Source organism: Cannabis sativa, chromosome 8 (assembly GCF_029168945.1).
Source record: "Cannabis sativa cultivar Pink pepper isolate KNU-18-1 chromosome 8, ASM2916894v1, whole genome shotgun sequence".
Taxonomy (NCBI): Eukaryota; Viridiplantae; Streptophyta; class Magnoliopsida; order Rosales; family Cannabaceae; genus Cannabis; species Cannabis sativa.
This window is the reverse complement of record NC_083608.1, coordinates 16,048,302-16,109,249: the sequence shown is the minus strand read 5'-3', so window position 1 is coordinate 16,109,249 and position 60,948 is coordinate 16,048,302. Positions and strand designations below refer to the sequence as shown.

At 33.2% G+C, this 60,948-nt stretch overlaps 5 protein-coding genes and 2 non-coding genes across 8 annotated transcripts; 6 read left to right on the top strand and 1 right to left on the bottom strand.

Annotated features, from left to right (window-relative positions):
* The first annotated feature begins 7,189 nt into the window (after window positions 1–7,189).
* LOC115699156 (dolichyl-diphosphooligosaccharide--protein glycosyltransferase subunit STT3B) lies at window positions 7,190–13,665 on the top strand. The gene is made up of 6 exons (XM_061102461.1): window positions 7,190–8,431; window positions 8,835–9,371; window positions 10,821–11,275; window positions 11,716–11,838; window positions 12,771–12,830; window positions 13,218–13,665. Exons 1-6 carry the CDS (start codon window positions 7,499–7,501, stop codon window positions 13,345–13,347), a joined length of 2,238 nt encoding a protein of 745 aa, XP_060958444.1. The 5' UTR covers window positions 7,190–7,498; the 3' UTR covers window positions 13,348–13,665.
* Window positions 13,666–14,021: 356 nt separating this feature from the next.
* On the top strand, window positions 14,022–16,484 carry LOC115700743 (inactive protein RESTRICTED TEV MOVEMENT 2). The gene is made up of 2 exons (XM_030628377.2): window positions 14,022–14,975; window positions 15,779–16,484. The coding sequence occupies exons 1-2, from the start codon at window positions 14,867–14,869 to the stop codon at window positions 16,297–16,299; spliced, it is 630 nt and encodes a 209-aa protein (XP_030484237.2). The 5' UTR covers window positions 14,022–14,866; the 3' UTR covers window positions 16,300–16,484.
* Window positions 16,485–17,121: 637 nt separating this feature from the next.
* TRNAF-GAA (transfer RNA phenylalanine (anticodon GAA)) lies at window positions 17,122–17,194 on the top strand. The gene has a single exon. It is a non-coding gene; the product is annotated as a tRNA-Phe (tRNA).
* A 1,561-nt stretch (window positions 17,195–18,755) lies between these two features.
* Window positions 18,756–18,828, top strand: TRNAF-GAA (transfer RNA phenylalanine (anticodon GAA)). Its single transcript has one exon. It is a non-coding gene; the product is annotated as a tRNA-Phe (tRNA).
* Window positions 18,775–19,605, top strand: LOC115701345 (protein BOLA1, chloroplastic). The gene is made up of 2 exons (XM_030629115.2): window positions 18,775–19,304; window positions 19,410–19,605. Exon 1 carries the CDS (start codon window positions 18,968–18,970, stop codon window positions 19,292–19,294), a length of 327 nt encoding a protein of 108 aa, XP_030484975.1. The 5' UTR covers window positions 18,775–18,967; the 3' UTR covers window positions 19,295–19,304; window positions 19,410–19,605.
* Window positions 19,606–49,292: 29,687 nt separating this feature from the next.
* LOC115701361 (uncharacterized) lies at window positions 49,293–50,128 on the bottom strand. The gene has a single exon (XM_030629139.2). The coding sequence runs from the start codon at window positions 50,113–50,115 to the stop codon at window positions 49,477–49,479; it is 639 nt and encodes a 212-aa protein (XP_030484999.2). The 5' UTR covers window positions 50,116–50,128; the 3' UTR covers window positions 49,293–49,476.
* A 6,184-nt stretch (window positions 50,129–56,312) lies between these two features.
* On the top strand, window positions 56,313–58,842 carry LOC115700894 (probable ADP-ribosylation factor GTPase-activating protein AGD15). 2 transcript variants are annotated; one of them, XM_030628561.2, is made up of 8 exons: window positions 56,323–56,694; window positions 56,780–56,838; window positions 57,077–57,167; window positions 57,469–57,523; window positions 57,631–57,721; window positions 57,822–58,005; window positions 58,241–58,394; window positions 58,522–58,842. In XM_030628561.2, coding segments are annotated over exons 1-8 (687 nt in total). In that variant the 5' UTR covers window positions 56,323–56,643; the 3' UTR covers window positions 58,524–58,842. The 2 variants fall into 2 exon arrangements, with proteins under 2 accessions (XP_060958443.1, XP_030484421.1); XM_061102460.1 differs by having other exon boundaries at window positions 56,313–56,694; window positions 58,241–58,842.
* Window positions 58,843–60,948: the final 2,106 nt, after the last annotated feature.

Sequence of the window (60,948 nt, the reverse complement as noted above, 5' to 3'; positions counted from 1 at the left end):
TAAATTTGATATTGTCCATTGTGATACTTGGGGCCCTTATCACATTAGTTTCCATTCAAACTATAAATACTTTTTGACTTTGGTTGATGATCACACAAGATTTACATGGGTCTATCTTCTAAGACATAAATCTGATGTTATTGAAATAATGCATCAGTTTCTCTCTTATGTTCAAACTCAATTCCAATGCACTATTAAGAAATTTCGTTCTGATAATGCACCTGAACTTGTGTTTAAAGATCTTTTTGCGAAACTTGGAATTATGCATGACTTCACTTGCGTGGAAACACCAAAACAAAACGCTATTGCTGAAAAAAAGCATCAACATTTATAAAATGTGGCTCGTGCTCTTTTCTTCCAAGTAAAAATGCCAATAAAATTCTGGTCTAAATGTATAATGACAGCAACTTTTTTAATCAACAGAACCCCTACTCCTCTTCTTCACAATAAGACACCTTTTGAGTTATTATTTGGTACTACTCCGAACTATTCTAATCTAAGAAACTTTGGATGCCTTGCTTTTGCATGTACTCTTACTGATAATCGTACCAAATTTGCCCCAAGAGCAAAGCCTTGTGTTTTTATAGGGTATCCACAAGGCATTAAAGGTTACAAACTTTATGACTTAAATGATAAACAAATTTTTGTTTCTCGAAATGTAATTTTCCATGAAAATATCTTTCCTTTTCTGACATTAAACACCTCAGATGTTAATATTGATCCTTTCTCTCATTTAGTTTTTCCATCTACTAATGTGTCTAACACAAATGTGAGTGATTTCCCTGTAGAAAAAAGATCAAACATCTCTCAAGAGTCTGATATGCCTGGACACAATGCTACTGCCATGCCTCCTAACTCTCAAACACCTGATTTGCCTAGAAATATTGTTGCTGCTACTGTCATGCCTCCTGATCCTCAAGCACCTGATCTGCCCAGAAATACTACTGCTGTCATGGACCTCAGCACATCTCAGGACCCTTCTGTTATTCCTGAAACTGTTCCTAACTCAGGCCATGATGTACCAAGAAGAACAACTAGAACAACTCAACCTCCTGCATACCTTCAAGATTATGAATGCAATTCTTCCATACAAGATCAATCTTCCACACCTCACCCCCTTCACAAATTCCTTTCTTACGATAAATTGTCAAAATCTCACAAAGCTTTTATTCTTGCAGTTACCGCTCTTTTCGAACCAAAGAATTACAATCAAGTCCGACAATATAAGGTGTGGAATGATGCTATGGACAATGAGATTCATGCTCTACTTCGAAACAAGACATGGACAGTGGTTAAACTTCCTCCTCACAAAAGAGCTATTGGTTGTCGTTGGGTATACAAGATCAAATACAACAGTGATGACTCTGTTGAAAGATGCAAGGCACGTCTGGTCGCTCAAGGTTACACTCAACAAGAAGGGTTAGATTTTTTTGACACTTTCTCTCCTGTTGCCAAGATGGTTACTTTCAAGTTATTACTGGCCATTTCCTCTATCAAATAATGGCCCACTCTCCAAATCGACATCAACAACGCCTTCCTCAACGAAGATCTTCAAGAAGAAGTCTACATGGCATTACCCCCGGGATTCACTCCTCCTAATTCAGAAGACAATTCCAATTTGGTCTGCAAACTTCACAAATCTAGATACGGTCTCAAACAATCTTCAAGACAATGGTATAAGAAACTCTCCGATGCTCTTCTCTCAGCAGGATTCTCTCAATCTCAAGCAGACTACACTTTGTTTACTCGAGGATCTCATGACAATTTTATTGCTCTACTCGTCTATGTAGACGACATTATTATAACCGGACCTGACATTACATTACTTCACCAGCTGAAGACTCTCTCAATGACCAATTTCAACTCAAGGCACTTGGTCCTCTTAAATACTTCTTGGGTTTTGAAATCGCTAGATCAGCAGAGGGAGTTTTCTTGTCACAACGAAATAAAACTCATTTCAATATAATAATGTCTTCAAGTAACTAGTTGGGTTTTATGCCCTAAATAAAACTCATTTCAATATAATCATAATTGCTTATTGATAAAGATCAGAAATAACATTTATTGTTGCATGGTTCACATGATTTATTTCATGATTATTCGTATAATGTATGAATTCTATTTAAGTCCAGAACATATGAATTTGTTAATGATTATAGTGTTGTCAACACAGTGGAATATAATCTTAATTATATGTTCGAAAGTTTATTCCCTGATTTGTCAGTTCACTGGATTTAGACTGACATGATAATCAGCGATAGGTATTCTTACACCTTGGATAAGTATTATGTCCTTTCCAGGACATTGGCAAAGTTTACCAGCATCGGATGTATGGAGTATACATCGGAAGGGACCGATATTGAACTTTGATTAGATATATTAAAATTTACCGTAATATCTATTCAATTCAATATCACCTATTGATCCTAGATCAAATGATCTTAATCCTGATATGTTTAGGTTCGATCTCAAGAGTATTATACGTGTTCTTTGATTTGTTAGTTAAGCCTACTTTTGGGTCAGGGTGATACGTACATTTTGGGAACATGATAGTATAATTGAGTGGGAGCGCTAACATAAATATGGAATCTATAACTTCTATAGGAATTTAGAAGTGAAACGATGATATTCTTCGAGCTTGGCTAAACAGAGATAAATGGTGGAGATCTCATTTCACTTCGCTGAAATATCATTTATACGGAGCTAAGTGTTTTAAGGATAAAATACATTGAAGGTGTAACGGTAACTTAGTGCCTATTCAATGTAGATCATCTATTAGAGGATCATTGATCAAATTAGGATTATAACAATGGATAACTAATGATGTATCTATATCGCGGAACATATAGAGCGTTCTATATACTGAGAGTGCAATTCTAAGTTCTATGCGTGGATTCAATGAAGAATTAATAAGTCAGTGAATTTAAGATATAAATTCTTGATCTACTTATTGGAAGCTCGGATATATAGACCCATGGTCCCCATACTAGTTGAGACAATACTGCTTGTAAGACTCAGTTAATTGATTTTGATTAATCAATTATAATTCTAAAGTTAGACTATGTCTACTTTATGAATTTTCACTAAGCAAGGGCGAAATTGTAAAGAAAAGAGATTCTAGGTTTATTTATTAATTAAGAGACTTTATATGTCTAATTAATTTTTAGTTATTAAATAATTAGAATTGACATTTAAATGGTTGAATTTGAAAAGGGAAATTTCATTTTTAATGCTTAAAAAAATACATTCTAACAAAATTTAGACTCATAATTAATTTATACAATTTAATGCTATTGTTTTCAATTTCTACCCAAAATACCCTCCCTTTCATTTTCCTTCTCTCTTTGTCTCTTTCTCTTCCTCACTCTCTTTCCCTCAAACTCAGGCACCGAGACCACCAACCACCACCACTGAACCTCTTCTCCTCCACCACCGAACCTCCTCATCTACCCAAAACTTAATCCAACAACCCCCAAATCTTTCTCTCTTCCTCCTCCTCAGCTTCTCTCAACCACCATCGCCATTCACCACCACCCACTTAACCCTCCCCCAACCAGAAGCTCATTGAATTTGTATTTGTTTGAGACATTAGATGGTGGTGGAGGGTATGATTTTCTAGCCAAAATGGAATTATCAATGGGTTATCGATAGTTTATCGATAGTTTATCGATGGTTTTGTCTGCGCACTGCTTTTTTTGTGTGCAAACAGAAATCATCGATAACCTATCGATAACCTATCGACAACTTATCGATAAATGTCATCGATATACTATCGATAACCTATCGATAAATGTCATCGATAAACTATCGATAACATATCGATAACTTATCGATAAATGTAATAAAAAAAATCCAATAAAAAAAATAAACACGAAGATGAAGACGGAGACAGAGGTTCGAGGCCTCTGGGGTTTTCGATGCTTGAGTGCTATGGAGGTCCGACCGGTCTTGGGCCTCTGGGTTTCGTCTGGGTTTTTGGATAGATGAGGAGGTTCGGTGGTGGAGGAAAGGAGGTTCGGTAGTGGTGGTTGGGTGGTCTTGGTGCCTGGGTTTGGTTGGTCTCGGTGGTGCGAGGAAGAAGAAGAGAGAGTGAGGAAGAGAAAGAGACAGAGACAGAGAGAAGGAAAATGAAAGGGAGGGTATTTTGGGTAAAAATTGAAAATAATAGCATTTAATTGTATAAATTAATTAGAAGTTTAAATTTTGTTAGAGGGTATTTTTTTAAGCATTAAAAATGAAATTTCCCTTTGAAAATTGGCGTCTTTGAGAAAATGAGATGCAGGAATGATAAAACAGCAAAATTGCATAAGTGAGGCCCATTATCCAAGGCCCATGGCCGGCCACACTTATAGGGTTTTATCAAATAATGCAAAATCAACCAACAAGAAGGAGATTCAGCATCAAAGGAAGGAGAGAAAGAGATCCAGGTTCAGATATTGATAATGCTCTGCTACAGAAATGAATCAAGGGCTAGATATCTGAACGGAAGGAGTCATTATATTCCGTTGCACCCAATGTAAGGTTTCCTAAACTTTATATGTGTTTATTTCATTGTTTTAGAATTCATATTAGGATGTTAATGAAACATACTTGTTAGTAAATCTAGATGCTGGTAAAATATATCCAACAAATACACTCTCCAACTCCTTGAGGACACCAGCTACACAGGAAGTAAACCTGCCAAAACTCCAATGGACCCCAGAACTAAGCTTGATGATCAAGAAGGACACCAACTTGATGACCCCTCTCCCTATAGACATCTTATAGGTAGGCTGCTATACCTCACTCTTTCACGTCCTGACATTACATTCGCTGTTAACACCTTGAGCCAATTTATGTCATCTCCTAAAACCACACATATGCAAGTCGTGCACCATTTGCTCATATATTTGAAAGGAAGCCCAGGGCAGGGCCTTCTTTACAACTCAAACTCGTCCCTTCACCTCAGAGGCTTCTCAGACTCCGACTGGGCTGCTTGCCCCACAACAAGACGTTTTGTAACCGGCTTTTGCATCTTTATAGGCGACTGCCTCATATCATGGAAAATAAAGAAACAAACTACTGTTTCTAAGAGCTCTGCAGAGGCTGAGTTTCGGGCTCTTGCCAGCACCAACAGTGAGATCACTTGGATTCAGTACCTATTAACTGATTTCCAAATCAGTCAACAAGCTCCTGCCTTCATCTATTGTGATAACCAATTTGCCATACATATCGCAAACAACCCAACTTTCCACGAATGAACCAAGCATATTGATCTCGACTGTCATTTCATTCGAGAAAAGATTAAGGCCTCAATTATTCGTCTCATTCTTGTCAACACTACATTACAGTTGGCAGATGCTTTTACAAAGCCTCTCCCCTCCACTATTCTCTCATCCCATATACGCAAGATGACTGTTTATGATATCTACAGTCCATCTTGAGGGGGGGGGGGGGATATTAGATTTACTTCACTTTAGGCTGTTAAGGCTGTTAATGTAGTTACTGTTGTCAGTTATTTCAGTTGGTTGTGTCCGTTATTTTAGGTGTTTTAGTTATGTTAGTTAGTTCTCTTTCTTTGGTTGTTTTCTTGTCATGCTTTCCTTTTTATTTCCCCTGTATATATACCCGGTTGTATCTTTCCTTTTCCAATTAATGAATTCAATTTCTGTTTCTCTCATTTTTCATTCTCTCAACTGTTCATATCGCAATATTATGGTTGCTGCAACCTACTCTGTTGGTCTTTCAAATGCACCAGTGGCTGAAATGATGAGCATCAAAGAGGCTTTAAGTTGCATAATAGTAAATAATCTTTCAAATGTTGTAATTGAGATTGATTGTCTTGTTGCTTTACAAGCCTTACACATTTTTGTTGACATGCCTTCTATTTTTGGTCAGCTTGTTAAAGAGTGTCATCTTTTATTATCTTCTTTCAATAATATTAATATTTATCTCGTTAAACGATCTGCTAATAAGACTGCCTATTATTTGGCTCGTGGCTCTTGTTAATTGGTTTGATCATAGTTTTACTGAGAGCACTATTTCCTCCTCTCTTTAGTCTTTTGTAATAGTAGATTTAGCTATTTAATGAAGTTGTTACTTTCATTCAAAAAAAAAAAAAAAAGGTAAATACCATTTTAGACCACGTGTTTTGTAAAAGTTATCAATTGGACCCTCTGTTTTGTTAAATGACAAAATGAATTTTGTTGACTTCACTTTTAGCCAACGACAATGAGTCTTTTTGATAAGTGATAAACGATATGTCGTAATGAATATATATAATAAAGCAGTAATAAGACACAGAAATTTTATAGAGGTTCAGCCCCGAGCAGTTCGGTAATAGCCTAATCCTCGTTATTTGTATTGACTCAAGAACAAGGAAGAAGATTCCTTTTCTTATAGCTCTTACAACAGTATCTCTGAATATATAATTCTTAGATAATAATATAGTCTTAGCTTAGCTGCGTATCGACTTTCAATCTCTCGGTCCCTTGTCCAGTGAACATTCCTCACTATTTATAGGGCTGAGAAACTTGAGGAGGAAGAGTTTCCTCTCTCGTTACAATGCACATAAACAGAAAGATCGTGTGATCAATGCTGAATGCAAGGATCGTGGGATTGAGGCTGAATACACTGATAGTGGGATTATGTGTATGCCATATCCACGTAAGTTGATCCCTGAGTTATATGGATTGAGCTGATGACTCATGATGCGAAAGCTGAATTCGCTAAGTGTTGGATGCTCTGCACGGATCGCTGAATATCTTATTCAGGATGTGCCAGCGAGGCATCCTGCTCGGTCTATCTTCCCGAGCAAATGCTCCAAGTGGACTTCACGTGTCACCATTCTCGTGATGCCACGTCAGAGTGCAAAATTTGGGATAACAAATTCTATATTTTCCAAAATAGTAAAAATAGGACACTGTGCTTAATTTTCAACAATTTTATTTGTTAACATAACCAACTTTAAGACAATTCTTAACACGAACAGATACAAAAAATGTAACTAGTTTTGTCATAACATCTTTAGATTAGATTATTATTCAGTTTAATGTTGACAAAAATCAGTTCAAGTCCTATTTATACAATTTTAGAAATACATGGTTTATTTTATCATTTAACAAAACAAAAAATCCCAATTAGTAGCTTTTGCAAAACACAATATTCAAAATAGTATTTACCAAAAAAATAAATAATGAATATTCACAAAAGTATTTTATTATAATTATTATTAAAAAAAAAAAAAACAATGAGTTGCTCTCACTCACTCACACACACACACACACAACTCGCTCAATTTCAGTTTTCAGATCTCGCCAAAATCTGTCTCCGTATAGGCCGTACCGTGGATGAGGCTCAGAAGTACTGCTTCTCCTATTTATTTCTTTAGGGTTTAAAGCTCTTATTTAGTGCTCCTCCAATGGCAGAATCACTTGTGTAGTCCCACTCCCCAAAAGCATAATCTCCCAATTCATAAAAACTTAATTCAAATTCCATTTTCTTTTCTTTTCTCCCAATCATGGTGGCGAAGGCCCAGCCCGAGCCGGTCAACGGCACCACTACCAAATCTGGGTCCTCCTCATCTACCCCGGCTAATCTTAAGCCCGATCTGCTCACCCATTTTTCCCTCAAGTCTTTCAAGCTCAAGACCAAGCAACAGGAGCTCCTGATCCGAGTCTCAATTCTAGGCCTTGTCTACATCTTGGCATTCATCACTCGATTGTTCAGTGTTCTTCGTTATGAGTCCATGATCCATGAATTTGACCCTTACTTTAACTACCGGACCACTGTTTACTTGACTGAGAAGGGTTTTTATGAGTTCTGGAATTGGTTTGACTCCGAGAGTTGGTACCCTCTCGGCCGGATCATTGGCGGGACCTTGTATCCGGGGCTAATGGTCACCGCTGCGTTCATCTATTGGACGCTCAGATTTCTCCGTTTCACCGTTCATATTCGCGAAGTCTGCGTCTTGACCGCGCCTTTTTTCGCCTCCAACACGACTGTGGTGGCGTATTTATTCGGGAAAGAGATTTGGGACACAGGGGCGGGTCTAGTTGCTGCGGCATTGATCGCAATTTGCCCTGGTTATATCTCGAGATCAGTAGCTGGGTCTTATGACAATGAGGGTGTTGCGATCTTTGCTTTGTTGCTGACGTTCTACTTGTTTGTGAAAGCCGTTAATACTGGTTCGTTGGCTTGGTCTCTGGCTTCGGCTTTTGGCTACTTTTACATGGTTTCCGCTTGGGGTGGTTATGTGTTTATCATTAATTTGATTCCTCTTTACGTGTTGGTGTTGTTGGTCACTGGGAGGTACTCAATGAGATTGTACGTTGCTTATAATTGTATGTACGTGGTGGGAATGTTGCTAGCTATGCAAATTCGGTTTGTGGGTTTTCAGCATGTTCAGTCTGGGGAGCATATGGCTGCCATGGGAGTCTTCTTCTTGATTCAGGTTTGCTCATGTTATTCGAGTATCAAAGGTCTTATCTTGCTAGTTTTTCCTGAAAGAGTGTTTTGTAGAAAAAAGCATGAAATTTTTTATTAGCAAAATAACTTTACAAAAATTTTTTTTAGCAAAATAATCTTCTAAGTTCGCAAAAACGATGAATTATACTCTGCGACCATAAACAACCATTATGGTCGCAAAACGACTATAAATTTACATTGTGCGACCATCTTGGTCACATTGAGTAAATTAAGTGAGGTTATTTTTTAAATTTTAGTATTTGAAATGGTTAGTTTATTGGTTTTATGCATAAGGCACAATTGTACGGATTATTTGAGCCATTCCAATTTTTTCTTTGTTTAATTTCCTGATTCAATTTCTTGGGCTAATTTGGATTATTTTTGCTTAGGTGTTTTATTTTCTGGACTGGGTTAAGTACATGTTAAGTGACACAAAATTATTCCAAGCCTTCTTGAGGATCACTGTTACCTCTGCTGTTGGTGTTGGTGGTCTTGCTTTGGGAGTTGGCATGGCATCGGGTTATATATCTCCATGGACTGGAAGATTTTATTCTTTGCTTGATCCTACTTATGCAAAGGATCACATCCCAATTATCGCATCCGTCTCGGAGCATCAACCAACAGCGTGGTCATCTTTCATGTTTGATTTTCACATCCTTCTTTTCCTTTTCCCAGCAGGTCTCTATTTTTGCTTCAAACGGCTATCAGATGCGACGATATTTATTGTAATGTATGGGCTCACAAGCATGTATTTTGCCGGTGTTATGGTTCGGTTAATTCTTGTTGCTACACCAGCGGTTTGCCTTATTAGTGCCATTGCTGTGTCTGCAACAGTGAAGAATTTGACACAGTTGTTAAGGTCAAGTAATAAGGCTTCTCAGACTGGTTCTAGTAAAGGAACTGGTAGTGTTAAAAGCTCTTCCAAGGTTAGACCTGAATCTTTTGTTTTGAATTTTGATTTATGCCTAATTGTTTATGTTATTAGAAAGAACCTTTTGCTACAGACATGTACTAGGAATATTTAATCATATACTAGTGCAAGCTTCTACTTAACGTCCTAAAGTCCAAAACGTTTATGAACTGCGTTACATGCTGTTAAACATTTCGTTGGGTTAAGTTGAGTTGGAGGTGATATACAATAACGAGGATTTAAAATGATATGCGCTTGTTCTTTTGGAGTTATGATTATAAATTAACTAATGTATACATATATTAATACAATATGTTTATATTTTTCCACTTCAATTTTTCTTATTGTCAATTTATTTATGCTATTTTTGGAAATGTTCTCTTTTCAAAATTGTAAGAAGAGTTGAACCAAATGCTATGTACACTTGCTGTTGTATGTTCTGTACTCACTACTCAGCTAGTATTATAAGACTTCACAATTAAGAAATCTAAGTTATTTGCATTGAATATTGTCTATTATCAATGTCAAGACAATCAGTGATCAGTTTCATTAGAAGCTCCTTTCTTGCTAGGTTGGAATCAAATAGAAAACTTGAATGCAGGTTAGTGATCTGGTTGTGGTGAAGCTCTTTCTTTCTAGAATTTATTATTTGCTGGTCTAGATGGGGTAGGAAATGAAATTTTTGGGATATAATAGTTAAGAGAGGTATTGACACTCGAATCATTTGACAACTATTTGGTGAAAGTTTGGTCATAGATGATAACATGAATTTCCTATCTGTGACTGTAAATGATCATGGTCTGTTATCGTGGAGTGGCTTGGTAAAACTTTGGTTTGTAAGTGTTTCAAAAGAAAGAGGGTCTCAGTAGGGGTTAATCAAGGGGAAAACACTTGTAACTTAAGTGCTTTCAAGGATTAAAAGAATTGGTATCTTGCCCTTGTGCACTAGTTTGTTTAGCTTTAGCTGTAGTGTTTGCGCTTCTTATCTTTTATTTGGTTATTTCGTTTCTTATTTTTCCTGTTGAATATAATTTTAAAAACAGAGTAACCCCAAGAGGTGGCCTAGTGGTAAGGAGGAGTGTTGGAAAGAGCTAGGTAGGCATTTGTTTCAAGGTTCGAAGCCCCACAGTCACAAAAAACCTTGGGGCCACTTGGAGGTCTCCCCTTCGAACATCCAGGGCCAAAAGCTTAAAAAATAAAATAAAGTAAAATTGAAAACAGAGTTGTTAAAGCAAAACACTAATCTAATATATGCTTTACTTTGTAGATAGTAATCTTCAAATAAGGATATATTTTTATCTTCATTTTTAAAATGGAAATTTTATATTGTTTGGTTCTTCTTTTTGATCATTTAATGTTTATGAAACATCTATTTTCTTATCTTGCTTTGGTGTTTTAACTATAGTTAGTTCTAGAATATTGATATACAGTCAGTAGCGTTGCTCACATTTTGTCGTACAAACAGGTTTCCATTGATCAGTCTCAGCCTTTCCAAAGAAATGGTGCTATAGCCCTACTTTTCGGTGCATTTTACTTGCTCAGTACGTATGCCACCCACTGTACCTGGGTGACATCAGAAGCATACTCATCTCCTTCGATTGTCTTGGCTGCAAGGGGTGCCCATGGCAACAGAGTCATTTTTGATGATTATCGTGAGGCATACTTTTGGCTTCGTCAAAATACTCCTCAGGATGCTAAGGTGATGTCATGGTGGGATTATGGGTATCAGATCACTGCAATGGGAAACAGAACTGTTATAGTTGACAACAACACCTGGAATAATACACACATTGCTACTGTTGGACGTGCAATGTCATCTTATGAAGATGAGGCTTATGACATAATGAGATCACTTGATGTTGATTATGTTTTAGTTGTATTTGGTGGTGTGACTGGTTATTCTTCTGATGACATTAACAAGTAAGGCCATACAAAATTACATATTCCATTAATTTTAACAAAATGATCAATATTGGACTAACTTTTAGAGGCATGTAGTTTGCTACTAATTTTGATTTGAATATGCTTGTTTTCCAACTTTAACAAAAAAGTGTAAACAATATATGGGCTGTCAGATATCTTTGTGTAACGTGCTTAGCGTCGATTTTTTTATTATATAATTGAACTGGGTCATTCAGTAACTCCCTCTCTGGGTCTCCTCCTCCGCTTTAGTGCTATGGGAGATCCCCTGTAGTCCCTTTTCTTTTGATGATATATATTTAGATCTTGACAATATATTACTTTTACTCGTGAAACTTAAATGAACTGAGATTATTATTATTAATTTTTAGTTGTTTTTGTTGTTTTACACTTTTACAAGTTAACATTAGACATATAATGATGGAATTACTTCATACTAGGTTTTTGTGGATGGTGAGAATCGGTGGTGGAGTGTTTCCTGTAATTAAAGAGCCCGACTACCTTGTTAATGGAGAGTATCGTGTTGACAAGGGTGCAGCTCCGAAGATGTTGAACTGTCTCATGTAAGTCTCCTTAAACTTTGGTATCTCATTAATCCATTCATGTCATTGCATGGTACACTTTTTATGAAAAAAATCTACTCATGAATATGTGTTCTCTTGTATCGAACTTGTTCTTGTTGTACTAATTTCTTCCTCCATATGTTGGAACATCTCCCTACGTGCCTTTTAAAAGAACAATTTATAATGTACAGCCATTATTAAACCTAGAAAACTAAATTATGAATTATGGAAATTGAAATTCGCGAGTCTGTTTTTGTTAACTCCAGTGGATTTCTGGGTCTTCCTTTGCTTGTTTTATTTCAAGAACTGAATTCATGTTTCTTATAAACCAAATTTCCAACAGTCCTTTTCTGTTGAACCTGCAAACCAAAGTCCAAACCAGTATATCCTTAGATCTCCCACACCGGCCACTGCAACCTCACAAGACAAGTTTCATTAAAATCTATTAAAGCACATCATACCTTTTTGGCGCTCAAATAAAGTTCAAGAAGTGGAAAGGGAAAGAAAAAGAGGGAAAAAAATAGAAGTCTATTTTGCATCCTCCCCATCTAACATAAGTTCATTTATTTATTTTTACTATGTTGAATACCTTTTTTCACCCAAAATGGGAAAAAAAGAAAAGAAGGGGAAATGTTTACTACACACTTTAAAAACATTCATAATTGTGGCCTACTTATCAGTGTCATTATCAAATTTGTTGGTTGATATTATTGTCATAGACTAAAAAATCTTGTTACTTTTTCCTATGGGATATTCTATTCATGAACATAAGCGGATTCTTGAAATTTTTATGGTGTCCTTTTCAATTGGTCACATTGCAAGGTTTTTACACCCTCACATTCAAATACACAAAGATAAAAATTCTGTTTATGGTTTTAGGTACAAATACACAATGATAATCTGTTCTTTTCCTCTTTGTGTGTGGTTATTAGGTACAAATTATCATACTACCGGTTTGGAGAGCTGACGACAGAATATGGAAAACCCCCTGGGTAAGCTCATTATCTTGAATTTATTTTGTAAAAATGTGGTAGTAATCATATATGATGTATGCTCTCATTTCACACATTGTGTTTCATCTAAAGTGTGTGATAACAGTGTTAAAGCATATTTCTTTTACATGGGACATGAACTCAAGGACATTTATGCCGTCTCAGTTTTAAGGATACCCAAACTTGTTGCATTACTTTTCACCTTTTCTTTTCTATAAAAGCAAAAAGTAATGCTAAAGATTCTCAAACTAAACTCTTTAAGAACTCTACCTTCCAGTTCCCATTGTCTCTATTTCTCAGTTAGCCTGATCCCATGTTTTAATATCTGCGGAATATCCATATTAACTCACTACTGTTTGTTTCCTTCATGTTTTTGGGTGCTAACAGGTATGATCGTGCAAGAGGGGTTGAAATTGGAAATAAGGATATTAAACTAGAACACTTGGAAGAGGCATTCACAACATCTAATTGGATTGTTCGTATTTATAAAGTCAAACCTCCTAACAACAGGTGGTGAGTATTTCTTCTCTTCGTGTCGTGCTTATGCCCGTGTGTTAGAGAAAGGAGGTGGTAGATAAAACCGCTCTCAAGAGGTTAGAGTCTTGAAACATAGTTGTAGTGATAGTTAAACATAGTTTCTCAGATTTTAGTAGCCAAGGCTCTTCAAGTGTTCCAAAATCCCATTTTTGGATATCTTCTTTTTCACATTTAAGTAAACGGTGTTGCTTGATTGTGTACCGTTGAGAAACAGTTCAGATTCCGAATGTAACTCATTGGTTTTGTGCAACTTCGAGTTTTACACTAATTATAAATTCAGTGCTCTTCTTTTGAATCAGTCTTAATGAAAATGGAGTGGGAATGTTCTCTTTGATGTGTGCAAGTTAATATTTCACACAAAAATAAAAGATGAAATATTGCAGCTGTTCTTAGCTGTGAATATACTCTCTGAATCTCCAGTCCACGTATGAATGTGTACATAACAACACTACTTTGTATTTGAAAAATTTGGACTCTTTTATTATGTGGATATTATCATTTAGGATCTTTCTTTCTTTTTCCTTTTTCAATGAGAAAATCTTACCATTTTTGAAGTATCAAAGCACCTTTCTCTCAAACATGATTATCTCAAGAGAAATCTGTGTACAATTTTTAAATTTTCAGTTGATTTGGCCATTGGTAATATAAACAACTCTTAGGGAATGTTTGGGAGGAATGAGGGAGAGTAGGATGGATGGAGAGTAACATGGAGGGAGAGTTAAGAAGGATGGAGAGGATAGTAATTCTCTTTTGTGTTGTATTTGAAAGGACGGAGAGGAAATTAGTTGTTAAAATTACCATAATATTTTTTTTAATATAAATATTTATTATTTTTTTAAGAATAATTTGATACTTGGTATATCTATTTTGTCTTCTTAAATCCTTGCAAAATTTGGGACAATTAGATTTTTGAGATTTGGAGGAGGAAAGTCTTCTTCCAACTCTCATCTCCATCCTTTTTTCGAACAATGGATTCCACTTATCTCTTCCACTCTCTCCCATGGGGTTTCTTTTTAATATTTTGGGGACTAAATCGGTATTTTTATAGTAAGTGAAGTAGTAAGAAAGAATCACACAAATAGTTATATCAAGTTAATTATCAATAATTTCAAAGCTAGTTTCTTCATGTGTGTGAGCAACTGTTGAGGAGGGCAAGAATATTATTACATTTGAGAGACTAAATTCACAAAAAGAATAACCTCAAACAAATAATATCAAATATCATCAATACTGTATTTGCAATTGCCATAAGAAAGACTCCCTAGAGGGAGAAAGTATATCCTTCTCTCTCATCTCATATCCTGTATATCAAGCCAAAGAGGAATAATTCTCATCTAACAAACACAACCAAGAAAAGTAAGTAACCTCCACTTCAAGCCAACCAACCAACCAAATACTATAAATATATAGTATTCTATATTGTACAAGAACAAGAGTAATTCCCATAAAATTTGATCATACAATTACAAAGGAATAAAAGAGGTGAAGAGGAAGGCCAAATGGAAACAACAACAGCAGCCACCATAGCTGATACGTACGTGGATTTCGAGCCTTATTGCGCTTGGCAAAGAGATGAACAAAGCTACAGCATTGCCATCCATCTCCACGGTTCTTTTTTCTTATCCTAATACTTTCTATTCACTTTCATCATATGCAATAAACATATATAACAACATATTTGTCATTCTAAAATAAGATATTGTAACAAACGTAAAACAAAGAAAGACACATTTTCAATAGTTGTTGTACTTGGAAATTAAGCATCTCTATCATACAAACATTTCAAGGATAAAACTTAACCTATTTGTTCAATAACACAACATGGAAAACAATCCTACTTAGTAATAATAATAATAATAATAATAATAAGAATTTACAATAATTGTAATATTTGTTTACAATTTTTTTTAGAGGTATTCATTAATTTTTTTTAGTTTTTTTATAGTGTAATGGTATTACAATTTACTAATATTTTTTGAGTATTGAGTTCAAACCTATGCTCTCTTCTTTTTTTCCATTCCTCCCTCACTATTGAACTCATCTCAGTAACTTTTGTAGCAGTATTCGTTATGGTTACATTATAATCTCTGTAAATTTTTTAATAATTCTCAATAGTTTACAGTACCGAAAAACAAAGTTTATATTATTCCAATTTACAACACGTGTTCGAAAATTTTTAAACCTATTTTCGGCAATGTAAATTATTCAAAGTTTTTCAAAATTTTACAAGGAAGATGTTATAACTATAACAAACACCGTTATAATTTTTTTTTTTCTAAAAAATAGTCCAACATGTATTTTCAAGTATGGAGATTAAATTATAATAAGAGGTTGAGGGTATCACTCCATCTTATATTATATATATATGTATTGATTTTGGTGTCCTAATACATACAATATGCATAAGGTAGGTTTCCAAAAAGACCAATTGAGGGTTCAAATAAACAATGAAAGAATAGTAACCATAAGTGGGCAACGACTTGTGGACGAAGGTACCAAAACATGGAGCCGATTCACCAAACAACTAAAACTCCCTGAAGATTGCACTGACTACGGCATTCGAGCTAGATTCTCTGCTGGGGTTCTCACCATTACTATGCCTAAGAAATTATCATTCCCCTCACCTCATCAAGATCATGATTCTCCCATCATCACTACACCACAACCGCATGATCAAAATCTTCACCAACGACGTCGTTCTGACGATGATAATATTGATGAGCATCAACAACAAAAGAGTTGTAGAACTACACAACCAGCAAAATTATCATCATCATCCTCACAAAATAATAATAATAGTAATAAGAATAAGAATTCATCTGTGTTTCGATTTGCTGCTACAGTTGCTGCAGTTGTGCTTGTTCTTGCCGTTTCTGGAGCCAATTATGTTTATAAACACCCATCATCATCATCATCAACTCCTACAAATTAGCTAGATCAGTAGATGATGATGTTTTGGGACAAATTTTATTTTATTATTCATTATGTTGCAAAATTACTACACCCAATCTCTAATACTATTACTATCTAAATATGTAAGCTTGGAAAATTATATGATGTGTATTGTATACATTATAATATGCTCATTATATTTATGTCATACATTATATTTCCAAGTATTTATATTAGCAACCATAATATATGTCACATACTTTTTTAAAGTACTCTACCACACCAATCATACAGACCCTGCTGCTATTTTTAATCGGACAGTAGTTTTGTTAATAAAGTAAATTAATTAACATTAAGTAAATTTTGCAGACTACTTAAAGTAGTGTCACATTAGTTTTAAGGATTGTAAAACTTTGATTAATTTTTGTCTCGCTAATGTCTATTTGCATTTTGTAAAACAATCCGCAAATCGTGTTGTTGGCTAGTGTTTCATAAGATTATTGTAACTTTGTAGGAAATTTCTGCTATATTGGCGGATTCTTTTTGATGAATATGAAAGCACCTTTATTCAATAATAATAAAAAAAATGGTGTCACATCAATTTGAAATATGGTAATATTGCATTGTATATATACATATATTTTGATGGTAGTATATTATTTTCAATACACTTGCATTTCTAACTAATTAATTATTGTAAATATGTATGTTATAATTAACACAAAAAATTGACAACAATAAACAACGAAAGTCAAACCTGAATTGCATGATTAGCTTTATTTCGTAAAAGTTTGACAAATATCATGAAACTGATTAATCAAAATCAGTTAAGAATTTACAAATATGATTTACTTTACAAATTGCGGGGATAGCTCAGTTGGGAGAGCGTCAGACTGAAGATCTGAAGGTCACGTGTTCGATCCACGTTCACCGCAATCTCTTTTCGTTCTTTTTTTTTTTTTTAAAAAAAATCAAATATCCAGTCGAGAATTGTGATTGTTTAACTCGATGGTGAGTTATTATCAGAAGAAAGCTTTGGAAAGAGAAAAATGGCGTGGATTGGGGGCAAGGCAATGGATTAAAAACGAGAGCCAATCTGCGTTGGACAGTAGCTTTGTTAAAGTTAATTAACTTAAAGTAACTTAATTTTAGGAGAATTATTGTACATGTTATTTTTTTTTTCATTTTTATGGTTAAAGTTGTTACTTTAGTTGGTTGCTGGATTATTAGATGAATTTGAGTTACAATTTAAGTTATTGAGTGTTGCCATGTGAATTTTTGTAAAACTGAAAAAGAAATTTGCTTTGAAATATAAAGACAAAAAACATTTTAATTTTAAAAATTGTAAAACTTTGATTAATTATTATCTGGCTAATGTCTATTTGCATTTTGTAAAACAATCCACAAGCTCACTTCTTAACTAGAGTGTTTTTTTAGCTAAAGTTGTTACAATATTTTATGTAAACTAATATAATTAAGTATTGTTTACTCACTTTAACAATAATTTATATAAAATAAGATTTTAACATTATCTTTTTTTTTTTTTTTATGTTCTAAAAGTTGTATATATAAATATAATAAGTAACATATTTGGTGGAGTTTAAAACGTTAAATATTATTTTTTTAGTTTTTTGGCCATGTCCTAAAAGATTGGGTATATAATATATATTTTAGTATTAGTTTGAATTTTGTTGTATTATAAATTGGAGTGCTCTTGTTTCAAAATAAAAAAAAAAAATTGGAGTGTTGTTGAAACTTTAATAACGTTGTATATTTTTATTGTGTTAGTGAAATTATAATATATTGCTTATTTATTTAACAATAGTATAAATTGTTCATGCTTTGTAGTTTTGAGATCTGCAGTGCTCACGGTTTGAGTGTAAAAATGGAATGTACAATTTAGCTTAAAAAATAGCCAAAACTCACGGACGCCCATAATTTAAGCTATATTTGAAGATTCTTTTTGATGAATGAAAGCATTTTTATTAAAAAAAAAGTGTCACTTCAAAAAAACCTTAATTTGAAATAGGCTAATTAGTAATTTTTGTCCCTGAACTTTGACATGTACTAAATCTTGCCCCCTGAATTTTTTTGGCCGTAAAAAATTCCTCCCGAATTATTGAGATTGTTAAATTTAAGAACTTTTGTCTAATTTTAGTAAAAAAATTCTAACATGGATAAAAGTTCAAGGGGCATGATTTAGTACATATCAAAGTTTGAGGGGCATTATCAAAGTTCGGAGAGCATGGTTTAGTACATAAACAATCACTGTAACAGTAAAATTGAATTAAATTAGACAAAAGTCTTTAAATTTAACAATCTCAATAGTTCGGGGGAATTTTTAACGGTAAAAAAAGTTCAGGGGACACGATTTACTACATGTCGAAGTTCAGGAGAAAAAATTACTAATTAGCCTTTGAAAATATGGTAATTTGGTAATATTGTATATATATCGATTGTAATATATATTATTTTTAATTTACTGTTTATTAAGTTGCGGGGATAGCTCAGTTGGGAGAGCGTCAGACTGAAGATCTGAAGGTCACGTGTTCGATCCACGTTCACCGCAATCTCTTTTAATTGTTTTTCTTTTTAATTTTTTTTTTTTTTTAAAAATCAAATATCCAGTCGAGAATTGTGATTGTTTATCTCGATTGTGAGTTATCATCAATTCATCATCAAGAGAAGCAAGCTTTGGAAATACAAAAATGGCGTCGATTGGGGGCAAGGGATTAATAACGAGAGCCAGTAGGATGAGGTCAAAGCTCCAATCTGCCTTGGAAGCAAGCCTTCTTGAGATTGAAGACGTTTCCTACCAACACGCTGGTCATGCCGCCGTCAAAGCCAACCCTAACGCCGCCGCCGGCGAGACTCATTTCAATCTCAAGATTGTCTCCCCCAAATTCGAAGGTCAGAGCCTTGTCAAACGACATCGTTTGGTCTACGATGCTCTTGCAGACGAGCTTAACTCTGGTCTTCACGCTCTCTCTATCGTTGCCAAGACACCAGTGGAGATCGAACGCGCCTCCAAATAGCCATAGCAAAGTATCCCTACTCTCTCTCTCTTATCTTTTTATGTGAAGATTTTGATTTGTGTTGATTGGGTTTTGATGCAATTTTTTAATAATTGATTCAACTTATTATTCATAGGAATCTCACGGTTTTGATCGAGACTCTTTCAATGCAATGCAATGAGAATATGAGATGACTACTTTCAAAGACTTTGTTTGAACTGAACATGGTTAAACGTATTTGATGAAATTATATATCTATATTTTTGGTCAGCAAATTTATCTGTAGATTCTGTTTATAAGAACTAATATATGCATGGTTTCAGTTTTTATGATTTCATTGTGCATGACTAATATAGATATGTATTACTACGAAATTCCCATATGAGATATGTCCAAATGTTAAAGTTACATAGTTACATTAGAGTAAAGACAATAGACAGTGCCTGGAGTCTTCTCACTGCTAGTTTATGGGACTAGTTTGCTGGATTTTTACTTCTGCTTTTAGCTTCTGAAGAATCTCTCTTTGCTAAAGCTTGCTTCTTGCAATTGAGTTTTTCAGAGCTAAAAATTGAAACTAGCTAGAAACCTAAACAGCAGTTAAAGTAACTGCTTTTAGACTTTCAGAAACCCAAAAGTGGCTTCTAAAAGCCCAGCAAACCAAACCCCATGTAGATTATAGATTGGCAACCTACTACTGACATAGAAGATGACTGAAGTATAATGATCAGCTTCCATAATCATGTTGGTCAGTTGGTATAGTTACTAGCTTTTATGGCCTATTAACAACTGGTTGGGTATAGCTATTTTTTTCTATCCCATGAACCCCCCCACACACACTTCAATACCCTCTATATGGCTTCTTGTTGTGCATAGCTATTTAGATACACGAACTCTGAATTTTTACTTATTGTTTATTTGTTGTTAGGGTAACCTATTTTAATAATTAAAATGTCTTCTTAATGCAAGGCAAACAATATTCCTCACCACAAAGCAGTTTAATTTCAAATAAACCAGAAGAACCAAGTCTGGCTAAAGTACTATGCCGTTCGTGGTGTAGTCATCATATCATTGTAGTCCCAAGCCAATGGAAAGCTTTGAGTGTCAAAATATTTTGTTGATGAGATATAATAATATATAGACATAGTATAGAATGTGGCAGTCTTGCAGATTTAAAGAATCTGCTATTGTAACTTCCACCTCTGCACTGCACTGGGTCTGTTTAGACACTTCTAGGGAGCTGAAGATTGAAGAGGTTGAATCTCGTTTGCGTGGACACTGGAGCTGAACACAAAGCTCAAATTTTATCACGGGTCGGGGCACCATTTGCAGGGGTCATTGGCACAATTAACACATTTTTTTAAGGTTATTGGCATTCTTGGAAGAGAGAGTGATCCTAATCTTGTGGATCTGCTCCCGTGAATCTTCCAAACCAGGATAGTTTAGTTGCTGTATATGAAAGATTGCCAATAGTGCCTTGAAACACTTTTCATGTATAACCTAACAATGGTAGACTTCTACTTCTGAATGGACTGCAATTTTGGTTGTATTATTTTGTTCCAAAGTAAAAGTTTGGCAAGACGCAACTTTTTGTTACTTAGACCCAAATTACTTTTCAGCAGAACTTGTGTATTCTTCCATGTTATCATATTACTCACAGAAACTTGGCAACAGCATTGTTTTGACTACATAGCATTTTCTACTTACAAAATATGAACACTTTGTGATGATAGACATAGCCTAACGATGGTTTATATTTTTCTTAACAAAAAAGAGGTTACGAGTTTGAATTCAGTTCCAATGTTTTTTTTAAAAAAAATTGAAGACACTCTTATGTCAGAGTGAAATATCTACAATAGTTGATATTTTTATCTTGCTGAATCAGGAAAATATGTAGTGCACGTTTCCTAAAGGGGTGTTTCCGTGTTCGTATTTAGGAGAGTTTTTTAATATATTATTTTTTATGATTGAGTTTGTTATAGGATTTTTTTATTTTTACACTTTTAAATATATATTTTTTTTTTGTATTTTTACAGAATTATTCATAGAAACCTTTATTGCAACTAACGCTGCAACTTAAATCGCAACAAAAAAATCGTATAACAACCTACATAGAAAGCACCAGAGAAACCACTTTAAAAACTCAAACCATAAATTTGAAAAAAAAAAAAAAATTAAAAAAACAATATATAGGATAATTCCCTTTTGTTATATTTATTTAAGATTATTTATAAATTTTTAAAATATTCTAAATAGTTTAATACAAATAAAGTTCATTAAAAAAAAAAAAACTGAAAAGCTCCCCTTCTCCAAAATTATATTATATCTTCTTTCAATTGTTAATTGTCAACAACTCCTTAAAATATTATTTGTCAATTTTTTTATTTATTAAAATAGCAAATATCTAATAAGCATCTAAATATATATCTAGTTTACATTGTTTCAATTCACGAGATGATAACAAATTTATTTATATTTCGCCTAATATTATATATATTTTTGAAGAAAAAATACCAATTACAAAGCTATGCATATTTGGCTAATGAGCATCATTGTTACACAAAAGCAACACATACTTAAATCTTAGCATTAAAAACACTAATAATGGCTCCAACACCAATAAATAATACCAAGTTCTAATATCCTCCACAATTGAATCAACAATCATATTCTTGTTGGAAAGAGCAATGGAGGGTAAAGACTGAGAGATGCATTTGGATGAAGTGGTATGGTTGTGGCTTATATTGTGCCAACAATATTCACATTCGGCCATCCCCTTCCACATTCTATGTTTGGTTTACATAATCTTAATAAAATCACTATTATATAATTACTATATATTACACTCTTTATTACAATTTTATATATATACAATTACCATTATACTACTCATATAATTACAAAAATAGTGATGGGTTAAGCTATGTAGCTCCAAAAAAATTCTAGTTGGTATTGGCTGTTAAGACAGAGTAATTCATTGATTAATCAGTCATCTAATTAATCACTTAATCATTCACTGCCTAATACTCCTGCATTGTTGGAGATTCTCTTTCTGTTATTCTATTTTGTCCCTTACTTTATTTGATTTGCTTTTTCCTTTTTTGTTATGCAATTGTAATGCCAGCTGGCATATTTCTCTGTGTGTAATCATTGGAGCTGTTATGCTCCCCTGTTCTATAAATACAATATCTGCCCTCAGTCTCTAATTGAGCTGAGCCAAATCTTCTGCCCTTTCTTCACTTGGTATCAGAGCAAAACCAGCAGAGGCCAACGCCATGTCTACTGGTGACAGTCAAACTCCACAAAGAGGAGAACGTCATACTGGTGCAGAACATCTCAGCTCCCCACAGGTCACAAATGGTTCTTCTCAACAAGGTGTTCATTTCGGATCTGGAGGTTTCAGCAATGTCCCGTTCGGTAATACTCTTACTCAACCTTTTTCGATTAAGCTTGATAGGAATAATTACACTTTGTGGAGGAATCTTGTTTCCACCATAATCAGGGGGCATAGACTTGAAGGGTATGTCAATTAGGGGTGTTCATTGGATCACATCCAATGTTTTTAGGCCTATCCAGATCCGATCCAATCATATATTGGATGTTAGATTTTACCATCCGATCCGATCCAATTAATTTCGTCATCCAATCGATCCAACATCCATTGGATGTTGGATTGGATCGGTTCTATCCATTGGATGTATTTCATATATATTTATTTGTTTAATTTGGGTTTATCTAATATTTTAAACCTAGAATTTTTTGGATCGGATCGGATCCATCCAATATTTTAGATCCAGTATGTATTGGATTGGACTGGATCCATCCAATCCAAGAAAAAAAAAAGTAAAGCTTTAATGTTAATTTTCATATATACATATAGATTTGACGTATAACAATATAAAATCTAATTACTCATCCAAACTAAATAAAAATATTAATTAGTTCGACTGGATGTTGGATGTATTGGATTTTTAGATACCCCATCCACCATCCGATCCGATCCAATTGGATATTTAAAAATAACATCCAATCCGATCCGATTACAATTGGATATCCAATGTTTGGCGGTCGATTGTAATTGGATCGGTCGGTTCTCATTGGATTGGATCGATTTATGCACACCCCTAATGTCAATGGTACTAAGCCCTGTCCAACCGAGTTTGTTGGAGCGCCTGGGAATGGAGAAAATACACCAGGTTTCGGACTTCAACTGGATCCTGAATACGAGCATTGGGTTGTGTGTGACCAATTGCTCATGGGATGGCTATACGGATCAATGACAGAGAGCATAGCAACAGAAGTGATGGGTTGTACCTCAGCACGCTCTCTGTGGGTTGCCCTTGAAAACCTATATGGAGCTCACTCTCGAGCTAAGATGGATGATACGCGAACAAAGATTCAGACTACTCGAAAGGGAGGCACAACTATGGCAGACTATCTTCGACAGAAAAGGAATTGGGCCGACAGTCTAGCACTTGCTGGTGATCCATATCAAGAAGCACATCTAATTGCAAATGTGCTCAGTGGACTCGATGCTGAGTATTTAACTATTGTCTGTCAACTTGAGGCACAGGCGAAAATTGGTCTTACTTGGCAGGAAATGCAGGAGATTTTGCTAAGTTTTGATAGCAAACTGGAACGATTGAATATTCTTGGTGCAACTGGAAAAGGAGGAAACAACTCAGGAGCTGGACGCTCTGCTGCTTTGGCAAACAAACAGTCAACTAACCCTCACTATCCTTCAGGTCGAGGAAATTCCAACTTCAGCAACAACAATTTTGGCCGAGGCAGTAGAGGGAATCCAAACCGTGGTGGCAACTCAAGTGGAAACTCTGGCCGTGGTCGTGGTAGAGGTCGAAACACCAAGCCCACATGTCAAGTGTGTGGCCGTTACGGTCACTCTGCAGCCTATTGCTACAACAGATATGATGAGACTTTCATGGGCTTTACACCAAACAACAACAACAATCATGGTCAAGAGAAGCAAGATCCCAGTGCCTATATTGCTACACCTGAGATTGTTGATCACGAAGGCTGGTATGCTGACTCTGGAGCTAGCAATCATCTCACCTCGGACCAAGATAACATGAAAAACAAGACTCCTTACAGTGGTAAGGACAGACTCACCGTTGGAGATGGTAATCAATTGCTTATTTCAAATATTGGTTCAGGTGTTTTGCAATCGAACAGTGGTAATAAACTTCAGTTAACTGATGTTCTACATGTTCCAAAAATTGCAAAAAACTTAATTAGCATATCTAAACTTACAGCTGATAATAAAGTGTTTGTTGAATTCTTTTCTGATGTGTGTTTTGTGAAGGACATGGCAACAAGGAAGGTGGTAATGCAAGGGAAGCTTAAGGATGGTTTGTATCAGCTGGAGGGTCACACGGTTAAGCCTAAAGACACTGTCAATCAACAATGTTCACAGTTTTTTCCTTCTGGTTTTTGTTCTGGTTTTTGTCCTTTTACTGGTTTAGTCGAATGTAATTCTCAGTCTGTTGTCTCCTCTAATGTTAGTGTTAACTCAAACTTTTAGATCTCCTTGTTTTGATGATTAACAAATATTTGATTATTATTTGTTACTAATGATTTATTGATTTTGTAGCAAATTTAAAAGAGAAAATAAATATTTTGGTATTTTTACCAAACTTTTGAAAGCAACACTAAATGGATTCAACAAGCATATCAAGAGCAAAAGATTCATCAAGGGATCAACAACTCAAGACCCTATTCAAAAGAGGTCTTCAAAAGCTCAAAGTCAAAAGTTAACCCGAAAGTCAAAGTCAAAGTCAAAGTCAAGGTCAACTCTCGGGAAAAGTCAACATGGGATCAAAAACATGCAAATCAAGCTAGGAGGCTCATCTACATCAAGACTACTCAAAATCAAATGGTATAAATTTACTTTAGTCTTGTTAAAGTGATTTGCATAGCACACTAAGTTTTTATAAATTTGAATTTTGGCCCATTCACTAACTTGTGCAACAAGTTTTCTCACACGATAGTTCAAAAATTTTTTTGATTGAATTTTTAAATCATATTTTGTTTAACTAAAAGAACAAAGTTGGAATTTCTGAAATCGGATAATCGAGTAAGAAGTTATGCGCGTTTAAGTCCCGAAAAATGGCACTTTTGCCTCTGGTTAGTCATCCGAAATTCCGGTTGCCAACCGGAATTTCGGTTGTAATCAATCCGGAATTCCGGTTCCCATCCGGACTTCCAGTTCACGGCTGACCTCACCTCGGGAAACGTGCTAACGGCTATAAACGGCTAGTTTTCTTTCAAACACTATATAAACTCGATTTTTCTTTCAAAAAATAAGTTGGTTGAGCATTTATTACAAACATCTAACCTATCTAAGTGAGATTAAGGAGCTTCCAAGTTTGAAATCCAAACAAACACTTTTCACACACTTTGAGCCAAAATTTGATTTTATTCATCTTAAGTGTGCTTGCTTTTCACTCTAGGTTTCCATTGTATCATCATATTTCTAGAGTGATTTTAGCTTGTATATCAAACACATTTCCATATTGTGATTGAGGTGAGGTTGGCACCGGTATTGTAAACAACCCGGTAATAGTGAGATTGGCACTTCAACAATCCGAGAAAGAGGTTAATAGTCCTCGGGGGTGCGAAACTATTGTAAGAGGTTTGGAAATACCTTGGTGAAAATTTCCCGGTTGTAAGGGTTAGTCAAGCCCGTTAACTTGGCTCGATATTGGAACTCAAAGCTAGGTCCATAGCTTTGAAGACCAAGGACGTAGGTGGCATAGCTCTACCGAACCTTGTAAAAATCGAGAGTTTGCATTTTCTAATCCTTAAACTCTTTACTTTACAAGTTTAATTATTTGTCTTAATATATTGCTTGCCATACTACTTGCTTTTACTTGATTAATTGACTAATTGCATAATTTTGTGTTAAAAGTTTTAATTTTCCGAAATTAGTTTAAATTTCCAATTCACCCCCCCTCTTGGAAACATATCTTGGGCTAACAATTGGTATCAGAGCAAGGGCTCAAATTATTTGATTAGATTTCACAATCTAGAGCATGGCGTTTCCAAGTAATTCACAAAATAACATGTTAGAAGGTTTTAGCACAAATAGAGCACCATACTTCAATGGAGTAGATTTTCCTTATTGGAAAATTAGAATGGAAACTTACCTTCAATCTATTGACTATGATTTGTGGCATATTGTGTCTAGTGGTCCTTATGTTGCTAAACATGTCATAAATGGTGTTGAAGTAATCAAGACTTATGAAGCATATGATGAAAATGATAAGAAAATGCTTTCTAAAAATGCTAAAGCTAAATATGCTCTTATATGTGGTTTGGATAGAGACATTTTTAAAAATATTGAACAAGCCTCTACCGCTTATGATATGTGGAAAATGCTTGAAGTTACTCATCAAGGAACTAGTGCTATGAAGGAAACTAAAATTCAAATTTATTCCACTCAATATGAGAACTTTAAGATGAAAGCGGATGAAACCATTGCTAATATGTATACTCGCTTCACTACAATTACTAATGGTTTGAACTCTTTTGGCAAGGTACTTACTCAAAAGGATATGGTGACCAAGATTTTGAGAAGTCTCACCAAGGCTTATCAAGGAAAGGTGGTTGCCATTCAAGAAGCCAAGGATCTCTCAACACTTCCCTTGGAAGAACTAATTGGCTCACTCATGAACCATGAAATTTTCATGAGTGCTCAAGAAGAAGAGGAAGTTGAGAAGAAAAAGAAGACTATTGCATTCAAGTCTTCCTCCTCCCATGCCATTAGTGAAGAAGATGAGGAAAGCTTATGTAGTGACATGGAGGACTTGGCACTCTTCTCTAAGAAATACAAAAAGTTCATGAAATTCAAAAAGAACTTTGGGAAGAAGCCACAAAGAGGGAGTGACTCAAAAGAAAGAAAAAGCAAAGATGATCCACCAATTTGCTTTGAGTGCAAGAAGCCCGGACATATGAAGATGGATTGTCCAATGAGAAAGAAGAACAAATACAAAGGAAGGACAATGTTGGCGGATTGGCTCAATAGTGACGAAGAGGACTCCGAAGAAGAAGGAAAGAATGAAGTAGCAAACATGTGCATGATGGCACTTGATGATGGGGTAAGCATTTCTAATCAAAATGATTGTGATAGCGAAAATGATGATGATAACTTAGATATGTCATATGATGAGTTGTCTAATTCATTTAAGGAACTATTTGATGATTTTGGTAAATTGCTTGTTAAAAACCAAACCCTTAGAGAGAAGACCAACATGCTTTTAAAAGAAATTGAGATTTTGAAAATAAATGAAAAAGAACTTATAGCTAAATCTCAATGTGCTACATGTGCTTCACATAAGAAAGAAATTATTGAATTGAAAGCCCATGTGAGAAGCCTAAAAAATGACATATATACCTTCACTAGAGGTAAGGAAGGCTATGATCTCATGGTGGGCAACCAATCATGTGGTTTTTCAAAAAATGGTATTGGTTATGATCCTAGTAAGAAACAAAAGTTTTTGAGAAACTTTTTTGTGAAATCATCTAGTCTACCTCACTTTACATGCACATATTGTAACCGAGATGGTCATACTATTTCCTATTGTCATGTGAAGAAATTTGCATATCTAGGCAAGACTAAATGGGTACCAAAGGGTTCTAGAACTAACAAGAATGGACCCAAAGTTATATGGGTACCAAAAGCCAACAAATGAACTTGTTTTTGTAGGAATCAACAAGAAAGAGCCAAAGCTTATGATTCTTGGATAGTGGATGTTCAAAGCATATGACCGGTGATCCATCAAGATTTTCAAGCTTTAAAAGCAAGGAAAGTGGCTTTGTCACTTTTGGAGACAATTCAAAAGGAAAAATCTTGGGCATTGGTGATATCGGTAACATATACTCTCCATGTATTAAAAATGTGCTTCTTGTTAATAATCTTAAACATAACTTGCTTAGTATTAGTCAATTATGTGATATAGGTTTTCGTGTTGTGTTTGAATCCTCAAAATGCTCCATTGAAAATGTTTCAACCAATGAAGTTATTTTCCTTGGAGTAAGGAAGGATAATGTGTATGTTATTGATGTTGATTCTTTTGATAGTAAAAATAAATGTTTAACCGTTATGAATGATAATTCTTGCTTGTGACATAGAAGATTAGGACATGCTAGTATGGATTCTATTTCAAAATTGGTTAGAAAAGATCTTGTTATTGGTTTGCCATCTATTCCGTTTGTTAAAGATAAACTTTGTGATGCATGCCAATTTGGAAAACAAATTAAAACATCTTTTCATTCCAAGAAAGAGATTTCAACTACTAGACCTTTGCAATTGCTTCATATTGATTTATTTGGTCCTTCTAGAATTGCTAGTCTTGGTGGTAAATACTATGCATTTGTAATTGTTGATGATTTTTCAAGATTTACTTGGGTTATTTTCTTGACTCTTAAAAGTGATGTTTTGGAAAACTTTGTCAAATTTTGTAAAAGTGTGCAAAATGAAAAAGGATATTCTATTACCTCCGTTAGGAGTGACCATGGTGGTGAGTTTGACAATGATACCTTAGACTTGTTTTGTGATGAACATGGTTTTAACCATGACTTTTCGGCACCAAGAACTCCACAACAAAATGGAGTTGTCGAAAGGAAGAATAGAACAATTCAAGAAATGGCTAGGTCAATGCTAAATGAAATTTCATTACCAAAATATTTTTGGGCCGAGGCCATCAATACCTCTTGTTATATTTTGAATCGTGTTTTTATTAGGCCCAACATGAATAAAACCCCTTATGAGCTTTGGAAAGGAAGAAAACCCAACATTGGCTATTTTAAAGTTTTTGGATGCAAATGTTACATTTTAAACACCAAGGACAACCTTGGAAAATTTGATGCGAAATCCGATGTTGGAATTTTTATAGGGTATTCAACACATAGTAAAGCTTATAGAATTTATAACAAAAGAACTAATGTTGTTGAAGAATCTATTCATGTTGTCTTTGATGAGACTAACCCGCCTACAAGCAAAAATTTAGATGATGATGTTGTAGGTTTGGGAGATGAGGTTCAAAATCTCGAAATTGGAGAGACTTCCAATGCTCCTTCACAAACTCCCAAAGAGGAACCACCCGTGGAAAAGGTAAATGAAAGCCAAGGTATGAACTCTAACCTTCCACATGAGTGGAAATTCAAAAGTGCTCATCCTATAAACCAAATTCTAGGTGATCCTTCTCAAGGGGTCACTACTAGAAACTCCCTTAGAAACTTGTGTAATTTCATTACTTTTATTTCTCAAATTGAACCAAAGAATTTTAAAGAGGCCGAAGTTGATGAATTTTGGCTTCTAGCTATGCAAGAAGAAATAAATCAATTTATAAGAAATAATGTTTGGGAGTTAGTTCCAAGACCGTCACATCAATCGGTGATTGGAACAAAATGGGTCTATAGAAATAAGGTAGATGAGCATGGGGTCATTGTGAGTAACAAGGCTAGATTAGTGGCCCAAGGTTACAATCAAGAAGAAGGAATTGATTATGAGGAAACCTTTGCCCCGGTAGCAAGACTTGAGTCCATTAGAATGTTGTTAGCTTTTGCATGCCACAAGAATTTTATCTTGTACCAAATGGATGTAAAAAGCGCATTCTTAAATGGGTACATTATGGAAGAGGTTTATGTCTCTCAACCACCCGGTTTTCAAAATCATAAATACCCTAACCATGTTTACAAATTGAAAAAGGCTTTATATGGTTTAAAGCAAGCTCCTAGAGCTTGGTATGAAAGATTAAGCACTTTTCTTATTTCAAATGGTTTTTCAATGGGTAAAGCGGATAATACACTTTTTATAAAAAGAAAATCGAAAGACATTATTATAGTACAAATTTATGTTGATGATATTATCTTTGGTGCTACTAATGATGCTCTTTGTGAAGAATTTTCTAAGTGTATGCATAGTGAGTTTGAGATGAGCATGATGGGAGAACTCAACTTTTTTCTTGGACTTCAAATCAAACAACAAAAGGATGGCATATTCATAGGTCAAACTAAGTACATCAAGGATCTTTTTCAAAAGTTTGACTTGGCAAATGCAAAGTTCATGAATACACCCATGAGCACATCCATAAAGATGGACAAAGATGAAAGCGGTAAGAATGTGGACATCACCAAGTATCGAGGTATGATTGACTCTTTATTATATTTAACCGCTAGTAGACCGGATATTTTGTTCAGTGTTGGTCTTTGTGCTAGGTACCGATCTTGTCCTAAAGAATCCCACTTGAGTGCCGTTAAGAGAATATTTAGATACTTGATAGGCACAATGAATCTAGGACTTTGGTACCCCAAGAACTCAAACTTTGAAATAGTTAGCTACTCGGATGCCGACTTTGCCGGTTGTAAGACGGATAGAAAAAGTACTAGTGGAACTTGTCACTTTCTAGGAAATTCCTTAGTATCATGGTTTAGCAAGAAACAAAACTCGGTAGCTCTATCCACAACTGAAGCCGAATATATAGCCGCGGGTAGTTGTTGTGCACAAATACTTTGGATGAAACAAACTCTTAAGGATTTTGATATTGATTTTGAATGTACACCCATAAAGTGTGATAACACTAGTGCCATTAACCTCTCTAAGAATCCAATATTGCATTCTAGAGCCAAGCATATTGACATAAGGCACCACTTCCTTAGAGATCATATCCAAAGAGGTGATATTATGCTAGACTTTGTAAGCACCGAATTCCAATTAGCGGATATATTCACCAAGCCTCTTAGTGATGAGAGATTTAGTTTCATTAGAAGAGAGCTAGGCATGACCAACTTAAATGAAATATAAGGTTTGTTAGCTATAAATTTTTTTTTTCATATCTCTTTACTTACTTATTTATGCATAATTATTCCAAATATGACATTAATGAGATTTATATGCATAGATGAGAAAATTTATTGATACTTGACCTATATGAACTATACTTGTTGAAAAACTCAAAATTATAGGTCAAAATGTGGATTTTTGGTGAACTTTGGACTTGTTTTTAAACAAGTGAACATGTGAATTTTCGCATATTTGATTTTCTTATGTGTCTATATGCTTGAATATGTGAAATAGAATGTATTTAGTATGCCTATAGGTTTATCTTGATTGAAATTTGCATGAAAAAAATTTTTGGTACCTCACTTGTTGAATTTATAGATTTTTAGGCCTAAAAGAGTGTTTTTCGCCAAACTTTCTCATTTTTCAACATTTTTCGATTCCGTAAGTTTGTACACCTCACATTTTATTTTATCAAACTGTCGGAAAAAGAATTTTTCAGTTTCGTTGCTTAAAACTCATTTTCGGTAAGGTTCTAGTTTTCTTGGCAATTTTCGAAAAACTTACCGTAAATCGTCATTTTTCATTATTTTTTAGTTTTTCTTGTTTGAGAAATTTTGTTTTATCATATTAAAGGTATTAGAATTGGTTTGGGGTCATTTGGGTCAAAATTGGAATTTTTAGGACGTTTTTAGGGGGATTTTTCTGGTCTGCTGCACCAACCGGAATTCCGGTTGTACCATCCGGAATTTCGGATGGCGCAGGACCAGAAATTAAGGGCTTTTTCGTCTTTTCAATGCGATTTTTCTCCTTTAAAACCCTACCACCGAATTTTTCATTCCCCATTCAGATTTTCTACCCTAATACAGCAGCCACTCCTCCCTTTTCTCTCAAATTCTCTCTTTCAAAACCTCACTTTCATCTTCCAATAATTAAAAAAAAAAAAGGTGTGTTCTTCAATGGCTTCCTCATCTAATCCCTCCTCAAGAGCTCACAAGAGAATGGCTAGTGCAATTCAACAAAGGGAAATAAGGGCAAAAGCAAGGCAAGAGCCCACTCTATTCTTCAATGATGAGGATCACAACAAATTTGTAAATGATTTCTCTTCTAGGAAGATTCTCAAAGGTAAAATTTGTGATCTCCCTAGCCTTGATTATGTTGATTTTAGTCATCACTTTGATACCCTAGGATAGACATCTTTTATTCAAATTAATACTCCATTGTATCCTAGACTAGTCCAAGGTTTTTATGCTTGCATTAAACCTACCTTAGAACCTTTAGGTGTTAGAGGAACCCTTAGAGGAGTAGCTTTTGAACTCAATGTAGCATCTCTCAATGACATGTTAGGAGCACCAAATAGTGGCATATTACTTGAACCCAAACTTTCTCTCAAAAATGATGCCATTTTTAACTTTGATGAGTGTTCTAGGAATATTTGTGGTGATGGCCCTTTTATTATGAGACCAAAAAGACACCAACTCACTTTCGAGGCTAAAATTCTCCACAAATTCATTGTTGCAAATCTTGCTCCTAGAAGTGGACACCAAGATGAGATAAATTCCATTGATCAATTACTCTTGCATCTCATCATAGCCAAAACTACACCAATCAACCTAGGCTATCTTATTTTAAAATTCATCATTGATGTGGACAAGCCTAATATGATTAAGGCACTTCCCTTTGGTTTTCTTCTTAGCTACCTTTTTCCTCTCTTAGGAATCCCTACCCTACATGAAAAGAAAAATGATCCTACCTCTAGTGACATTCTAGGATCCAAAACTTTCAAGGCTATGGGTTACAAATTCCTTAACAATGAATGGGTGTTCACACCAAAAAGAGGGCAAAGAATGCAAATTGATTTGGAGAGTGATGATGAAGAAATTAATTTGCCCGCAAGTGAAAGTGAAGAAGAAGAAGAAGAAGAGATGCCTCCTCAAGCTCCTCCCATGCCTAACTTTCCCCAATTCAACCTTGAGGAAGCTTTTACTCGTCTTCACACTTCGGTTGACAATCAATTTCAAACCTTGAAGAATGATCTCACCTCACAACTCACCAACCTTAACAATGATATCAACACCATGAGGAGTGACATGGTTCATGGGTTTGCAAATGTTCAAGAGGAGATGGCACAATGGAGGGCATACATGGATCGCTTTGGCCCCCCACCAAACTAGTTCTTGCATAATTTTTTTTTGGCATATTTGGTTTCTTTTTATTTTGTTTTTGGTTGTGTGAAAAGGCTTCATGCCTCTTGACTTTGTGTTAGTTGGTCCCTTTATTTGTTTTATTATTATTTTTTTTTGTGTGTTGAATGTTATTTTGGATGTTATGTTTTTTTTTTAATGCATTGGAATGTTGCTTTGTTTTTATTTTTATTATTTTTTTTCTCTCTTTTCTTTTATATTTTGTGAATTCCTTGCCACCCTTTTTGATGATTCAAAAGGGGAAGAACAACTATTGATTAATTTTTGGCATCACCTCTAATTTTTTTTTGGTATCTAATCTATTTATCATAAGTAAAAAATTGAGAGGGAGTTTACAAATTCATGCAAGGTAAAATTAAGAGGTAAATTTTTTTTCTTGCACACATTAAGGGGGAGCTAATCCAATTTACTTTGTTTAAATTTTTCTTTCCCTTTCAAAATAATCAAATATTTGATATCATCAAAAAGGGGGAGATTGTTAACTCAAACTTTTAGATCTCCTTGTTTTGATGATTAACAAATATTTGATTATTATTTGTTACTAATGATTTATTGGTTTTGTAGCAAATTTAAAAGAGAAAATAAATATTTTGGTATTTTTACCAAACTTTTGAAAGCAACACTAAATGGATTCAACAAGCATATCAAGAGCAAAAGATTCATCAAGGGATCAACAACTCAAGACCCTATTCAAAAGAGGTCTTCAAAAGCCCAAAGTCAAAAGTCAACCCGAAAGTCAAAGTCAAAGTCAAAGTCAAGGTCAACTCTCGGGAAAAGTCAACATGGGATCAAAAACATGCAAATCAAGCTAGGAGGCTCATCTACATCAAGACTACTCAAAATCAAATGGTATAAATTTACTTTAGTCTTGTTAAAGTGATTTGCATAGCACACTAAGTTTTTATAAATTTGAATTTTGGCCCATTCACTAACTTGTGCAACAAGTTTTCTCACACGATAGTTCAAAAATTTTTTTGATTGAATTTCTAAATCACATTTTGTTTAACTAAAAGAACAAAGTTGGAATTTCTGAAATCGGATAATCGAGTAAGAAGTTATGCGCGTTTAAGTCCCGAAAAATGACACTTTTGCCTCTGGTCAGTCATCCGAAATTCCGGTTGGCAACCGGAATTCCGGTTGTAATCAATCCGGAATTCCAGTTCCCATCCGGACTTCCGGTTCACGGCTGACCTCACCTCGGGAAACGTGCTAACGGCTATAAACGGCTAGTTTTCTTTCAAACACTATATAAACTCGATTTTTCTTTCAAAAAATAAGTTGGTTGAGCATTTATTACAAACATCTAACCTATCTAAGTGAGATTAAGGAGCTTCCAAGTTTGAAATCCAAACAAACACTTTTCACACACTTTGAGCCAAAATTTGATTTTATTCATCTTAAGTGTGCTTGCTTTTCACTCTAGGTTTCCATTGTATCATCATATTTCTAGAGTGATATTAGCTTGTATATCAAACACATTTCCATATTGTGATTGAGGTGAGGTTGGCACCGGTATTGTAAACAACCCGGTAATAGTGAGATTGACACTTCAACAATCCGAGAAAGAGGTTAATAGTCCTCGGGGGTGCGAAACTATTGTAAGAGGTTTGGAAATACCTTGGTGAAAATTTCTCGGTTGTAAGGGTTAGTCAAGCCCGTTAACTTGGCTCGATATTGGAACTCAAAGCTAGGTCCATAGCTTTGAAGACCAAGGACGTAGGTGGCATAGCTCTACCGAACCTTGTAAAAATCGAGAGTTTGCATTTTCTAATCCTTAAACTCTTTACTTTACAAGTTTAATTATTTGTCTTAATATATTGCTTGCCATACTACTTGCTTTTACTTGATTAATTGACTAATTGCATAATTTTGTGTTAAAAGTTTTAATTTTCCGAAATTAGTTTAAATTTCCAATTCACCCCCCCTCTTGGAAACATATCTTGGGCTAACAGTTAGTCATGTTACTCAAAAAGACCTGTGGCATAGAAGGTTAGGTCATCCTTCATCCAAAGTCTTAAATCAAGTGTTAAGTGTCAACAATGTAAGAATTTCCATGAATGAAAATCAAACTTTTTGTGAAGCTTGCCAATATGGAAAGTCACATGCTCTACCTTTTAAAAACTCTCCTAATAGAGCCAGTAATGTTCTTGATTTGATCCACACGGATCTTTGGGGCCCCTCTCCAGTTATGTCAAACACAAACCTAAGATACTGTTGGGTTTTATGCCCTAAATAAAACTCATTTCAATATAATCAGATTTACTTATTAATATAGATCAGAAATAACATTTAATGTTGCATGGTTCACATGATTTATTTCATGATTATATGTACATAATGTATAAATTCATCTGAAACCCTTTTCACATACTTGATCCTGTTTATTGTGTCGTCAACACATTGGAAAGTAAACATGACTATGTGAATAAAGTTTCCTAGATTTATCAGACATAGGGTTTTACTGATATGATAATCTACAACAAGAGTTTACTTGTATTTGGAGAAATACTATGTTCTTTCCAGAGCATTGGTTAAAGTAAAGCTCAGGTTGGATGCATGGAGTATGCATCGGAAGGGACCGATATTGAACTTTGACTTAGATTTATTAAACTTACCGTAATATCTATTCAAGTCAATATCGCCTAGTTGATCCTAGATCAAATGATCTTAATCCTGATATGATTAGGCTCAATCTTGAAAGGCTATTCGTGTTCTTTGATTTGTTAGTTAAGCCTACTTTTAGGTCAGGGTGATACGTACATTTTGGGAACACGGTAGTGCAATTGAGTGGGAGCGCTATCATAAACATGGAATCTATAGCTTCTATCTGGCGAATAGTAAGCAAAGGATGATCTCCTTCGAGCTTGACCAAACGAACATAAATGGTGGAGTACTCATTTCACATTAGCTGAAATATCATTTATACGGGGTCAAGTGTTTTAAGGAATAAATACATTGTAGGGTGTAACGGTAATTTAATCCCTTTACAGTGTAGATCATTCATATAGAGGATCATTGATCACATTAGGATTATAACAATGGATAACTAATGATGTGTCTATATGGTGGAACATATAGAGCATTCTATATACTGAGAGTGCAATTCTAAGTTCTATGCGTGGATTCAACGAAGAATTAATAAGTTAGTGAATTTTAGTGCTAAATTCTTGATCTACTTATTGGAAGCTCGGTTATATAGACCCATGGTCCCCCCACTAGTTGAGATAATATTGCTTGTAAGACTCATGTAATTGGTTTTGATTAATCAATTATAATTCTCAAATTAGACTATGTCTATTTGTGAATTTTTCACTAAGTAAGGGCGAAATTGTAAAGAAAGAGTTTATAGGGGCATATTTGTTAATTATGATACTTTGTATGGTTCAATTAATAAATATGATAAATGACAATATTATTTAATAATTATTTATAGTTATTAAATAGTTAGAATTGGCATTTAAATGGTTGAATTAGGAAATTGGTATTTTTGAGAAAATCAGATACAAAAGGTGTTAAAATTGCAAAATTGCAAAAAGCAAGGCCCAATCCACTAAGTGTAGGGCCAGCCACTTTTGTAGGAAATTTAAACTGATTTTTTCATTATTTTAATGCCAAATAATTCAAACCTAACCCTAGTGGAATGCTATAAATAGATAGTGAAGGCTTCAGGAAATTTACACTTAAATTTTCTATTTTTCCTTCAGAGAAAAACCTGAGCCTTCTCTCTCCCTATCTTTAGCTGTCACTTCTTCTCTTCCCTCTTGAGAATTTCGAAATCCTTAGTGATTACAGTAGTGCCCGCACACATCAAGTGATACCTCAATCATAGTGAGGAAGATCGTGAAGAAAGATCATCAGCAAAGGAGATTCAGCATCAAGGATTCAGAGAAAGAGATCCAGGTTCAGATATTGATAATGCTCTGCTACAGAAAGGAATCAAGGGCTAGATATCTGAACGGAAGGAGTCATTATATTCCGCTGCACCCAATGTAAGGTTTCTTAAACTTTATATGTGTTTAATTTATCGTTTTAGAAAGTTCATATTTAGGATGTTAATAAACATACTTGTGAGTAGATCTAAGATCCTGGTAAAATAAATTCCAAAAACTGGCCTCAGAGCCATGGTAATTGATTTACTTACATGTAATTTGGACTTTAAAACGATTGTTTGTATGTTCTTTGGATGGTATCATGTTGTATTGAGTGTTATTTGATGATTGATTGATGATTGTGAAATTTTCGTGAAAAATAATTGTTATTTCGGTTCTGGCATTATTTTTATTGGATAGTATGGAAAAAATTAAGCAAGTTAGCCTTTTACAGAACTCAATTTGGATTTTATTTGAATTAGTTATGATTTTTTGAAGATTTGACAAAATCGGGGCCGTCTTGATAGTTTCGCGATCGCAGAATCGCCCGTACAAGCTTCGAATTTTTTCAATTTTCTTCAATTTTTCATACTTTTTCATGGAATTAACTTCCAATTTTTTGTATGGTTTTGTATATATACTATTACTATTCCTAATTCAATTCTAATTATCATTTTGAATTAATTTAAATTTTTTTAATTTAATTCAAGATATTAGTGTAATTTGAATTTGAATAGAATTAGTATTTATCTTTTTGCTTAAAAATCTATCTTATTTTTAAATTTGATTATATTTTTTTAAATTTAAGGTCAGATATTTTAAGATATTTATAATATCTTTTAAGATATTTTAAAAATATCTTATCTTTTAAGATTTTTTAATTAAATCTTTTTAGATATTTTGACCATATTTAAATTTAAAATAAGATATTTATAATCATGTAATTTTTAAATGATATAAGATATTTTGCTAATTTTTTAAATTTTGTTATTTTATTTATTTAAATTACATTTAAAATTTGAAAAAGATATTTATTTATCTTTTCTAATTTTTTATTTAATTTTTATTTATAAAATAACATTTAAAATTTAAAAGTAGTTAGCAAATTTTTGAAATGATATTTAGGTTGGTTGAAACCTAATTTTTCAAAAATTGTAGGTTTAATTTTAAATTTAAATTTTTTAAAAAATTTCGAATTTTTCAAATTTATTTTAGATTTTTCGAATTTTTTTTTATTATTTAATTAATTATTTTCGAAATTAAATATTTAATTTAAAATTAAATAAATCCTACATCCAACTATCCAACTAACCTTGTTGCAGGAGTATGTGTTTTAGCTTATGTGTAAGTTTTTTAAAACCTATTATTACTTGATTGCAAATAGCCATGGTTACTTTTTGCCAGATCTAATGATCTGATGGCTCCCTTGGTCAAGATAATAATTTGTAACAGGTATATTTACAATCTTCTTTCATCCGTGTATAACCTAGCAACATGATAGGACCCATCCAAAGTGTGCCTCGTGTGAGCCTATGTGTTTAATTTCATTATAGATGCATATAGGTTGTTGTTGCTAAAATAAATTATCATAGTTCTTGATAGAATTTATTTAGGCCCATTTAGTTATTGGGCTTATTCAATTAATAACAGTTGTTCTTATTAAGGTTAAATTCCTCTCTTTTGGGCCTTGTGTGAGAGTTGGGAGCCATAGAAGTGGGTACGACATACCGAACTCCAAAGACCCCTCACACAAACCACCCCAATTGTGAAGGCCCATTTGCTCGATTTGAATGACTGTACTAGGTTAATTACACTAGTTTAACCTAATTAAAATTGATTAGCAACATAATTAATTTCATTTATTTTGAAATTAATTTAAGAAAAATATAGTTTAAAGAATTATTTTTTATTCTAAGCTAAACTATATGTATTTTCTTGTATTTAATTAAATATAGAATTATAACCATCTAGATTCTTTCTGAACTTAATTTAAATTTTTCATTAAATATTCCTATTTAAGTTGATATTTAGTTATCTTCAACTAACCAACTTAAATCTGAATATCTTTTGAATTCAAAATTTTAAAATTAAGTTGAGGAATTTTAGGCATTGGTTATTAAGATTCTTTAGATATTTTTTAAGTTAATATCTTTTCGAATATTAACTTAAAATGGAATATTTTCAAATTAAGTGGTTACAACTTAATTTTTGATATTTAATTAAATTTAAATTTGAAAAATATTTAAGTTCTAGATTTTTTCTAGTCAACTTAAATTAGATATTTTTTCAAATTTTGTGGAAAAGATACTTAGTCAAATAAGATATTTTCTAGATAGTTATTTCTAGACTACTTATTATTTCTAATATTAAATAGGAAATATTATACATTGTGAAATTAATTATTTATTAATTAATTTTGGTACAATTTACTTTAAGTATATTTTTCCTAGTATTAAACTAGAGATTAATAATTAAGTCTTCTACACTTAATTATTTATTTCTTGAATTTAATACATTTAATTAATTTGAAAATTAAATATCTAAGTTGATTTTTATCATCATACTTAAATATTTCTTTTTCATGACATTTAATTAAATAGAAAATTATTTTTAGTTGAAATTTAATTTTTCAACTAAATTTAAATAATTTTCAAAATATATTTTTTCTTTATTTTATTAATCAATTTTTTTCGAAATTGCATTTCTTAAATGCTAGAATTTCGAATTTTATCTTGAAAAATAGATTAAGTTGTAAATTAATTATTTATTTTAATTAATTTTGGACCAACTTAAATCAATGATTTTTTCATTTATTGATTAATTTAAAATAAATTGAATTAAAGTATATTATTAGAAATTGAATTAATTAGTCAAAGGAAAATCTAGATAGATGATATTTTTGCTTGAAGTATTTTTCTAGTGTATTTAATTAAATAGAAAATTAATATTTAAGTTGATTTTCATCATCATACTTAAATATTTAAATTTTTCTTATATATTTAATTAAATAGGAAAATTATATTTTTTGTTGTAAATTAATTTTATTAATTAATTTTGGGCCAACATTAAATTAGAATAATTTTTCCAGATTTATTTTTTATTTTAATATGCATTTTTCGAAAATTGTATTCTTATATACTTTAATTTTTCGAAATGCAATATATATTTATAGAAAATTAAATTTGAGTTGTAAATTAATTTAAATTAATTTTGTAACAACTTAAATTGAATATTTTTCTAAATATTTATTGGAAATTATTACTAAGATGGAAATAATTCATGTTATTTTCATATCCATCTAAGTAAAATTTATAAATATTAAATTAAAATTTATATTTAGAATTTTTCATTCTAAATTGGAAATTTTAATTAAATAAATATATATTTAAAATAAATAGAATAAATAAGGAGAATCAATAGAAAATACAACTCTTTTCAAATAATGAGCTTTATTATAGAGACATTCGATCTCCATTGTGGGTTTTACACCGCGTTTGTTTTAGTGAGTAATCCTCCCTAATGGAGGAACGTTCATTAGCAATTTCGCACCGTTTAACCTCGCATGATAAGTAGTTTGTAAGTGTTTTGTATGGTATGGATCACCCTAACGGTGGCGACCATACTTGACTTGCAAATTATGAAACAATGGTGGAAGCTCATAAGATAGAATTGCCTCGACTCTCGCCTAAACGGGACAACGCTGAATTCCAATCTTAATCGAATAAAAGGTTGCTAGAATGTTTAACATTTTAGACGAGCTGACAACTCTATTCAATGGATGATGCTTTGACTCTCGCCTAAACGGGACACTGTATCAGTTTGTTGAAAAACCTTGGAAATTATTTAGGATTGTAAGTTTTAGTATTTTCACTTGTCATTCCTACTTGCTATATGCTTATAATTTCTGAATTGTGTATGAATTTATATTGAACCATGTTATTTTCTGTTATTAAGTTGTAGTTTAATTTCGAATCTTCATTGTTGGTCTAACTTGGCTTGTTTATCTAATGAGATAAATCCCTAGTGGATTTTCACCATTAGACATACATAATAGTGTTAGATCTCGAAAGATAAATATTGTATATGCGACATCTAATTTGTTCATCAATTGATGACACCTTAGACTAGTATTTTTACGATATGAAACAAGAAGATTGTATAAATAAGATTACTTTGACTTTCGCTAATCGAAGCATCGTTGGATTCTTATTTTAAACGAAATTATCCTAATTCCTCTTAGCTTATTCATTTCGAATTAGCTTTAAAAACATATCATTGGACGAATGGTCTATAAATCATTTCATGTCATTTTATATGACGCATATGATTATAATCCCGAAATTCTATTCCCAATTGATATAAATCCTCAATCTTAGAAATTTCCTACTTGTATGGGCAAATCTACTTAGAGTTTGTATTAGTAGTGCTGGTCCAAGATAGAATTACTCATTATATTTGGTATAAATTTAAGTCTTTGACTTTAATTTTAGATTCCAAATAGAAATTTCTTATATTTCTAATTCCAGAATACAATAAAGTTACACTTTCTCAAGTGTTTAATATCCATCTTCTATTAATGGATTAAACTGTATGGAATATGAGTTAGGTATTCTGTGACCAGGATCCACTTGCAGTATTCTAAGAACTCTTTGATGTAACTAAACCTATGTCATCATAGACACTACCACATTTTTTTTTATCTATGGCATTTGTATCTTGTTCATAGTGGATTTGACAAGATCAATCTCTGCAAAGAGTTAATATGCCTATATCCACTGAAAGTAGTTCATCTCATTCGCAGATGGATGTACATTCAGGGGTGGATATGAGTTTTTCGTTGAATTCTTAAAACGATAACTCTAGATTTATACCTTTTAGCAAAGAAATTTGAAATGTTTGAAAAATTTCATTAATTTCTAGCAATGGTTAAAACCATTAAGGTAAGTGGTTAAAGATCTTGCGAACTGATAGGGGTGGAGAAATAGTTAGTAGATATGCAGTTCAAAGATCATTAAATTGATTTTTGAATTATATCCAAACTTACCTCCCGTAAATTTCGAGTTGCATATTGATGATTAGTTACTAGTCGTTGCCTAAATCCTTCTATGGTAATACAATTTCAGAATGATGTAATGGTTGGGTACTTAATGTAAATCATTACTAGATTCATGGATGACCTAATCAAAATCTTAAGAAAAGCTAGAACTGTTAACCATGGTTTGTTAGCTATTCTAAGTGATTAGGGGTGGACCATCCCATTGTCAATAGATAAGAAAGTGTTTGTTCAAACAAATACTACTTTTCTAAGAAAATGACTAAGTCTGAAAAACAAGTAGCAAATAAAGGAGATATTTAATTCTTTATTCCAAAAGTGTTCTATCATCTTATATAACATGATCCCACTGCCTCTGTTGTCTTGTCACAACCAAAGAGGTTAATACCATTTAGTTTTCTTCGACATAATTCACGGTACCTTGTCGTAGTGGGAGAGTTTCTAGGAACTCACCTTCTGATGACTTGGGAGATACTAGTGATTAAAATCCATTGTGAGTTTAAACAAGTAATGAATTGTCAAGATAAGAAACTAAGAAGAAAAGCCAATAGAACTATGGTTTAATCCATTCACATGGAATAACCTAAAGTTTTCTATTACAAGGACATAAAAGGAAATTTTTGTTTATAAGTCTATTCTATGGACTTAACAAACTTCTTGTTCCTAGTATTATAGGTTTGAGTTTATCAAAACCTATGGCTTGTGGTATACCTGGTAATTACTTACTCTAATGCAAGCAACTTACTTTAGTAAGATGCTGAAGCATTTTCTTTCTAATGGCAATCTATAGAAGCTTCACAACTTCTTAGACATAGATTTTATTTATCTAAGGAAAAGTCTTACCTATTCCAGAAAAGATAAAGCCATGAAAGAATTTCTTAAATCAACAGTGAGAGGTCTTAGATATGCTTTTGTATGCCTTAGACCAGACACCTACTATTGAGTGGGAGTAATGAGTAGGTATCAGATTAATCCAGGAGAAGAACATTGGAAGACAATCAAGTAAATCTTAAGATTAAGAAGAGGAACTATATGTTAGTCTATAAGAGTGTGTTTAAAACTCTTAGACTACACCATATCAGATTTCGAAATTTGCCTTTGTGCTAGTAAATCATTCTGATAAGATGGTGATTACTCTGGGGGTGGAATAGTGATTTTGGAGAAGTGTAAAAACCTATCTGAAGTCTCTAGGTCTACCAGAGAGGGACTGAATGTTAAAGTCAGCAGAAAGGTACTTATTCAGTCTAAGGAAAGTTCTATACATCTTTGGCACCATTCCAAATTGCCTTAAACTACTAGTGTTAATTTCCTGATTAACCAAAAGTAGTTGCCAAAGGTATAGAATCCAGTATCCCAAGAGAGTAGACATATAGAGAGGAATTTCACATTATCAATGATTTTGTGATTAAAGGAAGAGTAATAGTGGAGAAAAGGTTGTGTTTAATTCAACCTTTCAGATCCTATTACGAGGAGTTTACTACTACTACACTTGATTTGTATATCAAGGTGTTGAGATTATTTGAAACGCACTTTTTGTTTTATATTAGTGCAAGTGGGAGTTTGTTGGGTTTTATGCCCTAAATAAAACTCATTTCAATATAATCAGATTTACTTATTAATATAGATCAGAAATAACATTTAATGTTGCATGGTTCACATGATTTATTTCATGATTATATGTACATAATGTATAAATTCACCTGAAACCCTTTTCACATACTTGATCCTGTTTATTGTGTCGTCAACACATTGGAAAGTAAACATGACTATGTGAATAAAGTTTCCTAGATTTATCAGACATAGGGTTTTACTGATATGATAATCTACAACAAGAGTTTACTTGTATTTGGAGAAATACTATGTTCTTTCCGCAGCATTGGTTAAAGTAAAGCTCGGGTTGGATGCATGGAGTATGCATCGGAAGGGACCGATATTGAACTTTGACTTAGATTTATTAAACTTACCGTAATATCTATTCAAGTCAATATCGCCTAGTTGATCCTAGATCAAATGATCTTAATCCCGATATGATTAGGCTCAATCTCGAAAGGCTATTCGTGTTCTTTGATTTGTTAGTTAAGCCTACTTTTAGGTCAGGGTGATACGTACATTTTGGGAACACGGTAGTGCAATTGAGTGGGAGCGCTATCATAAACATGGAATCTATAGCTTCTATCTCGCGAATAGTAAGCAAAGGATGATCTCCTTCGAGCTTGACCAAACGAACATAAATGGTGGAGTACTCATTTCACATTATCTGAAATATCATTTATACGGGGTCAAGTGTTTTAAGGAATAAATACATTGTAGGGTGTAACGGTAATTTAATCCCTTTACAGTGTAGATCATTCATATAGAGGATCATTGATCACATTAGGATTATAACAATGGATAACTAATGATGTGTCTATATGGTGGAACATATAGAGCATTCTATATACTGAGAGTGCAATTCTAAGTTCTATGCGTGGATTCAACGAAGAATTAATAAGTTAGTGAATTTTAGTGCTAAATTCTTGATCTACTTATTGGAAGCTCGGTTATATAGACCCATGGTCCCCCCACTAGTTGAGATAATATTGCTTGTAAGACTCATGTAATTGGTTTTGATTAATCAATTATAATTCTCAAATTAGACTATGTCTATTTGTGAATTTTTCACTAAGTAAGGGCGAAATTGTAAAGAAAGAGTTTATAGGGGCATATTTGTTAATTATGATACTTTGTATGATTCAATTAATAAATATGATAAATGACAATATTATTTAATAATTATTTATAGTTATTAAATAGTTAGAATTGGCATTTAAATGGTTGAATTAGGAAATTGGTATTTTTGAGAAAATCAGATACAAAAGGTGTTAAAATTGCAAAATTGCAAAAAGCAAGGCCCAATCCACTAAGTGTAGGGCCAGCCACTTTTGTAGGAAATTTAAACTGATTTTTTCATTATTTTAATGCCAAATAATTCAAACCTAACCCTAGTGGAATGCTATAAATAGATAGTGAAGGCTTCAGGAAATTTACACTTAAATTTTCTATTTTTCCTTCAGAGAAAAACCTGAGCCTTCTCTCTCCCTATCTTTAGCTGTCACTTCTTCTCTTCCCTCTTGAGAATTTCGAAATCCTTAGTGATTACAGTAGTGCCCGCACACATCAAGTGATACCTCAATCATAGTGAGGAAGATCGTGAAGAAAGATCATCAGCAAAGGAGATTCAGCATCAAGGATTCAGAGAAAGAGATCCAGGTTCAGATATTGATAATGCTCTGCTACAGAAAGGAATCAAGGGCTAGATATCTGAACGGAAGGAGTCATTATATTCCGCTGCACCCAATGTAAGGTTTCTTAAACTTTATATGTGTTTAATTTATCGTTTTAGAAAGTTCATATTTAGGATGTTAATAAACATACTTGTGAGTAGATCTAAGATCCTGGTAAAATAAATTCCAAAAGATACTACATTCACTTTGTTGACGATTTTAGTCGACATACATGGCTTTATCCATTAAAGGCCAAATCGGATGCCTTAGGTGCTTTCATTCAATTCAAAAACATGGTAGAAAATCAATTTGACAGGAAAATTAAGAAATTGCAAACTGATTGGGGGGGAGAGTACCAATCATTTAGCAATTTGGTCATAGAAAATGGCATTCTCTTTCAACATTCATGCCCCCACACATCTGAACAAAATGGCCGTGCTGAACGCAAGCATAGGCATATTGTTGAGATGGGGTTGACTCTCCTTGCTCAAGCCAATAAGTTTTGGTGTGATGCATTTCAAACATCTGTGTTCTTAATCAATCGATTACCAACACCTATTCTTGGTGGAAAATCACCCATTGAAACTTTGTTTGGTAAGAAGCCTGACTATACCTTCCTTAAAATCTTTGGTTCAGCTTGTTACCCCTGTTTGCGACCATATCAGTCACATAAGTTTCAACATCATTCAATTAAGTGTGTCAATTTGGGTTATAGTGAGTTTCATAAAGGGTATAAGTGCTTGAGCCCCACAGGAAGAGTTTATATAACTCGACATGTGGTGTTTAATGAGAAGGAATTTCCATTCAAAAATGGATTTCTGAACAATTATCAAAAGGAGTCTGAAGTCATTGTACAATCACCAAGTTCCTCGTTTGAACTTCCCATACAGCAGACAAATTCAACTCAGTCAAACCAGTCAGATTCGACACAACCTTCCCATACACCTGCTTCTGAACACTCTCTGCCTAACTCTAATTTCGACCCTACAGTTGATTCAAACCATTCTCAGCAATCTCAGGCAACATCACCTTGTGACATGCCAAGTTCTTCACACACGGATCAGGTAGACATCTCAAACAATTTATTTATCGATTTAGATTTTGCTAGAACCACTACTGCTGATGTACAGGCTGCAGAAACTCGAAATAACTCAGCACAGCCTGATCACAGTCAGGTACCTGAGACAACACCAAAACCAAGCCATCCTATGGTTACAAGATCAAAAGTAGGAGTATTTAAACCAAAAGTGTACACTAGTCAGGCCAAGTGGGAACACTATCTGACTGAGCCGAGATCAGTTCAAGAAGCCTTGTCTCACAAGGGGTGGAACAAAGCCATGTCAGAGGAAAATGGTGCCTTGCTCAAAAACAATACTTGGATTCTAGTTCCTAGAGAAGAATGGATGAACATTGTTGGGAATAAGTGGGTGTATAAAATCAAGTTGAATGCAGATGGAAGCCTTCAAAGACTTAAAGCTCGATTAGTTGCAAAAGGGTTTCATCAAAGGCCCGGTATTGATTTTGGGGAAACATTCAGTCCAGTCATTAAAGCTTCAACAATCCGAGTTGTGCTAACCATAGCTGTCTCAAAAGGATGGGAAGTGAGACAGCTTGACATTAACAACGCTTTTCTAAATGGTGAGCTAGAAGAGGCTGTTTATATGAGTCAACCAGAGGGGTTCGAAGACAAAACAAAGCCCAACCATGTTTGTAAACTTGTCAAATCTCTTTATGGGCTAAAGCAGGCCCCTCGGGCCTGGTATGACCAGCTGAAGCAGACCCTACTGAAGTGGCAGTTTGTGAACTCACGTGCAGATACTTCATTGTTTCTTCTCAAAACTCAAAGGTATGTCATCATGATCCTCATTTATGTAGATGACATTGTCATCACTGGTAATGACACACAAGAGGTAAACAAGTTTATTGACAGATTGCATAAAAGTTTTGCACTTAAAGATCTTGGAGCCTTGAACTATTTTCTGGGAATAGAAGTTTTTAGAGATGCAACTGGTATGTATTTGTCCCAAGGAAAGTATGTTACTGAACTCCTTACACGGCTTGACATGTTCAGTATCAAACCTTGTTCAACTCCAATGACAGGAGGAAAACCTCTGTCAATTCAAGATGGAACTGAACTTGATGATGCTTCACAATATAGAAGTGTTATTGGGGCGTTGCAATATCTAACACACACACGACCAGACATTGCCTTTGCTGTTAATAAGCTTAGTCAATTTCTGAGATGTCCAACCACAATACACTGGAGTGCTGTGAAAAGAGTACTGCGTTATCTGAAAGACACTATTTACCATGGAATTCACATCAAGTACAGTGACAAATTGCCTCTTGTGGGGTACTGTGATGCAGACTGGGCCTGCTGTCCAGATGATAGAAAGTCGATAGCCGGTTACTGTGTGTATCTCGGAGACTCTCTGATTGCTTGGTCATCCAAGAAGCAATCGGTGGTGGCACGTTCTAGTACAGAGTCAGAGTACCGATCTCTTGCACAGCTCACTACAGAAGTTACTTGGCTCGAGTCTCTCCTCAAAGAAATACACTTCAACTTACCTGCTACGCCAGTCATTTGGTGCGACAATATGAGTGCAAAAGCTCTAGCCTCTAATCCAGTTTACCACGCTCGAACAAAGCACATAGAGCTTGACATACATTTCATCAGAGATAAGGTTTTACAGAGGAAAATCGAGATAAGATATATTCATTCTCAAGAGCAGATTGCTGATTGCTTTACAAAGAGCCTCACTCATCCTAAGTTCCAGTACTTTGTGAGCAAACTTGGTGTGACAAGTTCACCCTTACGTTTGAGGGGTGGTGTTAAGACAGAGTAATTCATTGATTAATCAGTCATCTAATTAATCACCTAATCATTCACTGCCTAATACTCCTACATTGTTGGAGATTCTCTTTCTGTTATTCTATTTTGTCTTTTACTTTATTTGTTTTGCTTTTTCCTTTTCTGTTATGCAATTGTAATGCCAGCTGGCATATTTCTCTGTGTGGAATCATTGGAGCCGTTATGCTCCCCTGTTCTATAAGTACAATATCTGCTCTCAGTCTCTTATTGAGCTGAGCCAAACCTTCTGCCCTTTCTTCACTTTGGCGACAAGTAGTAATAGTGAAAGATTTGATAAAGTCTAAGATGGATAAGGATGATTTGATTCGAGAGCCGTATGTTGTCTCGAATTTGTACAATAAACTTTGGCCTAAAAATCAAGTTCGAACCTAGAACTTCAGACTAAAGAAAAGGCTGTTCAGGATTGGAGTAACTTTGGAGGACTCTTGCTTGATTTGTAATGCAGGTATTAAATCTCACTCACACCTATATTTTTTTAATTGCTATTACTATTACAATAAAGAAATAATGATGAAGATGCTTACATTAGATTGGTCTTGGTTCTCATCAACTAAGACAACCATTTCAGGTTTTGAAGGCAGGTGTACATAGCAGTAATAAATGTTGATGTGTATCACATTTGGGCAGCTAAGAATAAAGTCCTATGAAACCAAAATGTACGTATGATTTATATCGTTGTAAACAACATCAAAAGAGTTGTTATTGATAGATTTTCTTAAGACAAAAAGAGAAAATTAGTGTTGTTCATGGCCGATAGGTTGTAATTGTAAATAATCTAATGTTTTGTATCAGTTTTGTTAATGTAAATTTGTGAAGTAAAATAAATAAATAAAGTTTTAATGATATATTTTAAATAATATAACAGAGAAGAGTGCTCTAGGTGCCATAACAGAAAATCACAAAAGCTTCCCTTTATGAAATAATTAACTTTAATAGAAAAAGAAAACAAAAACATAAAATGTTATTTGCAATCAAAGCCATTGATATATCACATTTATTTACCATTTCTACTATCATTGCTCAAACTTCAAAGAACAAACAATTACTGAAAATTTCAATTTTCTTCAGACAAATAATAATTTAAAAAAAAAGGGTGAAATTTGATATATAATTAACTCAATAATAATATATATATATGTACTTTTATATCATTCTTTGGAAGAAGAATTGGGCCAAACACTTACACTTTCTTTCTGAAACTTAACATACAATGCCGTCGCCGCCGCAACGAAGTACACCTGAACGAACACAATCGACGGCGTATGATAATTTATCACGCTCTTCCCCGTCGCCAGCTCCACCAGCAACAACGCCGTCAATCCCAATATCGCCAACCTCCCATTCAACCTCTCGCTGTACGGACTGAACCCGAAATCCACCTTGACCCGACCCGCCATCGGCTCCTTCAACGGAACTGGCGGGAGATAGATCGAGGCTGGAGACGACGTGCTTTTCTTCGACTTCCTCGTCTTTCGAATCTCCGCTTTCTTACCCGTTCCGCTTCGGTAGCGGAGTCGGACCTGGCTCAGTCGATCCTCAAAGTCATCGGATTGGGTGGTGGGCTTGGATGAGTCGGAGGGCGGATAATCGGAGTCGGTGTCGGTACCGGTAGCTCTGGGTTTGAATGAAAGGAAGAAGTTAAGGGGGCGGGGCTTGGAAGAGGAGGGAGCGAGTGGGAATGGGTTGGGGAGGTGGAGAGAGGAGGATGGTTTAGTCGCCATTTTCAGTGACTCGCTTTTCTTCGGATAAGGTATTTTAATTATCTCCTCTTTCTCTACATATTTCATTTTTCTTTATTTTATTGTTTTATTTTGTCATTTAAGGCTGTAGTGTCTACATTTTAGTTATTTTTTTTTTAGAAATTAACGGTTACAGATAAAAATTAAACCTTACAGAATGGAAGAAACACTCGTATGACCATATCGATTGTGGGTAAAAATCTCTAGTGATTCTACAATACACTATTTTAAAAGTAATGTATTGATGCACCTTCTACTTATTTCGGCATTTAAAAAAAAAATCTAGGGTGATTTTACAATGCACCCCCTTAAAATGGATGTACTGATACACCCTTAGCATCCCGAAAAAAATTTTAGTCTAACTTTTTTTCATATTCATGTACGTTATAGCTATTTAAGATAACCTGTAAAATTTTGAAAAATTCCGAACAATTTATAATATAGAAAACAATGTTCAAACAGTCTATTTTACACGCGTATAAAATAAAACAGTCACGCGTGCAATATACTGTTTGAACGTAGTTTTCGGCGTGTTAAACTTTTCCAAATTTCTTAAAATTTTGCAAGATGTCTTAAATAACTATAACGTACATGACCATGAAAAAAAAATTGACTAAAAAATTATTTCGAGTGCTAAAACAGATAAGGGTGCATCAATGTATTCATTTTAAGAGTGTGCAGTGTAGAATTTCCCAAAAATTTAGTCTAATTTTTTTCATATTCATGTATAGCTATTTAAAATATGTTACAAAATTTTGAGAAATTCGGAATAATTTAAGATATAGAAAATAATGTTCAAACAGTCTATTTTACACGCGTATAAAATAAAATAGTCACGCGTGCAATGCACTATTTCAATGCAATTTTTGGCGTCTTAAACTTTTTTGAATTTCTTAAAATTTTGAAGGATGTCTTAAATAACTATAATTTACATGACCATGAGAAAAATTTGAAAAAAAATATTATTTCGAATACTAAAACAGATAAAGATGTATCGATGTATCCCTTTTAGGAGGTGCATTAAAACCTCTTTAACCATATTATGAGTGACAAAATTACAAAATTACAGCTAGTAAAATATCGAGAGAATCTATTACAAAAATTAGCCCCAATTAAAAGAACTGATAACCACCTTTGAATCACTTTTTATAATAATAAAATTCTTGCCTTCATTTTTAGCAACTTCCAAAGTTAAGCAGCAAGTTGTTGCTTCTCCACACAGAACATCAGAATGTTGGGCCCTGCTCTTCTACCTTGTCAGGCTGCTACCTCACCTTAACTCCTATATTAGTATGATATTGACCACTTTGGGCCTAAGCCCTCACAAAGGCATCATACTAATAGAGTAGTGTCCATCCTTATAGGGTAATTCTACAATGCACCCCCTTAAAAGGGATATATTGATACACCCTTGACTTATTTCGGCATCCAGAAGAATTTTTTAGTCTAATTTTTTTTTTCATATTCATGTACGTTATAGCTATTTAAGATAACCTATAAAATTTTGAGAAATTCTGAATAATTTACAATATAGAAAACAATGTTCAAACAGTTTATTTTACACGCGTATAAAATAAAATAGTCACGCGTGCAACACACTGTTTGAACGTATTTTCGGCGTGTTAAACTTTTCCAAAATTTTTAAAATTTTACAGGATGTCTTAAATAACTATAACGTACATAACCATGAGAAAAAATTTGACTAAAAAATTATTTCGGGTGCTAAAACAGACAAGGGTGCATCAATGTATTCATTTTAAGGGGGTGCATTGTAGAATTTCCCATCCTTATATACTCATAATTTTTCCTATTCCTAACGAATGTGAGACTTTGGTTGTATTCCCACAGAAAACTCCAATCTAATTGTATTTAATACACAAAATTTTGATAAATATAAAAACATCATCTCTATACGGGCAGTATTTTACACTTCCACACCACAATTAGGAAAAATAAAATATAAAGAGTAATTTGCGGTAAAAATACTTAAGTTTTACTCTAAGTAGCAGATAAATACCTAAGTCATATTTTTGGCGGTAAAAATACCTTCTGTTAGAGTTCTGGAACTTCCGTAGGTACCTGACCGTTAAGTGCCAGGTAAGTGCCCACTTGTCATCTTTTCATTGGTCTAAATCATTTATTTTAATTTTTTAATAAAAAATTATTTAAAAATATTTTAAAAAATATTGAAAGAAATATAATCGTTAAAATACAAAAATCATTAAAGTAATATAGTGAAATTAATTAAACTTTTTTAATAAAACAAAAATATAGCTCCATCTTCACCAAACCGAAAACCCAGAATCTGCCCAAACTCCATTGTCGGACCTCTACGAACATCGCAGACGAAGCTCACCACATTTTTCGACCTCCACGAACCGTTCTTCTCATTGTCTCTCTGCGAACCTAGATCTCGATCTCATCTCTATCAATCTTGAATAACAAAAGGGTAGGGGAAAAATACATCTCATTTTAATCATCCTAGAGTGCGGCAGTGAGGACTTCTAAGGTTGGGCTCACGAGGGCTCGCGAGGGCTCGATGATGGTCTGTGCTAGCGAAAGACGGGAGAGAGGAGGTGGCCGGAATCTGGGTGCTTCAGATTTGGTTATGCATTTTTGAAAAATATTTTGAATGAGTTTTCTTATTGTTTCTGTCAGATCTAATTGCTTTAATATATAAAATATAGTTCTTATCTTTCGCAGCTTTATCTCGCACTTAAACTCGTCCCCTAAATCAGATCTGGTGCTACGAAGAGAGCACCTGAAACTTCTTTGGCACTGGCGGTCAGGATCACTCCTCCGAGGGCATTTCGAAACTTCAGCAAACGATATGAGCTGACAGTGTACCAACAGTCAAAACTCCATATGAACTAATTTTTGGGATTTATTTGGCAGTGTATCCAATTTCTATTTGTGTTGCATTATGCACATGAACTGCTAGGTATGGATTTGAGTAATGTTAAAATTTAGTTTTTGAGTTTTTGTTTTGTGGGTATTATTTATTATTGTGATTTCTATGGGTTATTGTTTTTTTTTTTTTTTTTTTTTTTTTTTTTTCTGCTGCATATTGAAAAAGAAAGAAGAAGGGGTGATAATGGTGGAAGAAGAAGACGATATACAGTAATTTAGGTTTTTTATTTTTTTTATTTTTTATTTTATTGAATTATTTTTTTTTTTGAAATGTTATTGAATGATTAGTAATCTAGGTTTTAAGAGAATCTTAGTTTTGATCTTTATTTTTTTTTTAAAAAATATTTAAATATATATGTTTAAAATTTTATAGTATATTTTTCATTTTTTTATATTAATTTTAAATATTTAAATAATTTTTTTATTGAAAAATAAAAATCAATACATTTGGACCAATGAGAAAATGACAAGTGGATACTTTCCTGCCTTTAACGGTGAGGTACCTACGGAAATTCCAGAAGTCTAACAGAATGTATTTTTACCGCCAACAATACGACTTAGGTATTTATCTGTTACTCGGAGTAAAACTTAGGTATTTTTGCTGCAAATTACTCAAATATAAATCACATTTTAAAATTTAATCTTACTATTTTTTTTCTTAATTTTTTTTTTTGTATTATTTTGGGTTAATTTTTTTTAATCTTGTTTCATGTATATTTTTTTAACTTTAGTAAAATTTCATATTTTTTGTTTTATCTTTTATGTAAAAAAGAAAAAAAAATGAGGAGTATAAAATAAAAATATAAAATTTTAGAATACCTATTTTTATGTTTTGGAAATAGTTATAATTATGTATTTTTGGTATAACAATATACATGGTAGATATTTAGAATATCACACGAATTTTAAAATATTTTATCATGCCGGTAACAAGAATTTGTCTTTTTTTTTTTTTTTTTTGAGTAAAACATAGAAATAACATTGATACGACTAAGCAGCTGAGATAATAAAAAAAAAATAAAGCTCAAATAATCTAATTTATATTTGCTTAAAAATATGTATGGATGTAATTTTGAGTGTAAATATTATGTCTAAGAGTGTGACACTATAGATATTTGGTATAGGCTAATTTGATTTTCTATATTTAAAAATGTTTATTTTTTTTTTTTTAAATCAATACATTTTACACTACAAAAAATATGATACTTTTTTCAAAACCCCAAAAATACCCTCTCTATCTACTTTGTCTCTCTCGGACTGAACAAAGAAAAAAAAAATGCACATGGTCCGATGGTCGGACCACATGGTCCGATGGGGTCCGACCAATCGGACCCATTGGACCATGGGTCCGACCATCAGACCATCGGACCATATGCTTTTTTTTTTTTTTTCCTATTCGGTCCGAGAGAGAGACGAAGAGAGTGAGAGGGGGGCAGTCAACAGTGGGTGGGTGGTGGAGGTGAGCCGTGGTGGAGCGTTTGGGGGTGGGGGCGGTCGAATGGTGGGGGCGGTCAAGTGGGGCGGTCACTCACAGTGAGAGAGAGGAAGAGAGAGGGGCATTTTCGTGGGGTTCGGGGTTGCCGGTTCTGGTTGGTCGGGGTTGAGCGTCGACGGCGTGGGTGAGTCGGGGTTGAGCGTCGACGAAGCACAGTGGGGACGGGGTTGAGCTTCGGTTGAAAAAATGGTGGTTGTGAGGAGTGGGTACTGGGTTCGGCTGGCGGCTGTGCGAGAGGAAGAGAGGATGAGAGGGAGGGGTTTGAAATGAGAGGGGTAGTTTAGGAAAATTAGGAAAGTTGTCATATAGTTCTAATTTTAATAACTATGCATTTAGGGGAAAAATTATAAAGCATTTTAAGCATGGAATTTCAAATTTCCCTTGTTAAATACACAAAATTTTCATTTAATTTTTTTTAATCAGAAATTCATTTTAAAAAGAAATTTGATAAACACAAATATTCACACACTACTGCCACAAAAGTAAAGAAATCAAAATTCACACCCAACGGCCATAAAAATAAAATAAAATACGAAGAAATTAAAATTCACCTACAATTATATAGGTCATTAATTTACCTATTAGTTCCCGTCATTTAAAGTGGGATTTACATCATTTTAATGTGGGATTTTTTTTTTTCCAAAAGAATTAGAGAAATGTTAATAAATATTCCAATATTATTATTGGTATAATTAAATATGTAGTCCCATATAATATATATAAATTGGAAGGATTAATGAAACGAAAATTCTCAATCTAAATGGAGCATAGGGCGGGGATGGAAATTATTTTTTGTTCCCGAATTTTAAATGGGACGGGGACGGTGTCGACGGGGACCCGCTTAATTTATTAATTATCTTTTTATTAATATTTTATATTTTATGATATGTGATTGTATTTTTTTAGTATATTAGTGTTATTTTTATAATATTTTAAGTTATGTTTTTGTATAATTTATATATTGAATGATAAATAATATGTAATATTTTAATTTTTATGTAATTTAATAATTTTATACATTAAATTTTTTAAAATAATTTTATTGGGATTAAAATCATTGACGGGAATGGAGACGGGAGGAGTACTCCCCACAAATTTTCTACCTTGTGTGCATCCCTAATCACTAATAAATTGTAAGGTAACAAGTCTAAAAGTATTAGGCACAACTAATACTAGTATCAATGCTCAACGAATTAATGTGGGTCAAATTAATAAGTAATTACACAAAAAATTATTCTTGTAATTATTTTTTGCATTACTTTGGTTTAGACATTTTTTCTTTTTAATGAAAAGATGACAAAAAAAAAAAAAAAGTCCAATAGAAATAAAAATAAGTGTTACAAACTACAATACCTTTTAATCTTTTATTGCTAATACTATTCATCCTCTATTTTATTGAATGACAAAAAAAATTTTGTATTTTCTAAAATAATACAGATATGACTATGAACTCAACTTTTGATATTTTTTTTTTATTTAACCATCTTAAAAATAATTTTTAACACGAGCAAATATAAAAAGCGTAACTAATTTTATCATAACATCTCTATATCGTGTTATTATTAATTTTTATTTTAACAAAAAATTATGAGGGTACTATTTAGTATTATTTAGGAAAATTTATAGTACAATTTGTTATTTTAAGTCTAATAAATAATTTTTACACAATAATTTAAAATGTTATTTACCCTACTTTTTATACATTTATTTTCAGAACATTGTTATTTGGTAAGGTATTATTTATTAAATTAATATGAGAGATTCAATCTTAAAATGTACCAATACATGGCACTTTTTGTGGTGCCCTTTATTATTTTTCTTATTTAAATTGTGTTACAATGCTTTAAAGTGGAAAAAAAGAGAAAGAAAAAAGAAAAAGAAAGGTGTTTTGAATCTTGATTAGTGTGTTTCCCAGGGTGTCCCTTGGAATCAGTTAAACCGATGAATTGTGATGTGTTTGGTTGAATGGACAAGAGAGTTTTTGGGGTCCCATCCCATTATCCATTTCATTCCAAATTCATATCATTCCCCTTATTCCCTTCTGCCTTTGCCTTGCATTGCATAGAATGCGCTTTTGTTAGTTAGTTTCAATGGAAATTCATAACATCACCAATTAACTCAACCTCATTAACACTTTCCAACCAAACCAAACATAATAACTAATAATCATAATGAACAAGAAGGCTTCTGTGTCTAAGGAGCTCAATGCCAAGCACACCAAGGTCTCCTTCTTTCCTTATTAACCAATCATTCAATCATCTTTAATGTGCTTTCATTGCTTCATCATCTTTTATTCTTTGTATGCAGATTCTTGAAGGTCTTCTGAAGTTGCCAGAAAACCGAGAATGCGCTGACTGTCGAAACAAGTACATTCATAACCTTTGCATCATCATCCCCATTTACAGATTCATTTTAACAATACTTATATTAGAAAATATTTTGTTCTCGATTTGATTGCCAAACATTAATTACCATCATATACCCTTTTTAAATTGATAGTTTATATTGGAAAGTGCTGCAGAGTTGATCTTGAAACCTTTGATGAAAAATTAAGTATCACCTGTAATATTATTGCTTAAAGATTGTTGTTGTTTACTTCTTCAGGGCACCACGATGGGCTAGTGTGAACCTTGGAATATTTATATGCATGCAGTGTTCTGGAATTCATCGGAGTCTTGGAGTTCATATTTCCAAGGTGTATTTTCTTATTTCTTATGATTCTATATTTCATTTCTTTGAGCTGTATACGATAAATGGATTCTATGCCAATTTGAGTGCAACTGCAAGCATTTTCTTAGTTTTTTCAGTAGTCAAATCATGAGTAATCTCAGGACTTTTGACACTTGATTTTATGTGTTAAATTTCACATTGATGTGTGCTCTTTCTATCAGCACATTGTGGAGTATTACATATATCATTTATTGTATGATCTGAACATGTTCAGCAATGACATATTTCACTCATTGTTTAGTCTTTTTTCTTTCTATTGAAAACAGGTACGGTCTACTACTTTGGATACATGGCTTCCAGAGCAAATTGCTTTCATGGAATGTAAGAATATACACAACTGGTCTGTTCCATAAGAGTTTAGATTATTTATGCACTGTTGTTAGGTTCATATGAAGGAACATTAAATGGTTCATTTTGTCTTTTCATAGCAATGGGGAATAAGAAGGCAAACAATTATTGGGAGGCAACAATGCCTTCAGATTTTGACAGAAGTGGCATCACAAAGCTAATTCATGACAAGTATGTGGCTTTACATGAAGCCTATTTTGAGCATTTTTTCATGGAGGATGGACTTGTTATTTGTCCCCATTTTTCACTAAATGAAATTAGGAACTAACAGGTATGAAGGAAAAATATGGACTAAGAAGAGAAGTACAAAAGCAATTGCAGAATCAGGTGAATCACAAAGCAATCTCAATTTGGTTACTGATAGTCCAAGGAAAGTACGAAGTCTCTCTCTTGAGGAACAAATTCTTACCAAACACACAACACAACCTGTTTTCGCAATGGCTAAACCGCGCGCAGTAATGTCATATCTTATCTCTTATTATTATGTTTAAGCCAAAAGAACACAATGACACTTTACAGCATTGTAAATGCATTATACTTTACACCATATTGGATTTATGATTTGTTATTTTGATTCCATACATTCTTTTTCTGTGATTCTTGTCACTGCATCATCTTTGCTTTGCTTTTTTTGGTTCTTGAAAGTGTAGAGAAATTTACTTAAAGAAGATTTTTATTTGTTGTATGCAGGGCTCTCTAGATATAAATGAAAGTTATAATATTACTTCAACTTTGTCAGAGGGCCAAAACTCCAGCACCACAAACCTCTTCAGCTTACTTTATGTCCACGATGTGAAAAAGGATAGTACGGCCACCAAACCTTCTTCTTGGGCAACTTTTGATTGTAAGATTACATTCTTACTTGTATTCTTTTTTGTAGTTTCAAATCTTAAAAACTTGTTCATACTAAATTTGCTATTGAATTAGTCAATAATGATAAAAGCCAATACAACTGAAAATCTATGGTGCAGGAGAAACTCTGTTCAGACAAATGTAAAGGATTGTAGCAACAAATTTCAAAAGAGTATTGTCTTTACAACACATAACAAGGTCTGCAGTTTAATTTGGAAGCTTGTTTTGATGAGGGCAGTGTTTTCTAATCATTTTTCACCTCAAATAATGTTTGCTCATTAAATTAGGCACTTATGAAATTTATTTATAATTCTTAGTCTGAGGCTTTGATTAAATTTTCATTGTTTTGGACTTTATATGAAAATTGTACTCACAACTCACACTTGAAAGAAACTACATACAAAATATGTTGAAGTAGTTAGTGAAATTTTTGCTTCCAAGGGCATGTTGTTATTCTAATTTGAAAAATTATTTATTGCTTTGTTAGAAATTTAATTGTAAAAAGTACCATATATATATATTTTTTGTAGGTGTCAATGTAAACATTTTCTGAAGATAACCATATATTGTTTCAAAAAAAATTCCTCTTTTATTGTTGTGTTATATCAAGTGGTAATGGTTGGGATTTCACAAAAACTTGCTTGTTGAAAAAGAAAAAAAAGAAACAAGAAGTGTAACTAATAACTTTATCTTTATATATATGTAAATTTTGCCAAGGCCTTAAACAATGCACTTGAATATTTATTTTTTTTAATTAATAAGTTTTAGGAGATAAGTTGAGGAATACTTTTTTTTTTATTTATTAATAAAAATTACTATTATATTTTAGTTTATTAAAATGTACTTACTTTTATGAGTGAATTGCGTAATATACTCTCATATTCTACTCAAATCTAGCACATAAGAGTTTCTCCAATGGTAGCATTCTTTGAAGATGCTCTATATCTCCACATCATCTAAAATATAATATTTTATTTTATTTTTCTTCCATATCATTTTTGGCACCTTTACTTCTAAAACCACTCTAATGGTATAATACTTTTTTAAAATGCTATAATTATGATATTACACATTATTATATATATAATTTTTTTTCTTTATTAAACTATTATATATATATTGCACTTTTAATTTTTTATTGTATAAAAAAAAACATAGCATCAATGCCATTGTGTGGCATCAATGCAAATTTCAAAAATAGCACTCTTTTATCTTTTATGGTATAGTATCCTTATATTTTGCCACATAAGTTTTCCACCTTATCAAGCATTCTCCAAAATATTACTATTAGAGATGCTCTAATCTACATTAAAAGAAGTATAATGGGAATATTATTTATAAAAGTAGATATATTTTAAAGAATATAGAAATAAAGATAAAAATTAAAACAGCTAAAATAAAGTAGTAAGTATACAATCTAATTTCTATTTTTTTAGATAGCCATATTTGACATTTCATTCTTGCTATCATTTGAAAGAGTAGATAGAATGTTGTACTTTGAATCTATTTATTACCACTAAATAAAATTTCCTAATGCTGTGAAGACATGGTCATACGTAGGCATGGCAAAAAGATCCATTCATTCGGATCGGATCAGTGATCCGATCCGACGGATCATTACTGATCCGAAACATTCGGATAGTTATTGGATCTTGGATCAGATCCGACCCGCCCCGCTTAATTTTTTTACGGATCGGATCTGACCCGATCCGTTTTAAATATATATATATTTTTTTTAAAAAAAAAAAAGATTTTTACTTTTTAATATATTTTTTTAAGGTGTAAGGCCAGTGGAATACCACCATTAGACATATATGATCTGCCCATAGACCACACTATATATTATTATTCGAATTAATTACTCTCTCATTTAATTCTTATATATGCGTGTATATATATATATAAAAATATATATGCATACTAGCCACTCTATATTTTAATTATTTGATTATAATAATTATTATTATTTGCAAAATTTCCTATAATAAGAAAGTAAAGTAACAAATGTTATACACAATAGATCGATTTATGTATAGGCACTCTTAAATATATTAATTTGTACAATAATTTACACTTTTATAGTATATGACTTTTATATATGTATGCAACAATAATTTACATTTAATATAAACATATAATTAATTAATAAGAATAATATTTAATTTTTGTTTATCAAATAAAAATACTAATTAATTAAATATTATAATAATGAGTAATTAATACTATTATTTGACTCTTAAATATTTAAGTATTTAAGGGGAATTTGGTAATATTTTTATTTTTTTTAATTTTTTAATCATAAAAATAAAAGTAATTTTTTGTTTTTAAAAAATATGTATTCTATAACCATTTTTGTTTTTTTTTTAATTTTAAAAATTGATAAGAAAAATATCACTACAAAAAATCTTATTTTTAATCACAACAAAATTTGTGACTAAAAGCAAAAAGGTTGTAACTAATTATAAATCATCATTATTATGTTGCGACTAAAATAGGTTCATCACTAAAAGTATTAGTTACAAAAATTACAATTTGTTGTGACTCAG

Coding starts and splice junctions, on each gene's coding strand:
- LOC115700894 (XM_061102460.1), top strand. CDS start 56,644: ATGAACAAGAAGGCTTCTGTGTCTAAGGAGCTCAATGCCAAGCACACC. Junction 56,839..57,076: donor TGCGCTGACTGTCGAAACAA/GTACATTCATAA, acceptor TTACTTCTTCAG/GGCACCACGATGGGCTAGTG. Junction 57,168..57,468: donor TTGGAGTTCATATTTCCAAG/GTGTATTTTCTT, acceptor TATTGAAAACAG/GTACGGTCTACTACTTTGGA.
- LOC115701361 (XM_030629139.2), bottom strand. CDS start 50,115: ATGAAATATGTAGAGAAAGAGGAGATAATTAAAATACCTTATCCGAAG.
- LOC115700743 (XM_030628377.2), top strand. CDS start 14,867: ATGGAAACAACAACAGCAGCCACCATAGCTGATACGTACGTGGATTTC. Junction 14,976..15,778: donor CATTGCCATCCATCTCCACG/GTTCTTTTTTCT, acceptor TGCATAAGGTAG/GTTTCCAAAAAGACCAATTG.
- LOC115701345 (XM_030629115.2), top strand. CDS start 18,968: ATGGCGTCGATTGGGGGCAAGGGATTAATAACGAGAGCCAGTAGGATG.
- LOC115699156 (XM_061102461.1), top strand. CDS start 7,499: ATGGTGGCGAAGGCCCAGCCCGAGCCGGTCAACGGCACCACTACCAAA. Junction 11,276..11,715: donor TCTTCTGATGACATTAACAA/GTAAGGCCATAC, acceptor ACTTCATACTAG/GTTTTTGTGGATGGTGAGAA. Junction 12,831..13,217: donor GAATATGGAAAACCCCCTGG/GTAAGCTCATTA, acceptor GGGTGCTAACAG/GTATGATCGTGCAAGAGGGG.